This window comes from Pristiophorus japonicus, unplaced genomic scaffold (assembly GCF_044704955.1).
Source record: "Pristiophorus japonicus isolate sPriJap1 unplaced genomic scaffold, sPriJap1.hap1 HAP1_SCAFFOLD_380, whole genome shotgun sequence".
Taxonomy (NCBI): domain Eukaryota; kingdom Metazoa; phylum Chordata; class Chondrichthyes; family Pristiophoridae; genus Pristiophorus; species Pristiophorus japonicus.
The window spans coordinates 579,945-652,033 of record NW_027253653.1 but is presented as its reverse complement, the minus strand read 5'-3'; the positions used below and the strand labels follow the sequence as shown (position 1 = coordinate 652,033).

At 46.7% G+C, this 72,089-nt stretch overlaps 1 pseudogene; it reads left to right on the top strand.

Moving 5' to 3' along the window:
* The first annotated feature begins 49,114 nt into the window (after nucleotides 1-49,114).
* LOC139250470 (general transcription factor II-I repeat domain-containing protein 2B-like) lies at nucleotides 49,115-49,762 on the top strand (annotated as a pseudogene).
* Nucleotides 49,763-72,089: the final 22,327 nt, after the last annotated feature.

Genomic DNA, 72,089 nt, shown 5'->3' with positions numbered 1-72,089 from the left:
TCACATATTTATATAAGTGTTTGCAGTCAGTTTTTATGTTCCCTGCAAGCTTCCTCTCATACTCTATTTTACCCATTCTAATTATACCCTTGACCTCCTCTGCTGAATTGTAAATTTCTCCCAGTCCTCAGGTTTGTTGTTTTTTCTGGCCAATTTATATGCATCTTCCTTGGATTTAATACTATCCCTAACTTCCCCTGTTTGCCACGGTTGAGCCAAGTTACACGTTTTGTTTTTACGCCAGACAGGAATATACAATTGTTGAAGTTCATCCATGTGATATTTAAATGTCTATCCACCGTCAATTCTTTAAGTATCATTCGCCAGTCTATTCTAGCCAATTCACATCTCATACCATTGAAGTTACCTTTCCTTAAGTTCAGGCCCCTAGTCTCTGACTGTGTCACTCTCCATCTTAATAAAGAATATTATGGTCACTCTTTCCCAAGGGGCCTCGCACAACAAGATTACCAATTAATCCTCTCTCATTACACAAGACCAAGTCTAGGATGGCCAGCCCTCTAGTTGGTTCCTCGACATATTGGTCGTGAAAACCATCCCTTATACACTCCAGGAAATCCTCCTCCACCGTATTGTTATCAGTTTTGATTGGCCAATCGATATGTGGATTAAAGTCACCCATGATAACTACTGTACCTTTATTGCACACATCCCTAATTTCCTGTTTGATGCTGTCCCCAACTTTACTACTACTGTTTGGTGGTCTGTACACAACTCCCACTCGCGTTTTCTGCCCTTTGGTATTCCGCAACTCCACCCATACAAATTCTACATCATCCAAGTTAATGTCCTTCCTTACTATTGCGTTAATTTCCTCTTTAATAAGCAACGCCACCCCACCTTCTATTCCTTTCTGTCCATCCTTCCTAAATGTTGAATACCCCTGGATGTTGAGTTCCCAGCCTTGGTCACCCTGGAGCCATGTCTCCGTAATCCCAATCACATCATAGCCGTTAACTGCTCTCTGCACAGTTAATTCATTCACCTTATTACGAATACTCCTCGCATTGAGGCACAGAGCCTTCAGGCTTGTTTTTTTAACACTCTTTGTTTTTTAGAATTCTGTTGTTATGTGACCCTATTGATTTCTGCGCTTGGGTTTCTCTGCCCTCCACTTTTACTTTTCTCCTTCCTACCTTTGGCTTCTGCCCCCATTTTATTCCCCTCTGTCTCCCTGCATAGGTTCCCATCCCCCTGCCATATTAGTTTAACCCCTCCCCAACAGCACTAGCAAACACTCCCCCGAGGACATTGGTTCCGGTCCTGCCCAGGTGCAGACCGTCCGGTTTGTACTGGTCCCACCTCCCCCAGAACCGGTTCCAATGCCCCAGGAATTTGAATCCCTCCCTGCTGCACCACTGGTCAAGCCACGTATTCATCTGAGCTATCCTGCGATTCCTACTCTGACTAGCACGTGGCACTGGTAGCAATCCCGAGATTACTACTTTTGAGTTCTACTTTTTAATTTAACTCCTAGCTCCTTAAATTCATCTTGTAGGACCTCATCCCTTTTTTTACCTATATCGTTGGTACCTATATGCACCATGACATCTGGCTGTTTATCCTCCCCCTTCAAAATGCCCTGCACCCGCTCCGAGACATCCTTGACCCTTGCACCAGGGAGGCAACATACCATCCTGGAGTCTCGGTTGCGGCCGCAGAAACGTCTATCTATTCCCCTTACAATTGAATCCCCTATCACTATCGCTCTCCCACTCTTTTTCCTGCCCTCCTGTGCAGCAGAGCCACCCACGGTGCCATGAACTTGGCTGCTGCTGCCTTCCCCTGATGAGTCATCCCCCCCAACAGTACTTTTGGAGGGAGATACCCGCATGGGACCCCTGCACTTCCTTCCTTCCACTGTTCTTCCTGCTGGTCACCCATTCCCGATCTGCCTGAGTAACCTTTACCTGCGATCAGACCAACTCACTAAACGTGCTATTCATGACATCCTCAGCATCAAGATAGGCCTCATTCTGCACTACTTCACTTTATGTTACCAATATCACAGGGCATTCATACTCCACAGGCTCCGTGTTGTTATGGAACCACAAAGGCTTTGTGTTGTCACTGACTGTGGGCTGTGAATCGGATGGGATGCATCACAATGACTGAAGCAAAGCAGAGTGAGAGCCAATGCTCCAGGACACTGGGGAAAACTCCCCTGCTCTTCTTCTGAATCATGCCACGGGATCTTTTACTTCCTGAGAGAGCAGACGGGCCTCGGTTTAACGTCTCATCTGAAAGACGGCACCTCCGACAGTGCAGCGCTCCCTCAGCACTGCAGTGGCGTATCAGTCTGGATTTTGTGTTGAAGTCCCTGGAGTGGGACTTGAACCCACGATTGGGACCTCATTTGTGTGTCAGATCAGGCTCTGAATCCAGAGTCAAACTGCTTTGATGCTGTAACTGCAGCCTCAGTCACTCTATAGTTTGAAGGCCTCACTCCAAGAGGCCAGAACAAAAGATAGTGTGGAAATGGGAAATGTTACATTGGTGCTGAGGCCCCAAGCTGAGACCTTGGTCTCCGTCAGCCAAGAAAATCTCTTTTTCCGCTCTGCACACCTGTCGTATGTTATGTGTAACATACTGGAAGCTGGGTAAAGGAAATGTGGCCTTGAATTTCCACACCATTCTCGGTGTGATTTATAGAATCAGACAGCACTGAAGCAGGCCGTTCGGCCCATCGTTCCCGTCTCAGCTCTTTGAAAGGGCTTTCCAATTAGTCCCACTCCCCGCTCTTTCCCCACAGCCCGGCAAGTTTTCCTTTTCCAGTATTTCTCCAATTCCCGGTTTGAAAGTTATTGTTGAATCGTCTCCCACTGCCCTTTCAGGCAGCGCGTTCCCGATCACAACAACTCGCTGTGTAAAATAATTTCTCCTTCTCCTCCCTCTGGTTCTTCTGCCAATTTTCTTCAGTCAATGTCCTCTGGTTACTGACGATCCTGGCAGTGGAACCACTTTCTCCTTTTTGACACTATCATAGAATCAGAGAATCACAGAAATTTACAGCACGGAATGAGGCCATTCGGTCCATCGTGTCCACACCGGCCGACCAAGAGCTACCCAGCCTAATCCCACTTTCCAGCTATTGGTCCGTAGCCCTGTGGGTTACAACACTTCAGGTGCACATCGAAGTACTTTTAAAATGTGGTGAGGGTTTCTGCCTCTACCACCCTTTCAGGCCGTGAGTTCCAGACCCCCACCATCCTCTGGGTAAAGATATTTCCACTCATAGCTCCTCTAAACCTCCCCCAAATTACTTTCAATCTATGCCACCTGGCTGTTGACTGTTTGGGGAAAAGGAAGACTTCTCCCCCCCCGTATCCCCCTCGTATCCCTCCTGTATCCCCCCCCGTATCCCCCCCGTATCCCCCTCGTATCCCTCCTGTATTGCCCCGTATCCCTCCTGTATCCTCCCGTATCCCCCCCGTATCCCCCCCAACTACCCCGTATCCACACCTGTAGAGCGACCACAGAATCACTCAAACGAAACCTCGGTTAACAGGTTTTTATTCAAGCATGCGGGGTGTTGGAGGGTCTTTCAATTACAAGCATCAGACAGTACGGTGCAATAAAGCAAAGTTTTTCAAGCTTGTACCATATATGTGGGAGAGGTCACTGAGACAGTCCCAAGTGACTCTATGCCTTTACATACAATAGCCAGGTTTTTATATACTTTAAGTTTCACATTACCGAATACCCCCACCTACCTTCGAGAACATTCTAAATTATAGCATTCTCCTGGTGATCAGAAAAACACTTGACCATCTGTCCACTTTGTGTCTACTGTTAATTTTTAGTTCCCTTATCTGCTGAGTCGGGAGTCCATGAGTTCAGCGAGAGGCCTGTAAAGGCCGTGAGGTCGGGAGGTGTGCCACTGAGTCGGGAGTCCATGAGTTCAGCGAGAGGCCTGTAAAGGCCGTGAGGTCGGGAGGTGCGTCACTGAGTCGGGAGTCCATGAGTTCGGCGAGAGGCCTACAAAAGGCCGTGAGGTCAGGAGGTGCATCACTGAGTCGGGAGTCCATGAGTTCAGCGAGAGGCCTACAAAAGGCCGTGTGGTCGGGAGGTGCATCACTGAGTCGGGAGCAGCGTGAGTTCGGCGAGAGGCCTACAAAAGGCCGTGGCTTGTAGAGCTACAGGGAGAAGGCAAAGAAGTAGAAAGAAATTGAAAGGTGACATCACAGCTAAGGGGGTACGTGATTGGCTGGTGACTGGTAAGTAGTTTTTCTTTTTTATCTTCTTTATCAGTGAGTAACTTGTAGCACTGTTGTTGCCAATTTAAGTTAATCTAAGGGTTAAGTCATGGCAGGAGAGCTCGGACACGTGTTATGCTCCTCCTGTACCATGTGGGAACTCAGGGACACTTCCGGTGCTGAGAATGACGCGAGTAGCACGTGTAGCGAGTTGGTCTTACCGCAGGTGAAGGGTACACAGCCAGCGAGGGAATGGAAGACCAGCAGGAAGAGCAGTGCAAGGAAGGTAGTGCAGGGGTCCCCTGCAGTCATCCCCCTGCAAAACAGATACACCGCTTTGGGTACTGTTGAGGGGGATGACTCATCAGGGGAGGGCAGCAGCAGCCAAGTTCATGGCACCGTGGGTGGCTCTGCTGCACAGGAGGGCAGGAAAAAGAGTGGGAGAGCGATAGTGATAGGGGATTCAATTGTAAGGGGAATAGATAGGCGTTTCTGCGGCCGCAACCGAGACTCCAGGATGGTATGTTGCCTCCCTGGTGCAAGGGTCAAGGATGTCTCGGAGCGGGTGCAGGACATTCTGAAAAGGGAGGGAGAACAGCCAGTTGTCGTGGTCCACATTGGTACCAACGATATAGATAAAAAACGGGATGACGTCCTACGAGACGAATTTAAGGAGCTAGGAGCTAAATTTAAAAAGTAGGACCTCAAAAGTAGTTATCTCAGGATTGCTACCAGTGCCACGTGCTAGTCAGAGTAGAAATCGCAGGATAGCTCAGATGAATACGTGGCTTGAGGAGTGGTGCAGCAGGGAGGGATTCAAATTCCTGGGACATTGGAACCGGTTCTGGGGGAGGTGGGACCAGTACAAACCGGACGGTCTGCATCTGGGCAGGACCGAAACCAATGTCCTAGGGGAGTGATTGCTAGTGCTGTTGGGGAGGAGTTAAACTAATATGGCAGGGGGATGGGAACCAATGCAGGGAGACAGAGGGAAACAAAATGGAGACAGAAGCAAAAGACAAAAAGATGAGTAAAAGTGGAGGACAGAGAAACCCAAGGCAAAAAACAAAAAGGGCCACTGTACAGCAAAATTCTAAAGGATCTAAGTGCGTTAAAAATGCAAGCCTGCAGGCTCTGTGCCTTAATGCGAGGAGTATTCGGAATAAGGTGGATGAATTAACTGTGCAGATAGCAGTTAATGGATACGATGTAATTGGGATTACGGAGACGTGGCTCCAGGGTGACCAAGGCTGGGAACTCAACATCCAGGGGTATTCAACATATAGGACAGAAAGGAAAAGGAGGCGGGGTGGCGTTGCTGGTTAAAGAGGAAATTAACACAATAGTGAGGAAGGACATTAGCTTGGATGATGTGGAATCGGTATGGGTGGAGCTACGGAATACCAAAGGGCAGAAAACACTAGTGGGAGTTGTGTACAGACCACCAAACAGTAGTAGTGATGTTGGGGAGGACATCAAACAGGAAATTAGGGGTGCATGCAATAAAGGTGCAGCAGTTATCATGGGTGCCTTTAATATGCACATAGATTGGACTAACCAAACTGGAAGCAATACGGTGGAGGAGGATTTCCTGGAGCTTCCCACATTAGTATGTTGTGTACATTTCTCATTCTGGCAAGGTTTAATTGATATTACACACGTGTTATACACGTCTGGAATTCACATTCGCTCAGCAGTGTGCTGCCCACACTCTGGGCACATGCCCATTGATTATTCCCTTGTTTACACATACTTAAATCTATATCCTTAGTGCTCGCGTTTATCCTTATAGCATGTCTGGGCGGCTTGGCAAGTCATATCCATGTCCCTTGATGTACTTTTCCTGTGTGGTGCACCTTATACAGAGAATAGGATGCTGCTAGTTGCTTGGGAATGTGCATAAGTATTCCTAGCTAGTCGCCTCCACTTTTCCTGCATCTGTCACTAACCCCATTTACTATAGTGCAGCCTGCTTGTGGGACCAATCCTTTAACATCTCATCTGTTATCCAATCCAGTACTTGGTGCATCTGTATTTGTATGACATTTAGCTGTATGTTAGCCAGCAACCATGTGGTTAACGTAGCACAAGCAGTTCCCACAAGTTGGGCTTCTGATATATTTCCTACTCGAGCATTAATCTGATTTCTCATGTCCTGCACTGGCCCTATTAAGGTTGCTGCATCCACTATTATCTGTGAGCCTTCCTTTCCTGTCTAGCCTATTGCCTCACTGTCCTTATATCCCTGTGCTATTATCTTCCTCATTGACCTTTTTAACATTAGTAGCTGTTCCTCGATCTCGCTCATATCTATTGTATTAACTGTTGCTACTCCTGCCGCGTATCCCGCTCCTGCCATCTCTATCACCCCTCGCCTTCGTCGTCTCTCGTTTACCTCCTTAAACTGCATGCGATACCATTGTTGTTTTAGAAGGTGGCAGTATAATTCCTTACTTGCAGTATGACACCATTTAGGTCATTCTATCTGGCCAATATTCAAAATTACTCTAACCGCAATATATCCTGGTACCAGGATCACCTTCTCAGTGCTTCAAGTCTCAGCCCCTGACCATTCAGTTTGACCTGTGCATCGTTACAAGTGACTGGCTTCCCCGTGGTGGTGGGCATCATTGTGGGGGGCCCGAGGTGGGTTCCGCACATTTACTTTCATCGTCTTTACTGACGGGGCCACAACTTACAAACTCCCAAGGCCCAGCCCCTTTACATGTATTGTCATTGCTTCCAGACTCTGCTTCTCTCCTTGTTTTTCCGGGATGGCGCTTTCCTCCGTCGTGCAAGATATGGTAACCTTAGTATCATTATCAGTGTGAGCGATCTCCCACTCCCACTCACTCGGTGCTTTGACCCAGATCTTCAGTTCCTTTCCCGTCCATTCTATCTGTATCGAGCTACCTTCCCCCACACTTGTCCTGACGCGGTTCCGTTATATTCATCCTGCGCTGTCTCCCATTCTATGTTTGTTACATTTAAACACAGCAGTTACACTCCTGTTCCTGCTGGGACATATCCGGTATTACCCGTACAGTCAGTCTGGACTCCTGATACTGACAGTCCGTGGCTATTCCCTTTGACTCGGTTAACTATTATGGTCCCAGTGGTCAGGATTGTGTAAAATACAATGGTAACACAGGCGGCCCACGCAGTTAGTTGTACGCTTTTAGCTGGGACCAGTGTTTCCACTTTGTCATTCTTTTGTTTCGATCATGACACAGGTTTCTCGGGTTACAATCACTGGGTATGGTCCTATCCAGCGTGGCTTCAATCCGGCCTGTTTGGTGTAATTTTCATTATTACCCTATCTCCTACTTGTGGTATTTGTGCCTTTAACTCCTGATGCTCTACCTCCCAGTCTCTTATTTGTTGGCGATCCAACACTTCCCCCTTAAGCTCGTGCAACTGAGCTAAGTCCTGCACAAACCTCCTTAACCTGCACTTAGCCTCTACCTTGTCTGGGGTACTTAAGATAACATCCTCGGGTAATGTCATGGCTCTCCCGGTCATTAGCTCAACTGGCGTCAGTCCGCAAGTCCGAGCTGCAGTTGTTCGTATTCTCATCGGAATGGTGGGTAACACAACTGACCAATGTTTTCCTGTTTCTAAAATGGCCTTTGTCATGCTGTTCTTCAACGTCCTATTCATCCTTTCCACCATTCCTGAACTTTGAGGGTGGTAAGGGATGTGGTATTTTTGTTGAATTGCTAGTAGTGAGCCTGCCTGTTTTATTACCTTCCCGGTGAAGTGCGTGCCTTGGTCTGAGTCTATTTGTAAGGGCACTCCCCATCTTGGGATTACCTAGCCGCTAAGATCCTGGCTACGGTATCCGTGGTACAATTTCTGCATGGGTCTGCTGCTACCCATCGAGTAAACTGGTCTACTATTACTCAACAGTAGATGTTTCCTCGTGAACTGGGGAATGGTCCGGTGAAATCCATTTGTCGCTTCTCCCACAGACCCTTTGGTCCCGGTTGGTGTCTTACTCGGAGCTTGGGGGGATCGCCCTGATTCACACTGTGCACATATTACACACCTTTGGCAAAACACGGCTACTTCCCTTCCCATATTTGGCCCCCACCAACACCCACTGATCCTGTCTCTCCCGACATGAGCCCACCCGTGGTATTGTTCCATCAAGGTGAGACATATACTGTCAGGGGCGGCTGTTCTATCCTCGGACCTCCAGATCCCATCTTCCCCTTCTACTGCTCCAGACTTCTCCCAAACATCCTTCTCTTCCCTCACTACAGCTTGTTGTCCGGCTTTTATACTCGTGCTGCCTGTTTCTTCTCCCGTAGTTATTGCTCCTATCTCGGTTTCCACTAACTCTTCACAAATTATCTCCTTTACCATTGCATCGGTGTAGGCTGCCCTGCTGTACCTTGGTCTTAACTTTGATCACCGTGACTTCGTCTGGTTCACCCACTACTGATCAGATCCTCAATAAAGTCTCCATTGTGGATCGGTGTGCCTGCTGTGGATTTAAAGCTTCATATCGTCATGTACTACCCCAAAGACATATCACTATCGGTGTAGATATTCGCCCTCTGTCCTTTTGCTAATCTTAGGGTTCCTGTTAGTGCAGTTAATTCGACTACCTGAGCAGGGTATTCTCCTGAAATTCTTTCCCCTGCCAGTCACCTTCCTTCTCCATCTACTACCGTCCGAGGTTCACCGTCCACATATTTCCGAGAACCATCTACGTAGAGTTCCATTATATCCTTCCCAATTAATGGTTCCTCTGATATTCCATCCTTCTCATCTTCTTCCATTTCACTGACACTATCATGCTTGCTTCCTGCTTTAACCATAAACTCTGCCGGGTTCACTAAACTGTCCTTGCTGATGCTTATCCCCAGGTAGCAAAGCCGCCTCCCATTTCACCCGCCTGGCATTTGAGCTAGTTTTCATCCTAGCCGATTGTAGCAGCTGTACAATAGCGTGTGCACTGTGGAGAACTATCTGTCCCACCATAGTGATAGGTTCCGAAGCTTGGATAGCCCAAGCTGTACAATAGTGTGTGTACTGTGGAGGACTATCTGTCCCACCATAGTGATAGGTTCCGAAGCTTGGATAGCCCAAGCTGTACAATAGTGTGTGCACTGTGGAGAACTATCTGTCCCACCATAGTGATAGGTTCCGAAGCTTGGATAGCCCAAGCTGTACAATAGTGTGTGTACTGTGGAGGACTATCTGTCCCACCATAGTGATAGGTTCCGAAGCTTGGATAGCCCAAGCTGTACAATAGTGTGTGTACTGTGGAGAACTATCTGTCCCACCATAGTGATAGGTTCCGAAGCTTGGATAACCCATGCTGCACAATAGTGTGTGTACTGTGGAGGACTGTCTGTCCCACCATAGTGAAAGGTTCCGAAGCTTGGATAGCCCAAGCTGTACAATAGCGTGTGTACTGTGGAGAACTATCTGTCCCACCATATTGATAGGTTCCGAAGCTTGGATAGCCCAAGCTGTACAATAGCGTGTGTACTGTGGAGAACTATCTGCCCCACCATAGTGATAGGTTCCGAAGCTTGGATAGCCCAAGCTGTACAATAGCGTGTGTACTGTGGAGAACTATCTGTCCCACCATAGTGATAGGTTCCGAAGCTTGGATAGCCCAAGCTGTACAATAGCGTGTGTACTGTGGAGGACTATCTGTCCCACCATAGTGATAGGTTCCGAAGCTTGGATAGCCCAAGCTGCACATCCTACCGTCTGAACACAACCATGTGCCCCTGTCATCACCGAGTCTTGCCTGGTTGAATAGTACGCTACGGGTCACATACGGTCCCCATGTAGTTGACACACTACCGCAGTGTAATATCCATTTTCACTGCTGCAAAAGATATGGAACGGTGCTTGCTGTCTGGCAGTCCCAGTGCGGGGGCTGTGGTTAATGTTGGTTTTATTTTTACAAAGGCTTCCTTCTCTGCTTCTCCCCACTGTACCTTACCCCCTGACCTTACATCCCCCTTGGTAAGATTCTGGAACACTTCCACCCGTTTGGCATTGTCTTCCACTAAATTTCCACAATAATTAAACAGCCCTAATACCTTCCTCACTCCCTGAACCGTGAGTGGGTGTGACATCTGCAGAATGGCAGTCTTCTGCTCGGGCGGAAGCTGTTTCTGTCCCTTGTTTATCAATGTCCCAGGTAGGTGACTTGCGGCTGTCCCACCTGAGCCTTTTTCAGGTTTAATTTTAACCCTAAGTCTCTTATTACCTCCAGTGTCCGAGCTAACACTCGGAGGTGATCTCGCTCTCCGACTGGTGCTATCAACAGATCGCCTACATATTGTAATATTGTGCTCGGGTATCCACTCGGTCAATACCTTCCACTATCTCGGCCAAACATCGATGAAAGATAGTTGGGCTATTATGGAATCCCTGTGGCAACCGGGTCCATGTATACTGTTTCCCTTTTACCGTAAACACAAACTTATCCTGTGATTCCTCTGTCACCGGTATGGACCAGAACCCTTTCGCTATATCCAACACTGTAAATATGTCCTGATCCGGGCTAAGGTATTAAACATTGTATTGGGGTTTGACACTATTATATATTCACGAATAGCTACCTTATATAACTCAGTATAGTCTATGGTCAGCCTATAAGATCCGCCCGGTTTCTTCACGGGCCATGTGGGTGAGTTAGTATGGGATGTTGTGGGCCGTGTAATTCCATCCTGTTCTAGTTCCCCGACTATCTTCACATTCTCTGCTCAGCTTCCCGCCTCAGTGGGTACTGTCGGTGCGGTGCATGGGAGGGTCCTTCGACCACGACTGGCCCATACTGAACCATCCCGCATTCCTGCTTCTTAACTGTCCATGCGCTGGGGTCTAATTGTATCATTAGCTCCATAGCCCTTCGCTCATGGTTTCTATCCCGCAAATCACTCCCACCTGACTCCCTTTTGCCAAAATCCTTTCCTTGTAGTTCCTCCACCCGATCGTCCGGTCCATCAGCTGTTCCAATAGGTCTATTTCCAAAATACTCCCCTCCTCTCCCTCATACACCCAAATTTGGACTGGTAGTTCATAATCTGCATGTTCTAGCATCACGGTTTGACTCAACGCTGCCTCCATCTGTCCTCCTCTGACCCCTCTAATGCCTCTGGGTTAGGGGTAACGCATGGTCTGTTATTGAAATGGATGCCCTGGTGTCTGTTGGCCCCCTAACAGCACGTTCATATATATCCGGTTGTCCTCTCCCCCTCCCAGGCTGGCCAGGGCCGTTCCCCGTCACTTCATCATTTTCAGTAAGTCCGTCAATTCTTTGGCATTCACCTGCACAACCTGTCCCTGGCTGCCTGTCTGTTGGGAGGGTCTGGGGCACACCTAACTCTGTCCTCCTCTGCCCCGGGGGCCTTCCCCTTCTTTACCTCCTCCTCCAGCCCAACAATCCTCCCTTCAATGTCCTCTTTTCCCCCCTTTGAGTTACCTACTCCCCTCCCATTCGCACACTCTTTGACCATGTGTCCCATAACAAACTCCAGCGTCTCGGGTTGGGTTCTGTCCAACCACACTGGCCACTTCATCAAAGGCACAAACCTTTCCTTTGGGCTGGGACTCTCTGACTTCATGGCCCAGGTGATAATTGCCCTCTCGTTATTCCCCACAGGGAATCCCACATCTACGACCTTTGTAAGGTGGGAAGACATGCCATCCTTTATCATCTTCATAAAGCCTCCTATCAACCAGTGCAGGCATCAACGACGAGATCCAACACTGCCTCCAGTGCGCCAGTGCAGCCTTCGGCCTCCTGAGGAAAAGAGTGTTTGAAGATCAGTCCCTTAAACTGTCACCAAGCTCATGGTCTGCAGGGCTGCAGTGATACCCGCCCTCCTGTATGGCTCAGAGACATCGACCATGTACAGTAGACACCTCGAGTCGCTACAAGATCCTGCAAATCCCCTGGGAGGACAGACGTACCAACGTTAGCGTCCTCGACCAGGCCAACATCCCCAGCATTGAAGCACTGACCACACTTTATCAGCTCCGCTGGGCAGGCCACATCGTTCACTTGCCAGACGTGAGACCCCAAAGCAAGCGCTCTACTCAGAACTCGTCCACGGCAAACGAGCCAAAGGTGGGCAGAGGAAAGGTTACAAGGACACCCTCAAAGCCTCCCTGATAAAGTGCAACATCCCCACTGACATCTGGGAGTCCCTGGCCAAAGAAACATAGAAACATAGAAAATAGGTGCAGGAGTAGGCCATTCGGCCCTTCGAGCCTGCACCACCATTCAATAAGATCATGGCTGATCAATCCCTCAGTACCCCTTTCCTGCTTTCTCTCCATACCCCTCGATCCCTTGAGCCGTAATGGCCATATCTAACTCCCTCTTGAATATATCCAATGAACTGGCATCAACAACTCTCTGTGGTAGTCAATTCCACAGGTTAAAAACTCTCTGAGTGACGAAGTTTCTCCTCATCTCGGTCCTAAATGGCCTACCCCTTATCCAAGACTGTGACCCCTGGTTCTGGACTTCCCCAACATCAGGAACATTCTTCCTGCATCTAACCTGTCCAGTCCAGTCAGAACTTTACACGTTTCTATGCGATACCCTCTCATCCTTCTAAACTCCAATGAATAAAGGCCCAGTCAATCCAGTCTCTCCTCATATGTCAGTCTTGCCATCCCGGGAATCAGTCTGGTGAACCTTCAATGCACTCCCTCAATAGCAAGAACATCCTTCCTCCGATTAGGAGACCAAAACTGAACACAATATTCCAGGTGAGGCCTCACTAAGGCCCTGTACAACTGCAGTAAGACCTCCCTGCTCCTATACTCAAATCCCCTCGCTATGAAGGCCAACATGCCATTTGCCTTCTTCACCGCCTGCTGTACCTGCATGCCAACCTTCAATGATTGATGAACCATGACACCCAGGTCTCGTTGCACCTCCCCTTTTCAAATCTGCCGCCATTCAGATAATATTCTGCCTTCGTGTTTTTGCCGCCAAAGTGGATAACCTCACATTTATCCACATTATACTGCATCTGCCATGCATCTGCCCAGTCACCTAACCTGTCCAAATCATCCTGCAGCCTCTTCGTGTCCTCCTCACAACTCACACCGCCAGCCAGCTTAGTGTCATCTGCAAACTTGGAGATATTACATTCAATTCCTTCATCTAAATCATTAATGTATATGGTAAATAGCTGGGGTCCCAGCACTGAGCCCTGCGGCACTCCACTAGTCACTGCCTGCCATTCTGAAAAGGACCCGTTTATCCCGACTCTCTGCTTCCTGTCTGCCAGCCAGTTCTCTATCCACGTCAGTACACTGCCCCCAATACCATGTGCTTTAATTTTGCACACCAATCTCTTGTGTGGGACCTTGTCAAAAGCCTTTTGAAAGTCCAAATACACCACATCCACTGGTTCTCCCTTGTCCACGCTGCTAGTTACATCCTCAAAAAATTCCAAAGATTTGTCAAGCATGATTTCCCTTTCATAAATCCATGCTGACTTGGACCGATCCTGTCACTGCTTTCCAAATGTGCTGCTATTTCATCTTTACATAGAAACATAGAAACATAGAAAACAGGTGCAGGAGTAGGCCATTCGACCCTTCGAGCCTGCACCACCATTCAATGAGTTCATGGCTGAACATGCAAATTCAGTACCCCATTCCTGCTTTCTCGCCATACCCCTTGATTCCCCTAGTAGTAAGGACTACATCTAACTCCTTTTTGAATATATTTAGTGAATTGGCCTCAACAACTTTCTGTGGTAGAGAATTCCACAGGTTCACCACTCTCTGGGTGAAGAAGTTTCTCCTCATCTCGGTCCTAAATGGCTTACCCCTTATCCTTAGACTGTGACCCCTGGTTCTGGACTTCCCTAACATTGGGAACATTCTTCCTGCATCTAACCTGTCGAAACCCATCAGAATTTTAAACGTTTCTATGAGATCCCCTCTCATTCTTCTGAACTCCAGTGAATACAAGCCCAGTTGACCCAGTCTTTCTTGATAGGTCAGTCCCACCATCCCGGGAATCAGTCTGGTGCACTCCCTCAATAGCAAGAATGTCCTTCCTCAAGTTAGGAGACCAAAACTGTACACAATACTCCAGATGTGGCCTCACCAAGGCCCTGTACAACTGTAGTAACACCTCCCTGCCCCTGTACTCAAATCCCCTCGCTATGAAGGCCAACATGCCATTTGCTTTCTGACCCGCCTGCTGTACCTGCATGCCAACCTTCAATGACTGATGTACCATGACACCCAGGTCTCGTTGCACCTCCCCTTTTCCTAATCTGTCATCATTCAGATAATAGTCTGCCTCTCTGTTTTTACCACCAAAGTGTATAACCTCACATTTAAAAATTGATTCCAACATTTTCCCCACTACTGATGTCAGACTAACCGGTCTATAATTCCCTGTTTTCTCTCTCCTGCTTTTTAAAAAAGTGGTGTTACATTAGCTACTCTCCAGTCCATATGAACTGATCCAGAGTCGATAGACTGATGGAAAATGATTACTAATGCATCCACTATTTCTAGGGCCACTTCCTTAAGTACTCTGGGATGCAGACTATCAGGCCCCGGTGATTTATTGGCCTTCAATCCTATCAAATTCCCTAACACAATTTCACGCCTAATAAGGATTTTCTTCAGTTCCTCCTTCTCACTAGACCCTCGTTCGCCGAGTATTTCCGGAAGGTTATTTGTGTCTTCCTTCGTGAAGACAGGACCAAAGTATTTGTTCATCTGGTCTGCCATTTCTTTATTCCCCACAACAAGATTGCTAATTAGTCCCTTCTCATTACACATCACCCAGTCCCGGAAGGCCAGCCCTCTAGTTGGTTCCTCGACATATTGGTCAAGAAAACCATCCCGAATACGCTCCAGGAAATCCTCCTCCACTGCATTCCTACCAGTTTGGTTAGCCCAATCTATATGTAGATTAAAGTCGCCCATGATAACTGCTGTACCTTTATTGCACACATCCCTAATTTCTTGTTTGATGCTGTCCCCAACCTCACTACTACTGTTTGGTGGTCTGTACACAACTCCCACTCGCGTTTTCTGCCCTTTGGTATTCCGTAGCTCCACCCATACAGATTCCACATCGTCCAAGCTAATGTCCTTCCTTACTAATGCGTTAATTTGCTCTTTAACCAGCAACGCCACCCCACCTCCTTTTACTTTCTGTCGATCCTTCCTGAATGTTGAATAGCCCTGGATGTTGAGTTCCCAGCCTTGGTCACCCTGGAGCCATGTCTCCGTGATGCCAATTACATCATACCCGTTAACTGTTATCTGCGCAGTTAATTCATCCATCTTATTACGAATACTCCTCGCATTTAGGCACAGAGCCTTCAGGCTTGTCTTTTTAACACACTTTGCCCCTTTAGAACTTTGCTGTAATGTGGCCCTTTTTGATTTTTGCCTTGGGTTTCTCTGCCCTCCACTTTTACTTTTCTTCTCTCTATCTTTTACTTCTGCCCCCATTCTACTTCCCTCTGTCTCCTTGCATAGGTTCCCATCCCCCTGCCATATTAGTTTAACCCCTCCCCACACTGGCTGCATACTAGCTAAAAAATATTCTCTGGAATGCATTTTAGAAATTCTGCACCCTCATTATCTGGTCATTATCACATTGCTGTTTGTGGGAGCTTGCTGTGTGCAAATTGGCTGCCGTGTTTCCTACATTACAACAGTGACTGCTCTACAAAAGTACTTAATTGATCTCTAACCAGCTATTTAACCCCACAAATCAGGAAACACACAGTAAGTTAGCTAATTTCCATTGCACATTTATTTCCAGATGTTAAACTTCACATTTAAGTTGTTGAAATAACGTGACTTGAAACATAAATGAGGGACAGGAAAAGACCTGCTGCTCCATCCAGTGTGTCCTGCAGACAACATTCGGCAATGACTTGAAACCGCTCGGTGAGTTGTCCTGAGTTCCCCCTTCTGTGTCGTTCCGGCTCGCACGGAGACCGTCCTCAATCTTGTGTTAACTGTCACACCCTTTCATTTGCCTTTCCTTTAGGCCGAGCCATACTCAGTGGATGGGAATTGTATTACAGAGTCAGCAATGCTCGGCTGGAACATCAGCTCCTGAACATTAACAGGCTGAAGGGGGGAGGGTTGGGGGATGGGGTGGGGGGGTGATAGGGGATGTGGATTTAATTATCGGGATGTATCGGCACAATGTGTCTGGGAAAATGTTTTTCCCCTCCATCCCCGGCTCCCGTGCTGTGTGAACATTTAGCACACTCCAGAACTCAGCTTGTTGTAACCCAAAGACAACCCGGAACGAGGAGAATCTATTCATGTCCCTCCCCACAAGACACGAGAGAAACCAGGCGGCTTGAAAATGCCGTCACTTGAAGAATGAAGAGGGGCTTACGAGGGAACAGCTTCCAAGGGAGCTGATCTTCAGTCGGGCAGTCTCCACACACTGCTGGCAACTAACCAAGTAGCCGAGGAGGATGAGAACGGCAACTGAAGTGACCAGGACAGACATGATAAAGTGATCATAGAAACATAGAAACATAGAAAATAGGTGCAGGAGTAGGCCATTCGGCCCTTCTAGCCTGCACCACCATTCAATGAGTTCATGGCTGAACATGCAACTTCAGTACCCCATTCCTGCTTTCTCACCATACCCCTTGATCCCCCGAGTAGTAAGGACTACATCTAACTCCTTTTTGAATATATTTAGTGAATTGGCCTCAACAACTTTCTGTGGTAGAGAATTCCACAGGTTCACCACTCTCTGGGTGAAGAAGTTTCTCCTCATCTCGGTCCTAAATGGCTTACCCCTTATCCTTAGACTGTGACCGCTGGTTCTGGACTTCCCCAACATTGGGAACATTCTTCCTGCATCTAACCTGTCTAAACCCGTCAGAATTTTAAACGTTTCAATGAGATCCCCTCTCATTCTTCTGAACTCCAGTCAATACAAGCCCAGTTGATCCAGTCTTTCTTGATATGTCAGTCCCGCCATCCCGGGAATCAGTCTGATGAACCTTCGCTGCACTCCCTCAATAGCAAGAATGTCCTTCCTCAAGTTAGGAGACCAAAACTGTACACAATACTCCAGGTGTGGCCTCACCAAGGCCCTGTACAACTGTAGCAACACCTCCCTGCCCCTGTACTCAAATTCCCTCGCTATGAAGGCCAACATGCCATTTGCTTTCTTAACCACCTGCTGTACCTGCATGCCAACCTTCAATGATTGATGAACCATGACACCCAGGTCTCGTTGCACCTCCCCTTTTCCTAATCTGTCACCATTCAGATAATAGTCTGTCTCTCTGTTTTTACCACCAAAGTGGATAACCTCACATTTATCCACATTATACTTCATCTGCCATGCATTTGCCCACTCACCTAACCTATCCAAGTCGCTCTGCAGCATCATAGCATCCTCCTCGCAGCTCACACTGCCACCCAACTTAGTGTCATCGCATATTTGGAGATACTACATTTAATCCCCTTGTCTAACTCATTACCCATGAATGCCTCACTGCAGGGATACCCTAATCTGATGGGTATTGCATCTGAACAGCCAGCCCACCAATCAGAAGCTGGCAAGATCCAAATCCAGGTCCCGATGGTTCAGTTTACTGTTTGGATCTGGTGCTGGCACCCGTGAATAACACTCACTTTGATCAATTTGTCCTGGGAGCCGGAGAGTGTGTTCCCTCGCAGGGCCTCACCTTCTCACCCTGAGTACCAGTGGGTCAATGTACAACAGTGTGTGGAGTGTGTTGGAACGGAGAGTGTGTTCCCGTGCAGGGCCCATCCTTCTCACCCTGAGTACCAGTGGGTCAATGTCCAACAGTGTGTGGAGTGTGTTGGAACGGAGAGTGTGTTCCCGTGCAGGGCCCACCTTCTCACCCTGAGTACCGGTGGGTCAATGTCCAACAGTGTGTGGAGTGTGTTGGAACGGAGAGTGTGTTCCCGTGCAGGGCCCCACCTTCTCACCCTGAATACCGGTGGGTCAATGTCCAACAGTGTGTGGAGTGTGTTGGAACGGTGAGTGTGTTCCCGTGCAGGGCCCACCCTTCTCACCCTGAGTACCAGTGGGTCAGTGTACAACAGTGTGTGGAGTGTGTTGGAACGGAGAGTGTGTTCCCGTGCAGGGCCCACCTTCTCACCCTGAGTACCAGTGGGTCAATGTCCAACAGTGTGTGGAGTGTGTTGGAACGGAGAGTGTGTTCCCGTGCAGGGCCCACCTTCTCACCCTGAGTACCGGTGGGTCAATGTCCAACAGTGTGTGGAGTGTGTTGGAACGGAGAGTGTGTTCCCGTGCAGGGCCCACCCTTCTCACCCTGAGTACCAGTGGGTCAGTGTATAACAGTGTGTGGAGTGTGTTGGAATGAAAAATAAAGAAAGCCTAACTAAAAAGTTGGCTTGACTTTAATCTTCAAATGACTCCTCTGTGAAGTCAGACCGGCAATATTTAACACCAGGGTGTATGAGAAGCACGGTTTGTGAGCCAAGGAAAGGGTTAACCAGAACCACCTTCTGTTGCGATGTTCTGGAGCATCTTGGAGATCAGGCAACCCTGAGCAACACAATCTAGAAACTAAAGAACGAAAGTCTGCCCAGCCTCCGCCCTGACTGCCCGAGTTCCTCGAGCAGAGAGGTGATTGTCCGCTGATACGAGCAAGTGATCGATCTGGTAATCCCCAAAGTGCTGGAGATATTGTGGCCTACCTCAGTGTGGACCATCCACGGGTCAGGGTGAACCACAGAGCGGCTGAGTGTGCTGTCTGTATATTGTCCACCCCGATGTTGAAGCACCAATGGTAAACAACACGTCAACTTGACAGAGAGACCCAGGAGGGGGTCCCAGACTGAAGAAATACCGTACTACTGCCACACTGTCTGTCTGTAGATATAGAAACATAGAAACAGAGGAACAGAGAAATTTACAGCACAGAAGGAGGCCATTTCGTCCCATCGTGTCCTCACCGGCCGACAAAGAGCCGCACGGCCCTCAGTCAGCAGCCCTGAAGGTTACATATAAACCTATGAACAATGACGGAAAGGTAAAGAGCACCCAGCCCAACCAGTCCGCCTCACACAACTGTGACACCCCTGTAAGGGATAAATTGTAAAAGTGGCTAATGGATGGTCAGAATTATGCTGAAGGTAGTGAACTTGGAACATAAACATAAGAACATAAGAACTAGGAACAGGAGTAGGCCATCTAGCCTCTCGAGCCTGCTCCGCCATTCAACAAGATCATGGCTGATCTGGCCGTGGACTCAGCTCCACTGACCCGCCCGCTCCCCGTAACCCTTAATTCCCTTATTGGTTAAAAATCTATCTATCTGTGACTTGAATACATTCAATGAGCTAGCCTCAACTGCTTCCTTGGGCAGAGAATTCCATAGATTCACAACCCTCTGGGAGAAGAAATTCCTTCTCAACTCGGTTTTAAATTGGCTCCCCGGTATTTTGAGGCTGTGCCCCCTAGTTCTAGTCTCCCCGACCAGTGGAAACAACCTCTCTGCCTCTATCTTATCTATCCCTTTCATGATTTTAAATGTTTCTATAAGATCACCCCTCATCCTTCTGGACTCCAACGAGTAAAGACCCAGTCTACTCAATCTATCATCATAAGGTAACCCCCTCATTTCTGGAATCAGCCGAGTGAATCGTCTCTGTACCCCCTCCAAAGCCAGTATATCCTTCCTTAAGTAAGGTGAACAAAACTGCACACAGTACTCCAGGTGTGGCATCACCAATACCCTGTACAGTTGCAGCAGGACCTCCCTGCTTTTGTACTCCATCCCTCTCGCAATGAAGGCCAACATTCCATTCGCCTTCCTGATTACCTGCTGCACCTGCAAACTAACTTTTTGGGATTCCTGCACAAGGACCCCCAGGTCCCTCTGCACTGCAGCATGTTGTAATTTCTCCCCATTCAAATAATATTCCCTTTTACTGTTTTTTTTTCCAAGGTGGATGACCTCACACTTTCCGACATTGTATTCCATCTGCCAAACCTTAGCTCGTTCGCTTAACCTATCTAAATCTCTTTGCAGCCTCTCTGTGTCCTCTACACAACCCGCTTTCCCACTAATCTTAGTGTCATCTGCAAATTTTGTTACATTACACTCTGTCCCCTCTTCCAGGTCATCTATGTATATTGTAAACAGTTGTGGTCCCAGCACTGATCCCTGTGGCACACCACTAACCACCGATTTCCAACCCATTTATCCCGACTCTCTGCTTTCTGTTCGCCAGCCAATTCTCTATCCATGCTAATACATTTCCTCTGACTCCGCGTACCTCTATCATCTGCAGTAACCTTTTGTGTGGCACCTTATCGAATGCCTTTTGGAAATCTAAATACACCACATCCATCGGTACACCTCTATCCACCATGTTCGTTATATCCTCAAAGAATTCCAGTAAATTAGTTAAACATGATTTCCGCTTCATGAATCCATGTTGCGTCTGCTTGATTACACTATTCCTATCTAGATGTCCCGCTATTTCTTCCTTAATGATAGCTTCAAGCATTTTTCCCACTGCAGATGTTAAACTAACCGGCCTGTAGTTACCTGCCTTTTGTCTGCCCCCTTTTTAAACAGTATCAGTATCAGGAGGTCTGTATAATTGCCTATGTATGTAACATTAGCTTATGTAGGTATAGCACAAATGTATAACGCAATAAACTGAATCCGAAACCTCTGTAATACTGAAACAGCAAAATCAGCAGTTGTTGATCAGAAGTCCCTGAGGAAGAGATAAGGAAGCCAGTTTATGCCCCTATTATACTGCAGCAAAGGGCAAGTGATGGAACAACACCACAGAAGGTGGGCAATTGTATATACCACTCAGGGACAGTTTGATAAGAGTCGACACATCAATGTAACTTCACTGATAGAATTAGACCTAGCGAGGATTTTGTAGGAGGGTGGTCCTTTCCAAAACCTGTATAAATTGTACTTGAAACCTCTTGTACTTCCGAGGTTTTAGGCTGAACCTTCCCGTGTATTGCTGGTAATAAAACCGGTAAACCAGAGGTTTTGTTTGTTTACTTCCGTGGTGGTTATACAGTGGGAGCTGGACGAGGTGTGGATTAACTATATCAGTTAGTCCACCCCGAGGGAGAGAGGCCCCTTTTACCCCAACACCCCTAATACTGAAAATATCTAAACTTCACCGCAACCGGAGTCCTGGGAGAGGAAAAAACCAGATAAAAACCCAGGCCAATTTAGGGAGAGAAAATCTGGGAAAATTCCTCTCTGACCCATCAAGGCGATCGACACTAGTCCAGGAGATCACCCTGGCCGTATTCTATTCCCGGCAGTACTTACCATTATATCTGCTCCGTCCAACAAAAGGTCATCCAGTCTAATCCCAATTACCAGCTCTAGGTCTGTAACCCTGTAGGTTACTGCACTTTAAGTGACCATCCAACCATCTCTTAAAAGTGGTGAGGGTTTCTGCATCCACCACTCTTTCAGGCAGCGAGTTCCAGATCCCCACAACCCTCTGCGTAAAGAAGCCCCCCCTCAAATCCCCTCTAAACCTTCCACCAACCACCTTAAAACTATACCCCCTCGTAATAGACCCCTCCACCAATGGAAATAGACCCTTACTATCCACTATGTCCAGACCCCTCAATATTTTGTACACCTCGATGAGGTCTCCTCTCAACCTCCTCTGTTCCAATGAGAACAAACCCAGCCTATCCAATCTGTCCTCACAACTAAGATTCTCCATTCCAATCAGCATCCTAGTAAATCTCCTCTGCACCCTCTCTAGTGCAATCACGTCCTTCCTATAATACGGCGACCAGAACTGCACGCAGTATTCCAGCTGTGGTCTAACCAAAGTATTATACAATTTAAGCATAACCTCCCTGCTCTTATATTCTATGCCTCGGCCTATAAAGGCAAGCATTCCGTATGCCTTCTTAACCACCTTATCCACCTGGCCTGCTACTTTCAGGGATCTGTGGACAAGCACTCCAAGATCCCTTTGTTCATCTACACTATTAAGTGACCTACCGCTTAATGTGTTTACCCTTTCCTTATTAGCCCTCCCAAAGTGCATCACCTCACACTTCTCTGAAATAAATTCCATTTGCCACTGCTCTGCCCACCTGACCAGTAGATTGATATCCTCCTACAGCCCATGACTTTCCTCGTCATTATCACCCATAGACATGCTGACTTACCCACACCGGGTCTGAAAGTGTACAGTGTCCTATTATACCGTTCACACCCCGAGCCTGCTGAAATGACAAGTGAACACATCCATGACCACTGGCCTTGAAGCTCATTCCTCCTGAATGTCGCAGCATTACCTGAAGAGCCTGATGTCTGTGGCCCAAATGCCTGGAGGACACTGTGCCCCAAGACCACCATCTCTCGTTCAGATCCTGCGACAAAGGAGAACTGTGGCAACATTACTGGCCGAGTGATAGACATCAAGAATGTTCAACTGGAGACATATCTTCATCAGTTGAGACTTCTGGATGACTATCTCTCAGTCTCAGTGTGGATGGTGACCAGTATGCCCACTAGTAGATAGTTCCTCTGATGGTCAAACATAGAAACAGAGGAACAGAGAAATTTACAGCGCAGAAGGAGGCCATTTCGGCCCATCGTGTCCACGCCGGCCGACAAAGAGCCACACGGCCCCCGGTCAGCAGCCCTGAAGGTTACATATAAACCGATGAACAATGACAGAAAGGCAAAGAGCACCCAGCCCAACCAGTCCACCTCACACAACTGTGACACCCCTGAAAGGGATAAATTGTAAAAGTTGCTAAAAGGTGGTCAGAATTATGCTGAAGGTCGTGAACTTATCAGTATCAGGAGGGTCTGTCTAATTGCCTATGTATGTAACATTAGCTTATGTCGGGATAGCACAAATGTATAACACAATAAACTGAATCCGTAACCTCTGCAATACTTAAACAGCAAAATCAGCAGTTGTTGATCAGAAGTCCCTGAGGAAGAGATAAGGAAGCCAGTTTAGGCGCCTATTATACTGCGGCAAAGGGCAAGTGATGGACCAACACCACAGAAGGTGGGCAATTGTATATACCACTCAGGGACAGTTGATAAGAGTCAACACATCAATGTAACTTCACTGATAGAATTAGACCCAGCGAGGATTTTGTCGGAGGGTGATCCTCTCCAAAACCTGTATAAATTGTACTTGAAACCTCTTGTACTTCCGAGGTTTTCGGCTGAACCTTCCCGTGTATTGCTGGTAATAAAACCGGTAAACCAGAGGTTTTGTTTGTTTACTTCCGTGGTGGTTATACAGTGGGAGCTGGACGAGGTGTGGATTAACTATATCAGTTAGTCCACCCCGAGGGAGAGAGGCCCCTTTTACCCCAACACCCCTAATACTGAAAATATCTAAACTTCACCGCAACCGGAGTCATGTGTTCTCCTGGGAGAGGCAAAAACCAGATAAAAACCCAGGCCAATTTAGGGAGAGAAAATCTGGGAAAATTCCTCTCTGACCCATCAAGGCGATCGACACTAGTCCAGGAGATCACCCTGGCCGTATTCTATTCCCAGCAGTACTTACCATTATATCTGCTCCGTCCAACAAAAGGTCATCCAGTCTAATCCCAATTACCAGCTCTAGGTCTGTAACCCTGTAGGTTACTGCACTTTAAGTGACCATCCAACCATCTCTTAAAAGTGGTGAGGGTTTCTGCATCCACCACTCTTTCAGGCAGCGAGTTCGAGATCCCCACAACCCTCTGCATAAAGAATCCCCCCCTCAAATCCCCTCTAAACCTTCCACCAACCACCTTAAAACTATACCCCCTCGTAATAGACCCCTCCACCAATGGAAATAGACCCTTACTATCCACTATGTCCAGACCCCTCAATATTTTGTACACCTCGATGAGGTCTCCTCTCAACCTCCTCTGTTCCAATGAGAACAAACCCAGCCTATCCAATCTGTCCTCACAACTAAGATTCTCCATTCCAATCAGCATCCTAGTAAATCTCCTCTGCACCCTCTCTAGTGCAATCACGTCCTTCCTATAATACGGCGACCAGAACTGCACGCAGTATTCCAGCTGTGGTCTAACCAAAGTATTATACAATTTAAGCATAACCTCCCTGCTCTTATATTCTATGCCTCGGCCTATAAAGGCAAGCATTCCGTATGCCTTCTTAACCACCTTATCCACCTGGCCTGCTACTTTCAGGGATCTGTGGACAAGCACTCCAAGATCCCTTTGTTCATCTACACTATTAAGTGACCTACCGCTTAATGTGTTTACCCTTTCCTTATTAGCCCTCCCAAAGTGCATCACCTCACACTTCTCTGAAATAAATTCCATTTGCCACTGCTCTGCCCACCTGACCAGTAGATTGATATCCTCCTACAGCCCATGACTTTCCTCGTCATTATCACCCATAGACATGCTGACTTACCCCACACCGGGTCGGAAAGTGTACAGTGTCCTATTATATCTTTCACACCCCGAGCCTGCTGAAATGACAAGTGAACACATCCATGACCACTGGCCTTGAAGCCCATTCCTCCTGAATGTCACAGCATTACCTGAAGAGCCTGATGTCTGTGGCCCAAATGCCTGGAGGACACTGTGCCCCAAGACCACCATCTCTCGTTCAGATCCTGCGACAAAGGAGAACTGTGGCAACATTACTGGCCGAGTGATAGACATCAAGAATGTTCAACTGGAGACATATCTTCATCAGTTGAGACTTCTGGATGACTATCTCTCAGTCTCAGTGTGGATGGTGACCAGTATGCCCACTAGTAGATAGTTCATCTGATGGTCAAACATAGAAACAGAGGAACAGAGAAATTTACAGCGCAGAAGGAGGCCATTTCGGCCCATCGTGTCCACGCCGGCCGACAAAGAGCCACACGGCCCCCGGTCAGCAGCCCTGAAGGTTACATATAAACCGATGAACAATGACAGAAAGGCAAAGAGCACCCAGCCCAACCAGTCCACCTCACACAACTGTGACACCCCTGAAAGGGATAAATTGTAAAAGTTGCTAAAAGGTGGTCAGAATTATGCTGAAGGTCGTGAACTTATCAGTATCAGGAGGGTCTGTATAATTGCCTATGTATGTACCATTAGCTTATGTCGGGATAGCACAAATGTATAACACAATAAACTGAATCCGTAACCTCTGCAATACTTAAACAGCAAAATCAGCAGTTGTTGATCAGAAGTCCCTGAGGAAGAGATAAGGAAGCCAGTTTAGGCGCCTATTATACTGCGGCAAAGGGCAAGTGATGGACCAACACCACAGAAGGTGGGCAATTGTATATACCACTCAGAGACAGTTTGATAAGAGTCAACACATCAATGTAACTTCACTGATAGAATTAGACCCAGCGAGGATTTTGTCGGAGGGTGATCCTCTCCAAAACCTGTATAAATTGTACTTGAAACCTCTTGTACTTCCGAGGTTTTCGGCTGAACCTTCCCGTGTATTGCTGGTAATAAAACCGGTAAACCAGAGGTTTTGTTTGTTTACTTCCGTGGTGGTTATACAGTGGGAGCTGGACGAGGTGTGGATTAACTATATCAGTTAGTCCACCCCGAGGGAGAGAGGCCCCTTTTACCCCAACACCCCTTATACTGAAAATATCTAAACTCCACCCCAACCGGAGTCATGTGTTCTCCTGGGAGAGGCAAAAATCAGATAAAAACCCAGGCCACTTTAGGGAGACAAAATCTGGGAAAATTCCTCTCTGACCCATCCAGGCGATCGACACTAGTCCAGGAGATCACCCTGGCCGTATTCTATTCCCTGCAGTACTTACCATTATATCTGCTCTGTCCAACAAAAGGTCATCCAGTCTAATCCCAATTACCAGCTCTAGGTCTGTAACCCTGCAGGTTACTGCACTTTAAGTGCCCATCCAACCTTCTCTTAAAAGTGGTGAGGGTTTCTGCATCCACCACTCTTCCAGGCAGCGAGTTCCAGATCCTCACAACCCTCTGTTTAAAGAAGCACCCCTCAAATCCCCTCTAAACCTTCCACCTACCATCTTAAAACTATACCCCCTCGTAATAGGCCCCTCCACCAATGGAAATAGACCCTTACTATCCACTATGTCCAGGCCCCTCAATATATTGTACACCTCGATGATGTCTCCTCTCAATCTCCTCTGTTCCAATGAGAACAAACCCAGCCTATCCAATCTGTCCTCATAACTAAGATTCTCCATTCCAGGCAGCATCCTCGTAAATCTCCTCTGCACCCTCTCTAGTGCAATCACATCCTTCCTATAATACGGCGACCAGAACTGCACGCAGTACTCCAGCTGTGGCCTAACCAGAGTCTTATACAATTTAAACATAACCTCCCTGCTTTTATATTCTATACCTCGGCCAATAAAGGCAAGCATTCCGTATGCCTTCTTAACCACCTTATCCACCTGGCCTGCTACTTTCAGGGATCTGTGGACAAGCACTCCAAGGTCCCCTTGTTCATCTACACTATTAAGTGACCTACCGCTTAATGTGTATACCCTTTCCTTATTAGCCCTCCCAAAGTGCATCACCTCACACTTCTCTGAATTAAGTTCCATTTGCCACTGCTCTGCCCACCTGACCAGTAGATTGATATCCTCCTGCAGCCCATGACTTTCCTCGTCATTATCACCCATAGACATGCTGACGTACCCCACACCGGGTCTGAAAGTGTACAATGTCCTATTATACCGTTCACACCCCGAGCCTGCTGAAATGACAAGTGAACACATCCATGACCACTGGCCTTGAAGCCCATTCCTCCTGAATGTCACAGCATTACCTGAAGAGCCTGATGGCTGTGGCCCAAATGCCTGGAGGACACTGTGCCCCAAGACCACCATCTCTTGTTCAGATCCTGCGAAAAAGGAGAACTGTGGCAACATTACTGGCCGAGTGATAGACATCAAGAATGTTCAACTGGAGACATATCTTCATCAGTTGAGACTTCTGGATGACTATCTCTCAGTCTCAGTGTGGATGGTGACCGGTATGTCCACTAGTAGATAGTTCCTCTGATGGTCAAACATAGAAACATAGAAACATAGAAATTTACAGCACAGAAGGAGGCCATTTCGGCCCATCGTGTCCACGCCGGCCGACAAAGAGCCACACGGCCCCCGGTCAGCAGCCCTGAAGGTTACATATAAACCTATGAACAATGGCGGAAAGGCAAAGAGCACCCGGCCCAACCAGTCAGCCTCACACAACTGTGACACCCCTGTAAGGGATAAATTGTAAAAGTTGCAAATAGATGGTCAGAATTATGCTGAAGGTAGTGAACTTATCAGTATCAGGAGGGTCTGTATAATTGCCTATGTATGTAACACTAGCTTATGTCGGTATAACACAAATGTATAATGCAATAAACTGAATCCGTAACCTCTGTAATACTTAAACAGTAAAATCAGCAGTTGTTGATCAGAAGTCCCTGAGGAAGAGATAAGGAAGCCAGTTTAGGGGCCTATTATACTGCAGCAAAGGGCAAGTGATGGACCAACACCACAGAAGGTGGTGCAGAATTTACCAATATCTCGCAAAGATTCCAGGTACCTTTCCCCTGCAGAGGAGAAGAATCCCTTTCTGGACTTTTAAAATGAGTTTAAAGGGGCAGACGCAGCCTGCGGGGGATAAAAGGGGACGCATTCATGGAGACCCCCCCCCAGTGTTTGGACTCATAGGAAAGGGAATTCAAAATGGACCTAAATTACAGAAGCTTGAGATCCCCATAACATCTATGGGAAGGAGCATATCAATTTTAAGATTCTACAACATTTTGGCTGTGAAAAAGAGTTACCGAATACAGGAGGTGGGGCCAACCTCTGAAGCAAATTTGTGTATTAAGGACCCCAGGCTATTTCCCCTCTCAGAGATAACCGAATTACCCAATCAAGCATAATGGAAATCATGGTCAGAAACTGGACAATCCTAAAACAATGCAAACCCAGTGATAGCACATTCTCACACACTAATCGAGTTACTGCAGACAAAGGAGACATTGGAAAATCAATGGTCAGAACAGTTTAAACAGAGCCCAAGAGATTTGATGGGGGATAACTGAGCCTTTTATTGGGGGATATATCTATCCCCAGTTTTACAAGGAAAGACTCGAACAGAACACAGATGCGAACAGAACACAGACAGACACAAGCAGTCGGAGTGAAGAAATGAAGTCGTGAAGGAACCTACAAGAAATTGTCAAGGACCGACTGAGCACGAGGCCCACGAAATGGAAGGTTGTTAGCAACCAAATTGACAAACCCAGGCCACCACAACCAGCGAAACGACCAACCAAAACCAACTCAGCAAAAACCGAAGAATCGACATTTATTTCCACTCTACAATCTGAACGGCCAACGGGTGAGAAATTACCAAACGGGACTAACTAAAACTATTCCTAACCAAAGAAAGTGGGTACTTACCTCATACATCCAAAACGCAACTTAGCGCATCAACGGACACACCCCAACCGAAGACTACGCAGTCCGAAGTCCTGTCCTCCGACCGGGGTACGGCTCGCCTAGAAGGCCAAGTGCAGTGTACCCCGAAACCGTGATTCACCGGCAACTGTCTAAAGGGATTGGTGAGCATGGCCCCTGAACCCACAGAGCTATAACTTAGTTAGTTAGGGGAATTGGGAGGAGGGAGGCTGGGATAACTTGTGTAAATGTATCTGCATTCTCCTCTTTACCCCATTTAGAGTTTAAGCTGTATTCTTTTCCCCACAGGCTATAATTTGACATTTTATTCAATGTGTTGTACCCCTCAGTGTGTATTGGTCTGTGTGTGTTGTTAAAGGTGTGCCTTTAACTTCTTTTTAAACACAATAAAACCATACCTGCTTCCGACCTTGAAACCGATTGTCTGTCCAAGTCTGTCACAATCGCTTCATAATTCCAGTGTCTAGAACCAAGGGTGTGGGAGCGATTCGGAACCGCTCATATAAGGTCAGAAGGGAAAGCTGATCCCCTAAAAACCACCCCTTACAGTGGGCACTTATATATACCACTCAGGGACAGTTTGATAAGAGTCGACACATCAATGTAACTTCGCTGATAGAATTAGACCCAGCGAGGATTTTGTAGGAGGGTGCTCCTCTCCAAAACCTGTATAAATTGTACTTGAAACCTCTTGTACGTCCGAGGTTTTAGGCTAAACCTTCCCGTGCATTGCTCGTAATAAAACCGGTAAACCTGAGGATTTGTTCGTTAACTTCCGTGGTGGTTATACAGTGGGAGCTGGGCGAGGTGTCGATTAACTATATCAGTTCGTCCACCCCGAGGGAGAGAGGCCCCTTTTACCCCAACACTCCTAATACTGAAAATATCTAAACTCCACCGCAACCGGAGCCATGTGATCTCCTGGGAGAGGCAAAAACCAGATAAAAACCCAGCCAATTTAGGGAGAAAAAATCTGGGAAAATTCCTCTCCGACCCATCCAGGCGATCGACACAAGTCCAGGAGATCACCCTGGCCGTATTCTATTCCCTGCAGTACTTACCATTATATCTGCACCGTCCAACAAAAGGTCATCCAGTCTAATCCCAATTACCAGCTCGAGGTCCGTAACCCTGCAGGTTACTACACTTTAAGTGCCCATCCAACCATCTCTTAAAAGTGGTGAGGGTTTCTGCATCCACCACTCTTCCAGGCAGCGAGTTCCAGATCCCCGCAACCCTCTGTGTAAAGAAGCCCCACTCAAATCCCCTCTAAACCTTCCATCAACCATCTTAAAACTATACCCCCTCGTAATAGACCCCTCCACCAATGGAAATAGACCCTTACTATCCACTATGTCCAGGCCCCTCAATATTTTGTACACCTCGATGAGGTCTCCTCTCAATCTCCTCTGTTCCAATGAGGACAAACCCAGCCTATCCAATTTGTCAATCAAGTCCTTCCTATAACACACTGACCAGAAGAGCACGCAGTACTCCAGCTGTGAACGAACCAAAGTATTATACAATTTAGGCATAACCTCCCTGCTCTTATATTCTATGCCTCAGCCAATAAAGGCAAGCATTCCGTCGGCCTTCTTAACCACCTTCTCCACCTGGCCTGCTACTTTCAGGGATCTGTGGACAAGCATTCCAAGGTTCCGTTGTTCATCTACACTATTAAGTGACCTACCGCTTAATGTGTATATCCTTTCCTTATTATCCCTCCCAAAGTGCATCACCTCACACTTCTCTGAATTAAATTCCATTTGCCACTGCTCTGCCCACCTGACCTGTAGATTGCTATCCTCCTGCAGGCCATGACTTTCCTCATCATTATCACCCATAGACATGCTGACTTACCCCACACCGGGTCTGAAAGTGTACAATGTCCTATTATACCGTTCACATCCCGAGCCTGCTGAAATGACAAGTGAACACATCCATGACCACTGGCCTTGTAGCCCATTCCTCCTGAATGTCACAGCATTACCTGAAGAGCCTGATGTCTGTGGCCCAAATGCCTGGAGAACACTGTGCCCCAAGACCACCATCTCTCATTCAGATCCTGCGACAAAGGAGAACTGTGGCAACATTACTGGCCGAGTGATAGACATCAAGAATGTTCAACTGGAGACATATCTTCATCAGTTGAGCCTTCTGGATGACTATCTCTCAGTCTCAGTGTGGATGGTGACCAGTATGCCCACGAGTAGATAGTTCCTCTGATGGTCAAACATAGAAACATAGAAACATAGAAACATAGAAATTTACAGCACAGATGTAGGCCATTTCGGCCCATCGTGTCCACGCCGGCCGACAAAGAGCCACACGGCTCTCGGTCAGCAGCTCTGAAGGTTATATATAAACCTATATATAATGTCAGAAAGGCAAAGAGCACCCAGCCCAACCAGTCCGCCTCACACAACTGTGACACCCCTGAAAGGGATAAATTGTAAAAGTTGCTAAAAGGTGGTCAGAATTATGATGAAGGTCGTGAACTTATCAGTATCAGGAGGGTCTGTATAATTGCCTATGTGTGTAACACTAGCTTATGTCGGGATAGCACAAAAGTATAATGCAATCAACTGAATCCGTAACCTCTGCAATACTTAAACAGTAAAATCAGCAGTTGTTGATCAGAGTCCCTGAGGAAGAGATAAGGAAGCCAGTTTAGGCGCCTATTATACTGCGGCAAAGGGCAAGTGATGGACCAACACCACAGAAGGTGGGCAATTGTATATACCACTCAGGGACAGTTTGATAAGAGTCGACACATCAATGTAACTTCGCTGATAGAATTAGACCCAGCGAGGATTTTGTTGGAGGGTGCTCCTCTCCAAAACCTGTATAAATTGTACTTGAAACCTCTTGTACTTCCGAGGTTTTAGGCTGAACCTTCCCGTGCATTGCTGGTAATAAAACTGGTAAACCTGAGGTTTTGTTTGTTTACTTCCGTGGTGGTTATACAGTGGGAGCTGGGCGAGGTGTGGATTAACTATATCAGTTAGTCCACCCCGAGGGAGAGAGGCCCCTTTTACCCCAACACCCCTCATACTGAAAATATCTAAACTCCACCCCAACCGGAGTCATGTGATCTCCTGGGAGAGGCAAAAACCACATAAAAACCCAGGCCAATTTCGGGAGAGAAAATCTGGGAAAATTCGTCTCCGGCCCATCCAGGCGATCGACACTAGTCCAGGAGATCACCCTGGCCGTATTCTATTGCCTGCAGTGCTTACCATTATATCTGCACCGTCCAACAAAAGGTCATCCAGTCTAATCCCAATTACCAGCTCTCGGTCTGTAACCCTGCAGGTTACTGCACTTTAAGTGCCCATCCAACCATCTCTTAAAAGTGGTGAGGGTTTCTGCATCCACCACTCTTCCAGGCAGCGAGTTCCTCTGTGTAAAGAAGCCCCCCCTCAAATCCCCTCTAAACCTTCCACCAGCCACCTTAAAGCTATACCCCATCGAAATAGACCCCTTCACCAATGGAAATATACCTTTACTATCCACTATGTCCATGCACCTCAATATTTTGTACACCTCGATGAGGTCTCCTCTCAATCTCCTCTGTTCAAATGAGAACAAACCCAGCCTATCCAATCTGTCCTCATAACTAATATTCTACATTCCAGGCAACATTCTAGTAAATCTCCTCTGCACCCTCTCTTGTGCAATCACGTCCTTCCTATAATACGGCGACCAGAACTGCACGCAGTACTCCAGCTGTGGCCGAACCAAAGTATTATACAATTTAAGCATAACCTCCTTGCTCTTATATTCTATACCTCGGCCAATAAAGGCAAGCATTCCGTATGCCTTCTTAACCACCTTATCCACCTGGCCTGCTACTTTCAGGGATCTGTGGACAAGCATTCCAAGATCCCTTTGTTCATCTACACTATTAAGTGGCCGACCGCTTAATGTGTATACACTTTCCTTATTATCCCTCCCAAAGTGCATCACCTCACACTTCTCTGAAATAAATTCCATTTGCCACTGCTCTGCCCACCTGACCAGTAGATTGATATCCTCCTACAGCCCATGACTTTCCTCGTCATTATCACCCATAGACATGCTGACTTACCCCACACCGGGTCTGAAAGTGTACAGTGTCCTATTATACCGTTCACACCCCGAGCCTGCTGAAATGACAAGTGAACACATCCATGACCACTGGCCTTGTAGAACATTCCTCCTGAATGTCACAGCATTACCTGAAGAGCCTGATGGCTGTGGCCCAAATGCCTGGAGGACATTGTGCCCCAAGACCACCATCTCTCGTTCAGATCCTGCGACAAAGGAGAACTGTGGCAACATTACTGGCCGAGTGATAGACATCAAGAATGTTCAACTGGAGACATATCTTCATCAGTTGAGCCTTCTGGATGACTATCTCTCAGTCTCAGTGTGGATGGTGACCAGTATGTCCACTAGGAGATAGTTCCTCTGATGGACAAACATGGAAACATAGAAACAGAGAAATTTACAGCGCAGAGGGAGGCCATTTCGTGTCCACGCCGGCCGACAAAGAGCCACACGGCCCTCGGTCAGCAGCCCTGAAGGTTACATATAAACCTATGAACAATGACGGAAAGGCAAAGAGCACACAGCCCAACCAGTCCACCCCACACAACTGTGACACCCCTGTAAGGGATAAATTGTAAAAGTTGCTAATAGGTGGTCAGAATTATGCTATAGGGAGTGAACTTGGAACATAAACATAAGAACATAAGAATGAGGAACAGGAGTAGGCCATCTAGCCCCTCGAGCCTGCTCCGTCATTCAACAAGATCATGGCTGATCTGGCCGTGGACTCAGCTCCACTTACCCGCCCGCTCCCCATAACCCTTAATTCCCTTATTGGTTAAAAATCTATCTATCTGTGACTTGAATGCATTCAATGAGCTAGCCTCAACTGCTTCCTTGGGCAGAGAATTCCACAGATTCACAACCCTCTGGGAGAAGAAATTCCTTCTCAACTCAGCTTTAAATTGGCTCCCCCGTATTTTGAGGCTGTGCCCCCTAGTTCTATTCTCCCCGACCAGTGGAAACAACCTCTCTGCCTCTATCTTGTCGATCCCTTTCATGATTTTAAATGTTTCTATAAGATCACCCCTCATCCTTTTGAACTCCAACGAGTAAAGACCCAGTCCACTCAATCTATCATCATAAGGTAACCCCCTCATCTCCGGAATCAGCCGAGTGAATCGTCTCTGTACCCCCTCCAAAGCTAGTATATTCTTCCTTAAGAAAGGTGAACATAACTGCGCGCAGTACTCCAGGTGCGGCCTCACCAATACCCTGTACAGTTTCAGCAGGATCTCCCTGCTTTTGTACTCCATCCCTCTCGCAATGAAGGCCAACATTCCATTCACCTTCCTGATTACCTGCTGCACCGGCAAACTAACTTTTTGGGATTCATGCACAATGATCCCCAGGTCCCTCTGTACTGCAGCATGTTGTAATTTCTCCCCATTCAAATAATATTCCCTTTTGCTGTTTTTTTTTCCAAGGTATATGACCTCACATTTTCCAACATTGTATTCCATCTGCCAAACCTTAGCCCATTCGCTTAACCTATCCAAATCACTTTGCAGCCTCTCTGTGTCCTCTACACAAACCGCTTTCCCACTAATCTTTGTGTCATCTGCAAATTTTGTGACACGACACTCTGTCCCCTCTTCCAGGTCCTCTGTGTATATTGTAAACAGTTGTGGTCCCAGCACCAATCCCTGTGGCACACCACTAACCACCAATTTCCAACCCGAAAAGGACACATTTATCCAGACTCTCTGCTTTCTGTAAGCCAGCCAATTCTCTATCCATGCTAATACATTTCCTCTGACTCCGTGTACCTTTATCTTCTGCAGTAACCTTTTGTGTGGCACCTTATCGAATGCCTTTTGGAAATCTAAATACACCACATCCATCGGTACACCTCTATCCACCATGCTCGTTATATCCTCAAAGAATTCCAGTAAATTAGTTGAACATGATTTCCCCTTCATGAATCCATGTTGCGTCTGCTTGATTGCACTATTCCTATCTAGATGTCCAGCTATTTCTTCCTTAATGATAGCTTCAAGCATTTTCCCCACTGCAGATGTTAAACTGACCGGCCTGTAGTTACCTGCCTTTTGTCTGCCCCCTTTTTTAAACAGTATCAGTATCAGGAGGGTCTGTATAATTGCCTATGTATGTAACACCAGCTTATGTCGGGATAGCACAAATGTATAACACAATAAACTGAATCCGTAACCTCTGTCATATCTAAACAGTAAAATCAGCAGTTGTTGATCAGAAGTCCCTGAGGAAGAGATAAGGAAGCCAGTTTAGGGGCCTATTATACTGCGGCAAAGGGCAAGTGATGGACCAACACCACAGAAGGTGGGTAATTGTATATACCACTCAGGGACAGTTTGATAAGTGTCGACACATCAATGTAACTTCGCTGATAGAATTAGACCCAGCGAGGATTTTGTCGGAGGGTGATCCTCTCCAAAACCTGTAAAATTGTACTTGAAACTTCTTGTACTTCCGAGGTTTTAGGCTGAACCTTCCCATGCATTGCTGGCAATAAAACTGGTAAACCTGAGGTTTTGTTTGTTTACTTCTGTGGTGGTTATACAGTGGGAGCTGGGCGAGGTGTCTATTAACTATATCAGTTAGTCCACCCCGAGGGAGAGAGGCCCATTTTACCCCAACACCCCTAATACTGAAAATATCTAAACTCCACCCCAACCGGAGCCATGTGATCTCCTGGGAGAGGCAAAAACCAGATAAAAACCCAGGCCAATTTAGGGAGAAAAATTCTGGGAAAATTCCTCTCCGACCCTTCCAGGCAATTGACACGAGTCAAGGAGATCACCCTGGCCGTATTCTATTCCCTGCAGTACTTACCATTATATCTGCTCCGTCCAACAAAAGGTCATCCAGTCTAATCCCAATGACCAGCTCTGGGTCTGTAACCCTGCAGGGTACTGCACTTTAAGTGCCCATCCAACCTTCTCTTAAAAGTGGTGAGGGTTTCTGCATCCACCACTCTTCCAGGCAGCGAGTTCCAGATCCCCACAACACTCTGTGTAAAGAAGCCCCCCTCAAATCCCCTCTAAACCTTCCACCAACCACCTTAAAACTATGCCCCCTCATAATAGACCCCTCCACCAATGGAAATAGACCCTTACTATCCACTATGTCCAGGTCCTGCAATATATTGTACAGCTCGATGAGGTCTCCTCTCAACCTCCTCTGTTCCAATGAGAACAAACCCAGCCTATCCAATCAGTCCTCATAACTAAGATTCTCCATTCCAGGCAGCATCCCAGTAAATCTCCTCTGCACCCTCTCGAGTGCAATCACATCCTTCCTATAATACGGCAACCAGAACTGCAAGCAGTACTCCAGCTGTGGCCTAACCAAAGTATTATACAATTTAAGCATAACCTCCCTGCTCTTATATTCTATGCCTCAGCCAATAAAGGCAAGCATTCCGTATGCCTTCTGAACCACCTTATCCACCTGGCCTGCTACTTTCAGGGATTTGTGGACAAGCACTCCAAGGTCCCATTGTTCATCTGCACGATTAAGTGGCCCACCGCTTAATGTGTATACCCTTTCCTTATTAGCCCTCCCAAAGTGCATCACCTCACACTGAACATAGAAACATAGAAACATAGAAACATAGAAAACAGGTGCAGGAGCAGGCCATTCAGCCCTTCTAGCCTGCACCGCCATTCAATGAGTTCATGGCTGAACATGCAACTTCAGTACCCATTCCTGCTTTCTCGCCATACCCCTTGATCCCCCGAGTAGTAAGGACTTCATCTAACTCCCTTTTGAATATATTTAGTGAATTGGCCTCAACTACTTTCTGTGGTAGAGAATTCTACAGGTTCACCACTCTCTGGGTGAAGAAGTTTCTTCTCATCTCGGTCCTAAATGACTTACCCCTTATCCTCAGACTGTGACCCCTGGTTCTGGACTTCCCCAACATTGGGAACATTCTTCCTGCATCTAACCTGTATAAACCCGTCAGAATTTTAAACGTTTCTATGAGGTCCCCTCTCATTCTTCTTAACTCCAGTGAATACAAGCCCAGTTGATCCAGTCTTTCTTGATAGGTCAGTCCCGCCATCCCGGGAATCAGTCTGGTGAATCTTCGCTGCACTCCCTCAATGTCCTTCCTCAAGTTAGGAGACCAAAACTGTACACAATACTCCAGGTGTGGCCTCACCAAGGCCCTGTACAACTGTAGCAACACCTCCCTGCCCCTGTATTCAAATCCCCTCGCTATGAAGGCCAACATGCCATTTGCTTTCTTAACCGCCTGCTGTACCTGCATGCTAACCTTCAATGACTGATGTACCATGACACCCAGTTCTTGTTGCACCTTCCCTTTTCCTAATCTGTCACCATTCAGATAATAGTCTGTCTCTCTGTTTTTACCACCAAAGTGGATAACCTCACATTTATCCACATTATACTTCATCTGCCATGCATTTGCCCACTCACCTTAGCTATCCAAGTCACTCTGCAGCCTCATAGCATCCTCCTCGCAGCTCACACTGCCACCCAACTTAGTGTCATCCGCAAATTTGGAGATTCTGCATTTGATCCCCTCGTCTAAATCATTAATGTACAATGTAAACAGCTGGGGCCCCAGCACAGAACCTTGCGGCACCCCACTAGTCACTGCCTGCCATTCTGAAAAGTCCTCGTTTACTCCTACCCTTTGCTTCCTGTCTGACAACCAGTTCTCAATCCACGTCAGCACACTACCCCCAATCCCATGTGCTTTAACTTTGCACATTAATCTCTTGTGTGGGACCTTGTCGAAAGCCTTCTGAAAGTCCAAATATACCACATTAACTGGTTCTCCCTTGTCCACTCTACTGGAAACATCCTCAAAAAATTCCAGAAGATTTGTCAAGCATGATTTCCCTTGCACAAATCCATGCTGACTTGGACCTATCATGTCACCATTTTCCACATGCACTGCTGTGACATCCTTAATAATTGATTCCATCATTTTACCCACTACTGAGGTCAGGCTGACCGATCTATAATTCCCTGTTTTCTCTCTCCCTCCTTTTTTAAAAAATGGGGTTACATTGGCTACCCTCCACTCCATAGGAACTGATCCAGAGTCAATGGAATGTTGGAAAATGACTGTCAATGCATCCGCTATTTCCAAGGCCACCTCCTTAAGTACTCTGGGATGCAGTCCATCAGGCCCTGGGGATTTATCAGCCTTCAATCCCATCAATTTCCCCAAACACAATTTCCCGACTAATAAAGATTTCCCTCAGTTCCTCCTCCTTACTAGACCCTCTGACCCCTTTTATATCCGGAAGGTTGTTTGTATCCTCCTTAGTGAATACCGAACCAAAGTACTTGTTCAATTGGTCTGCCATTTCTTTGTTCCCCGTTATGACTTCCCCTGATTCTGACTGCAGGGGACGTACGTTTGTCTTTACGAACCTTTTTCTCTTTACATACCTATAGAAACTTTTGCAATCCGCCTTAATGTTCCCTGCAAGCTTCTTCTCATACTCCATTTTCCCTGCCCTAATCAAACCCTTTGTCCTCCTCTGCTGAGTTCTAAATTTCTCCCAGTCACCAGGTTCGCTGCTATTTCTGGCCAATTTGTATGCCACTTCCTTGGCTTTAATACTATCCCTGATTTCCCTAGATAGCCACGGTTGATCCACCTTCCCATTTTTATTTTTACGCCAGACAGGAATGTACAATTGTTGTAATTCATCCATGCGGTCTCTAAATGTCTGCCATTGCCCATCCAAAGTCAACCCCTTCAGTATCATTCGCCAATCTATCCTAGCCAATTCACGCCTCATACCTTCAAAGTTACCCTTCTTTAAGTTCTGGACCATGGTCTCTGAATTTACTGTTTCATTCTCCATCCTCATGCAGAATTCCACCATATTATGGTCACTCTTCCCCAAGGGGCCTCGCACAATCAGATTGCTAATTAATCCTCTCTCATTACACAACACCCAGTCTAAGATGGCCTCCCCCCTAGTTGGTTCCTCAACATATTGGTCTAGAAAACCATCCCTTATGCACTCCAGGAAATCCTCCTCCATCGTATTGCTTCCAGTTTGGCTAGCCCAATCTATGTGCATATTAAAGTCACCCATTATAACTGCTACCCCTTTATTGCCACTGCTCTGCCCACCTGACCAGTAGATTGAGATCCTCCTACAGCCCATGACTTTCCTCGTCATTATCACCCATAGACATACTGACTTACCCCACACCGGGTCTGAAAGTGTACAATGTCCTATTATACCGTTCACACCCCGAGCCTGCTGAAATGACAAGTGAACACATCCATGACCACTGGCCTTGAAACCCATTCCTCCTGAATGTCACAGCATTACCTGAAGAGCCTGATGGCTGTGGCCCAAATGCCTGGAGGACACTGTGCCCCAAGACCACCATCTCTCGTTCAGATCCTGCGACAAAGGAGAACTATGGTAACATTACTGGCCGAGTGATAGACATCAAGAATGTTCAACTGGAGACATATCTTCATCAGTTGACCTTCTGGATGACTATCTCTCAGTCTCAGTGTGGATGGTGACCAGTATGCCCACTAGTAGATAGTTCCTCTGATGGTCAAACATAGAAACATAGAAACAGAGAAATTTACAGCGCAGAAGGAGGCCATTTCGGCCCATCGTTTCCGCGCCGGCCAACAAAGAGCCACACGGCCCTCGGTCAGCAGCCCTGAAGGTTACATATAAACCTATGAACAATGTCAGAAAGGCAAAGAGCACCCAGCCCAACCAGTCCACCCCACACAACTGTGACACCCCTGTAAGAGATAAATTGTAAAAGTTGCAAATAGATGGTCAGAATTATGCTGAAGGTAGTGAACTTATCAGTATCAGGAGGGTCTGTATAATTGCCTATGTGTGTAACACTAGCTTATGTCGGTATAACACAAATGTATAATGCAATAAACTGAATCTGTAACCTCTGTAATACTTAAACAGTAAAATCAGCAGTTGTTGATCAGAAGTCCCTGAGGAAGAGATAAGGAAGCCAGTTTAGGGGCCTATTATACTGCAGCAAAGGGCAAGTGATGGACCAACACCACAGAAGGTGGTGCAGAATTTACCAATATCTGGCAAAGATTCCAGGTACCTTTCCCCTACAGAGGAGAAGAATCCCTTTCTGGACTTTTAAAATGAGTTTAAAGGGGCAGACGCAGCCTGCGGGGGATAAAAGGGGACGCATTCATGGAGACCCCCCCCAGTGTTTGGACTCATAGGAAAGGGAATTCAAAATGGACCTAAATTACAGAAGCTTGAGATCCCCATAACATCTATGGGAAGGAGCATATCAATTTTAAGATTCTACAACATTTTGGCTGTGAAAAAGAGTTACCGAATACAGGAGGTGGGGCCAACCTCTGAACAAATTTGTGTATTAAGGACCCCAGGCTATTCACCCTCTCAGAGATAATCGAATTACCCAATCAAGCACAATGGAAATCATGGTCAGAAACTGGACAATCCTAAAACAATGCAAACCCAGTGATAGCACATTCTCACACCCTAATCGAGTTACTGCAGACAAAGGAGACATTGGAAAATCAATGGACAGAACAGTTCAAACAGAGCCCAAGAGATTTGATGGGAAATAATTGAGCCTTTTTTGGGGGGGATATATCTATCCCCAGTTTTACAAGGAAAGACTCGAACAGAACACAGACGCGAACAGAACATAGACAGACACAAGCAGTCGGAGTGAAGAAATGAAGTCGTGAAGGAACCTACAAGAAATGGTCAAGTACCGACTGAGCACAAGGCCCACGAAATGGAAGATTGTCAGCAACCAAATTGACAAACCCGGGCCACCACAACCAGCGAAACGACCAACCGAAACCAACTCAGCAAAAACCGAAGAATCGACATTTATTTCCACTCTACAATCTGAACGGCCAACGGGTGAGAAATTACCAAAAGGGACTAACTAAAACTATTCCTAACCAAAGAAAGTGGGTACTTACCCCATACATCCAAAACGCAACTTAGCGCATCAACGGACGCACCCCAACCGAAGACTACGCAGTCCGAAGTCCTCTCCTCCGACCGGGGTACGGCTCGCCTAGAAGGCCAAGTGCAGTGAACCCCGAAACCGTGATTCACCGGCAACTGTCGAAAGGGATTGGTGAGCATGGCCCCTGAACCCTCAGAGCTATAACTTAGTTAGTTAGGGGAATTGGGAGGAGGGAGGCTGGGATAACTTGTGTAAATGTATCTGCATTCTCCTCTTTACCCCATTTAGAGTTTAAGCTGTATTCTTTTCCCCACAGGCTGTAATTTGACATTTTATTCAATGTGTTGTACCCCTCAGTGTGTATTGGTCTGTGTGTGTGTTATTAAAGGTCTACCTTTTACTTCTTTTTAAACACAATAATGCCATACCTGCTTCCGACCTTGAAACCGATTGTCTGTCCAAGTCTGTCACAATCGCTTCATAATTGCAGTGTCTAGAACCAAGGGTGTGGGAGCGATTCGGAACCGCTCATATAAGGTCATAAGGGAAAGCTGACCCCCTGAAAACCACCCAATACAGTGGGCACTTGTATATACCACTCAGGGACAGTTTGATAAGAGTCGACACATCAATGTAACTTCACTGATAGAATTAGACCCAGCGAGGATTTTGTAGGAGTGTGCTCCTCTCCAAAACCTGTATAAATTGTCCTTGAAACCTCTTGTACTTCCGAGGTTTTAGGCTGAACCTTCCCATGCATTGCTCGTAATAAAACCGGTAAACCAGAGGTTTTGTTTGTTAACTTCCGTGGTGGTTATACAGTGGGAGCTGGGCGAGGTGTGGATTAACTATATCAGTTAGTCCACCCCGAGGGAGAGAGGCCCCTTTTACCCCAACACCCCTCATACTGAAAATATCTAAACTCCACCCCAACCGGAGTCATGTGATCTCCTGGGAGAGGCAAAACCAGATAAAAACCCAGGCCAATTTAGGGAGAAAAAATCTGGGAAAATTCCTCTCCGACCCATCCGGGCGATCGACACTAGTCCAGGAGATCACCCTGGCCGTATTCTATTCCCTGCAGTACTTACCATTATATCTGCTCCGTCCAACAAAAGGTCATCCAGTCTAATCCCAATTACCAGCTCTCGGTCCGTAACCCTGCAGGTTACTGCACTTTAAGTGCCCATCCAACCATCTCTTAAAAGTGGTGAGGGTTTCTGCATCCACCACTCTTCCAGGCAGCGAATTCCAGATCCCCACAACCCTCTGTGTAAAGAAGCCCCCCTCAAATCCCCTCTAAACCTTCCACCAACCACGTTAAAACTATGCCCCCTCGTAATAGGCCCCTTCACCAATGGAAATAGACCCTTACGATCCACTATGTCCAGGCCCCGCAATATATTGTACACCTCGATGAGGTCTCCTCTCAATCTCCTCTGTTCCAATGAGAACAATCTGTCCTCATTACTAAGATTCTCCATTCAATTTAAGCATAACCTCCCTGCTCTTCTATTCTATGCCTCGGCCAATAAAGGCAAGCAGTCCGCATGCCTTCTTAACCACCTTATCCACCTGGCCTGCCACTTTCAGGGATCTGTGGACAAGCACTCCAAGGTCCCTTTGTTCATCTACACTATTAAGTGACCTACCGCTTAATGTGTTTACCCTTTCCTTATTAGCCCTCCCAAAGTGCATCACCTCACACTTCTCTGAATTAAATTCCATTTGCCACTGTTCTGCCCACCTGACCAGTAGATTGAGATCCTCCTGCAGCCCATGACTTTCCTCGTCATTATCACCCATAGACATGCTGACTTACCCCACACCGGGTCTGAAAGTGTACAATGTCCTATTATACCATTCACACCCCGAGCCTGCTGAAATGACAAGTGAACACATCCATGACCACTGGCCTTGAAGCCCATTCCTCCTGAATGTCACAGCATTACCTGAAGAGCCTGATGGCTGTGGCCCAAATGCCTGGAGGACACTGTGCCCCAAGACCACCATCTCTCGTTCAGATCCTGCGACAAAGGAGAACTGTGGCAACATTACTGGCCGAGTGATAGACATCAAGAATGTTCAACTGGAGACATATCTTCATCAGTTGAGCCTTCTGGATGACTATCTCTCAGTCTCAGTGTGGATGGTGACCAGTATGTCCACCAGTAGATAGTTCCTCTGATGGTCAAACAGTGAAACATAGAAATTTACAGCGCAGAAGGAGGCCATTTCGGCCCATCGTGTCCGCGCCGGCCGACAAAGAGCCGCACGGCCCTCGGTCAGCAGACCTGAAGGTTACATATAAACCCATGGACTAAGGCGGAAAGGCAAAGAGCACCCAGCCCAACCAGTCCGCCTCACACAACTGTGACACCCCTGTAAGGGATAAACTGTAAAAGTTGCAAATAGATGGTCAGAATTATGCTGAAGGTAGTGAACTTATCAGTATCAGGAGGGTCTGTATAATTGCCTATGTGTGTAACACTAGCTTATGTAGGTATAGCACAAATGTATAATGCAATAAACTGAATCCGTATCCTCTGCAATACTTAAACAGTAAAATCAGCAGTTGTTGATCAGAGTCCCTGAGGAAGAGATAAGGAAGCCAGTTTAGGGGCCTATTATACTGCAGCAAAGGGCAAGTGATGGACCAACACCACAGAAGGTGATGTAGAATTTACCAATATCTGGCAAAGATTCCAGGTACCTTTCCCCTGCAGAGGAGAAGAATCCCTTTATGGGCTTTTAAAATGAGTTTAAAGGGGCAGATGAAGCCTGAGGGGGATAAAAGGGGACGCATTCATGGAGACCCCCCCCAGTGTTTGGACTCATAGGAAAGGGAATTCAAAATGGACCTAAATTACAGAAGCTTGAGATCCCCATAACATCTATGGGAAGGAGCATATCAATTTTAAGATTCTACAACATTTTGGCTGCGAAAAAGAGTGACCAAATACAGGAGGTGGGGCCAACCACTGAAGCAAATTCGTGTATTAAGGACCCCAGGCTATTCACCCTCTCAGAGATAATCGAATTACCCAATCAAGCACAATGGAAATCATGGTCAGAATCTGGACAATCCTAAAACAATGCAAACCCAGTGAGAGCACATTCTCACACCCTATTCGAGTTACTGCTGACAAAGGAGACATTGGAAAATCAATGGTCAGAACAGTTTAAACAGAGCCCAAGAGATTTGATGGGGGATAACTAAGCCTTTTATTGGGGGATATAACTATCCCCCAGTTTTACAAGGAAAGACTCGAACAGAACACAGACGCGAACAGAACACAGACAGACACAAGCAGTCGGAGTGAAGAAATGAAGTCGTGAAGGAACCTACAAGAAATCGTCAAGGACCGACTGAGCACGAGGCCCACGAAATGGAAGGTTGTTAGCAACCAAATTGACAAACCCAGGCCACCACAACCAGCGAAACGACCAACCAAAACCAACTCAGCAAAAACCGAAGAATCGACATTTATTTCCACTCTACAATCTGAACGGCCAACGGGTGAGAAATTACCAAACGGGACTAACTAAAACTAATCCTAACCAAAGAAAGTGGGTACTTACCTCATACATTCAAAACGCAACTTAGCGCATCAACGGACACACCCCAACCGAAGACTACGCAGTCCGAAGTCCTCTCCTCCGACCGGGGTACGGCTCGCCTAGAAGGCCAAGTGCAGTGAACCCCGAAACCGTGATTCACCGGCAACTGTCTAAAGGGATTGGTGAGCATGGCCCCTGAACCCACAGAGCTACAACTTAGTTAGTTAGGGGAATTGGGAGGAGGGAGGCTGGGATAACTTGTGTAAATGTATCTGCATTCTCCTCTTTACCCCATTTAGAGTTTAAGCTGTATTCTTTTCCCCACAGGCTATAATTTGACATTTTATTCAATGTGTTGTACCCCTCAGTGTGTATTGGTCTGTGTGTGTTGTTAAAGGTGTGCCTTTAACTTATTTTTAAACACAATAAAACCATACCTGCTTCCGACCTTGAAACCGATTGTCTGTCCAAGTCTGTCACAATCGCTTCATAATTCCAGTGTCTAGAACCAAGGGTGTGGGAGCGATTCGGAACCGCTCATATAAGGTCAGAAGGGAAAGCTGATCACCTAAAAACCACCCCTTACAGTGGGCACTTATATATACCACTCAGGGACAGTTTAATAAGAGTCGACACATCAATGTAACTTCACTGATAGAATTAGACCCAGCGAGGATTTTGTAGGAGGGTGCTCCTCTCCAAAACCTGTATAAATTGTACTTGAAACCTCTTGTACGTCCGAGGTTTTAGGCTAAACCTTCCCGTGCATTGCTCGTAATAAAACCGGTAAACCTGAGGTTTTGTTTGTTTACTTCCGTGGTGGTTATACAGTGGGAGCTGGGCGAGGTGTGGATTAACTATATCAGTTAGTCCACCCCGAGGGAGAGAGGCCCATTTTACCCCAACACCCGTCATACTGAAAATATCTAAACTCCACCCCAACCGGAGTCATGTGATCTCCTGGGAGAGGCAAAAACCAGATAAAAACAACCCAGGCAATTTCGGGAGAAAAAATCTGGGAAAATTCCTCTCCGACCCATCCAGGCGATCGACACTAGTCCAGGAGATCTCCCTGGCCGTATTCTATTCCCTGCAGTACTTACCATTATATCTGCTCCGTCCAACAAAAGGTCAGCCAATCTAATCCCAATTACCAGCTCGAGGTCCGTAACCCTGCAGGTTACTACACTTTAAGTGCCCATCCAACCATCTCTTAAAAGTGGTGAGGGTTTCTGCATCCACCACTCTTCCAGGCAGCGAGTTCCAGATCCCCGCAACCCTCTGTGTAAAGAAGCCCCACTCAAATCCCCTCTAAACCTTCCACCAACCATCTTAAAACTATACCCCCTCGTAATAGACCCCTCCACCAATGGAAATAGACCCTTACTATCCACTATGTCCAGGCCCCTCAATATTTTGTACACCTCGATGAGGTCTCCTCTCAATCTCCTCTGTTCCAATGAGGACAAACCCAGCCTATCCAATTTGTCAATCAAGTCCTTCCTATAACACACTGACCAGAAGAGCACGCAGTACTCCAGCTGTGAACGAACCAAAGTATTATACAATTTAAGCATAACCTCCCTGCTCTTATATTCTATGCCTCAGCCAATAAAGGCAAGCATTCCGTCGGCCTTCTTAACCACCTTCTCCACCTGGCCTGCTACTTTCAGGGGTCTGTGGACAAGCATTCCAAGGTTCCGTTGTTCATCTACACTATTAAGTGACCTACCGCTTAATGTGTATATCCTTTCCTTATTATCCCTCCCAAAGTGCATCACCTCACACTTCTCTGAATTAAATTCAATTTGCCACTGCTCTGCCCACCTGACCTGTAGATTGCTATCCTCCTGCAGGCCATGACTTTCCTCGTCATTATCACCCATAGACATGCTGACTTACCCCACACCGGGTCTGAAAGTGTACAATGTCCTATTATACCGTTCACATCCCGAGCCTGCTGAAATGACAAGTGAACACATCCATGACCACTGGCCTTGTAGCCCATTCCTCCTGAATGTCACAGCATTACCTGAAGAGCCTGATGTCTGTGGCCCAAATGCCTGGAGGACACTGTGCCCCAAGACCACCATCTCTCATTCAGATCCTGCGACAAAGGAGAACTGTGGCAACATTACTGGCCGAGTGATAGACATCAAGAATGTTCAACTGGAGACACATCTTCATCAGTTGAGCCTTCTGGATGACTATCTCTCAGTCTCAGTGTGGATGGTGACCGGTATGTCCACTAGTAGATAGTTCCTCTGATGGTCAAACAGAGAAACAGAGAAACATAGAAATTTACAGCACAGAAGGAGGCCATTTCGGCCCATTGTGTCCTCACCGGCCGACAAAGAGCCACACGGCCCTCGGTCAGCAGCCCTGAAGGTTACATATAAACCTATGAACAATGATGGAAAGGCAAAGAGCACCCAGCCCAACCAGTCCGCCTCACACAACTGTGACACCCCTGTAAGGGATAAATTGTAAAAGTTGCAAATAGATGGTCAGAATTATGCTGAAGGTAGTGAACTTATCAGTATCAGGAGGGTCTGTATAATTGCCTATGTGTGTAACAGTAGCTTATGTAGATATAGCACAAATGTATAATGCAATAAACTGAATCCGTAACCTCTGCAATATTTAAACAGTAAAATCAGCAGTTGTTGATCAGAGTCCCTGAGGAAGAGATTAGGAAGCCAGTTTAGGGGCCTATTATACTGCGGCAAAGGGCAAGTGATAGAACAACACCACAGAAGGTGGTGCAGAATTTACCAATATCTCGCAAAGATTCCAGGTACCTTTCCCCTGCAGAGGAGAAGAATCCCTTTCTGGGCTTTTAAAATGAGTTTAAAGGGGCAGATGAAGCCTGCGGGGGATAAAAGGGGACGCATTCATGGAGACCCCCCCCAGTGTTTGGACTCATAGGAAAGGGAATTCAAAATGGACCTAAATTACAGAAACTTGAGATCCCCATAACATCTATGGGAAGGAGCATATCAATTTTAAGATTCTACAACATTTTGGCTGCGAAAAAGAGTTACCGAATACAGGAGGCGGGGCCAACCTCTGAACAAATTTGTGTATTAAGGACCCCAGGCTATTCACCCTCTCAGAGATAATCGAATTACCCAATCAAGCACAATGGAAATCATGGTCAGAAACTGGACAATCCTAAAACAATGCAAACCCAGTGATAGCACATTCTCACACCCTAATCGAGTTACTGCTGACAAAGGAGACATTGGAAAATCAATGGACAGAACAGTTTAAACAGAGCCCAAGAGATTTGATGGGAGATAACAGAGCCTTTTTTGGGGGGGATATATCTATCCCCAGTTTTACAAGGAAAGACTCGAACAGAACACAGACTCGAACAGAACATAGACAGACACAAGCAGTCAGAGTGAAGAAATGAAGTCGTGAAGGAACCTACAAGAAATTGTCAAGTACCGACTGAGCACGAGGCCCACGAAATGGAAGGTTGTCAGCAAACAAATTGACAAACCCGGGCCACCACAACCAGTGAAACGACCAACCAAAACCAACTCAGCAAAAACCGAAGAATCAACATTTATTTCCACTCTACAATCTGAACGGCCAACGGGTGAGAAATTACCAAAAGGGACTAACTAAAACTATTCCTAACCAAAGAAAGTGGGTACTTACCCCATACATCCAAAACACAACTTAGCGCATCAACGGACGCACCCCAACCGAAGACTACGCAGTCCGAAGTCCTCTCCTCCGACCGGGGTACGGCTCGCCGAGAAGGCCAAGTGCAGTGAACCCCGAAACCGTGATTTACCGGCAACTGTCTAAAGGGATTGGTGAGCATGGCCCCTGAACCCACAGAGCTATAACTTAGTTAGTTAGGGGAATTGGGAGGAGGGAGGCTGGGATAACTTGTGTAAATGTATCTGCATTCTCCTCTTTACCCCATTTAGAGTTTAAGCTGTATTCCTTTCCTCACAGGCTGTAATTTGACATTTTATTCAATGTGTTGTACCCCTCAGTGTGTATTGGTCTGTGTGTGTGTTATTAAAGGTCTGCCTTTTACTTCTTTTTAAACACAATAAAGCCATACCTGCTTCCGACCTTGAAACCGATTGTCTGTCCAAGTCTGTCACAGTCGCTTCATAATTGCAGTGTCTAGAACTAAGGGTGTGGGAGCGATTCGGAACCGCTCATATAAGGTCAGAAGGGAAAGCTGACCCCCTGAAAACCAGCCCTTACAGTGGGCACTTGTATATACCACTCAGGGACAGTTTGATAAGAGTCGACACATCAATGTAACTTCACTGATAGAATTAGACCCAGCGAGGATTTTGTAGGAGGTTCACTGCACTTGGCCTTCTCGGCGAGCCGTACCCCGGTCGGAGGAGAGGACTTCGGACTTCGGACTTCAAAACCTGTATAAATTGTCCTTGAAACCTCTTGTACTTCCGAGGTTTTAGGGTGAACCTTTCCATGCATTGCTCGTAATAAAACTGGTAAACCTGAGGATTTGTTTGTTTACTTCCGTGGTGGTTATACAGTGGGAGCTGGGCGAGGTGTGGATTAACTATATCAGTTAGTCCACCCCGAGGGAGAGAGGCCCCTTTTACCCCAACACCCCTTATACTGAAACATTCTACACTCCACCCCAACCGGAGTCATGTGATCTCCTGGGAGAGGCAAAAACCAGATAAAAACCCAGGCCAATTTTGGGAGAAAAAATTTGGGAAAATTCCTCTCCGACCCATCCAGGCGATCGACACTAGTCCAGGAGATCACCCTGGCCGTATTCTATTCCCTGCAGTACTTACCATTATATGTCAAAATTAGGAGTGGAGTGGAAAAAAATGGCAAGTATGGCCACTGATAGAAGGCCAAATCTGACAGATAAACATGTTGCGTTACTGACAAGAATTGAAGACCAAGTCATAGAAACGAATCCAGAACAGAAAATTATTTTTCTACTTTGCATTATTCATCAAGCGGTCCTCTATAAAGGAGTTTTAAAACTAAGCAATATCGTAGACACAGTTATGAAAGTGGTCAACTACATTTGAGCATGAGGATTAAGCCACAGGCAATTTGTAATTCTGCTTGAGAAACCTGAATCCGAGCTCAATGATGTTCTGTATCAAACCAACGTAAGCTGGCTTCGTTTGGGTAAAACTTTGAAAAGAGTGTGGTAAGTTAGAACCGGGATTGGTTTGTTTTTGAAAATGAAAAAACAAGATTTGCATTTTCCACAGTTGAACGAAGCAGATTGTCTCTCTAGTTTTGCATTCGCTGTTGATATCATGGGCCACATAAATGAACTGAATTTAAGACTGCAAGGGAAGGAGCTTTTTGCTCATGATTTGCATTGCAGTGTCAAGTCCTTTTGCCCCGTCAGATAGAAAGCAAACAGATCAGCTTTTCCAACTTTGCAACAGATTACTGTTTGGGATGAAAAGCTGAAAAAGTACACGTCGTCACTGCTCTACTTGCATGCTGAATTTTCCAGCTGATTCCAGGATTTTAGAATGGTAGAAAATGACCTGTATTGCCGCCATTCACATTTGATGTTGACAACATTTCATACGGCTTCCAACTCGAGCTTATCGACCTGCAATGTGATGCATAGTCTTAGGATAAGGGGTAGGCCATTTAGGAGTGAGATGAGGAGAAACTTCTTCACTCAGAGAGTTGTGAACCTGTGGAATTCCCTGCTGCATAGAGTTGTTGATGCCAGTTCATTGGATATATTCAAGAGGGAGTTAGATGTGGCCCTTACGGCTAAAGAGATCAAGGGGTATGGAGAGAAAGCAGGACAGGGGTACTGAGGGAATGATCAGCCATGATCTTATTGAATGGCGGTGCAGGCTCGAAGGGCCGAATGGCCTACTCCCGCACCTATTTTCTATGTTTCTATGTTTCTATCTGCTCCGTCCAACAAAAGGTCATCCAGTCTAATCCCAATTACCAGCTCTCGGTCTGTAATCCTGCAGGTTACTGCACTTTAAGTGCCCATCCAACCATCTCTTAAATGTGGTGAGGCTTTCTGCATCCACCACTCTTCCAGGCAGCGAGTTCCAGATCCCCACAACCCTCTGCGTAAAGAAGCCCCCCTCAAATCCCCTCTAAACCTTCCACCAACCACCGTAAAACTATGCCCCCTTGTAATAGACCCCTCCACTAATGGAAATAGACTCTTACTATCCACTGTGTCAGGCCATCAATATTTTGTACACCTCGATGAGGTCCCCTCTCAACCTCCTCTGTTCCAATGAGAACAAACATAGAAACATAGAAAATAGGTGCAGGAGTAGTCCATTCGGCCCTTCGAGCATGCACCACCATTCAATAAGATCATGGCTGATCATGCAACTTCAGTACCCCATTCCAGCTGACTCTAAATACCCCTTGATCCCTTCAGCCGTAAGGGCCACATCTAACTCCCTCTTGAATAGATCCAATGACCTGGCATCAAAGCTCTCTGCGGCAGGGAATTCCACAGGTTAACAACTCTCTGAGTGAAGAAGTTTCTCCCCATCTCAGTCCTAAATGGCTTACCCCTTATCCTTAGACGATGTCCCCTGGTTCTGGACTTCCCCAACATCGGGAACATTCTTCCTGCATCTAACGTGTCCAATCCCGTCAGAACTTTACATGTTTCTATGAGATCCCATAGAAATATAGTAACATAGAAAATAGGTGCAGGAGTAGGCCATTCGGTCCTTCATAGAAACATAGAAAATAGGTGCAGGAGCAGTCCATTCAGCCCTTCTAGCCTGCACCGCCATTCAACGAGTTCATGGCTGAACATGAAACTTCAGTACCCCCCTCCTGCTTTCTCGCCATACCTCTTGATCCCCCGAGTAGTAAGGACTTCATCTAACTCCCTTTTGAATATATTTAGTGAATTGGCCTCAACTACTTTCTGTGGCAGAGAATTCCACAGGTTAATTGGAGATAGTCAAGAGGGAGTTAGATTCAATAAGATCATGGCTGATGATTCTTCTAAATTCTAGTGAATATAAGCCTAGTTGATCCAGTCTTTCTTCATATGACAGTCCTGCCATCCTAGAATCAGTCTGGTGAACCTTCGCTGCACTCCCTCAATAGCAAGAATGTCCTTCCTCAGATTAGGAGACCAAAACTGAACACAATATTCCAGGTGAGGCCTCACCAAGGCATTGTACAACTGTAGTAAGACCTCCCTGCTCCTATACTCAAATCCGCTCGCGATTAAGGCCAACATACCATTTGCCTTCTTCACCGCCTGCTGTACCTGCATGCCAACTTTCAATGACTGATGTACCATGACACCCAGGTCTCGTTGCACCTCCCCTTTTCCTAATCTGCTGCCATTCAGATAATATTCTGCCTTCATGTTTTCGCCACCAAAGTGGATAACCTCACATTTATCCACATTATACTGCATTTGCCATGTATTTGCCCACTCACCTAACCTGTCCAAGTCACCCTGCAGCCTCTTAGCATCCTCCTCACAGCTCACACTGCCACCCAACTTAGTGTCATCTGCAAACTTGGAGATATTACACTCAATTCCTTCATCTAAATCATTAATGTATATTGTAAATAGCTGGGGTCCCAGCACTGAGCCCTGCGGCACTCCACTAGTCACTGCCTGCCATTCTGAAAAGGACCAATTTATTCCTACTCTTTGCATCATGTCTGCCAAACAGTTCTCTATCCATGACAATACATTACCTCCAACACCATGTGCCTTAATTTTGCACACCAATCTCTTGTGTGGGACCTTGTCAAAAGCCTTTTGAAAGTCCAAATACACCACATCCACTGGTCTCCCTTGTACATACCAACAGTTACATCATCAAAAAATTTGAGAAGATTTGTCAAGCAAGTTTTCCCTTTCATAATTACATGCTGACTTGGACCGATCCTGCCACTGCTTTCCAAATGCGTTGCTATTACATCTTTAATAATTGATTCCAACATTTTCCCCACTACTGATGTCAGGCTAACCGGTCTATAATTCCCTGTTTTCTCGCTCCCTCTTTTTTTAAAAAGCAGGGATACATTAGCTACCCTCCAGTCCATGGGAACTGATTCAGAGTCTATAGAATGTTGGAAAATGACCACCAATGCATCCACTATTTCTAAGGCTATTTCCTTAAGTACGCAGCCTATCCAATCTGTCCTCATAACTAAGATTCTCCATTCCAGGCAGCATCCTAGTAAATTCCCTTTGCAACCTCTCTAGTGCAATCACATCCTTCCTATAATAGGCGACCAGGACTGGACGCAGTACTCCAGCTGTGACTGAACCAAAGTATTATACAATTTAAGCATAACCTGCCTGCTCTTATATTCTATGCCTCGCCCAATAAAGGCAAGCATTCCGTATGCCTTCTTAACCACCTTATCCACCTGGCCTGCTACTTTCAGGGATCTGTGGACAAACACTCCAAAGTCCCTTTGTTCATCTACACTATTAAGTGGCCTACCGCTTAATGTGTATATCCTTTCCTTATTAGCCCTCCCAAAGTGCATCACCTCACACTTCTCTGAATTAAATTCCATTTGCCACTGCTCTGCCCACCTGACCCGTAGATTGATATCCTCCTGCAGGCCATGACTTTCCTCGTCATTATCACCCATAAACATGCTGACTTACCCCACACCGGGTCTGAAAGTGTACAATGTCCTATTATACCGTTCACACCCCGAGCCTGCTGAAATGACAAGTGAACACATCCATGACCATTGGCCTTGAAGCCCATTCCTCCTGAATGTCACAGCATTACCTGAAGAGCCTGATGGCTGTGGCCCAAATGCCTGGAGGACACTGTGCCCCAAGACCACCATCTCTCATTCAGATACTGCGACAAAGGAGAACTGTGGTAACATTACTGGCCGAGTGATAGACATCAAGAATGTTCAACTGGAGACATATCTTCATCAGTTGAGCCTTCTGGATGACTATCTCTCAGTCTCAGTGTGGATGGTGACCAGTATGCCCACTAGTAGATAGTTCCTCTGATGGTCAAACATAGAAACATAGAAACATAGAAATTTACAGCACAGATGTAGGCCATTTCGGCCCATCGTGTCCACGCCGGCCGACAAAGAGCCACACGGCTCTCGGTCAGCAGCTCTGAAGGTTATATATAAACCTATGAATAATGTCAGAAAGGCAAAGAGCACCCAGCCCAACCAGTCCGCCTCACACAACTGTGACACCCCTGAAAGGGATAAATTGTAAAAGTTGCTAAAAGGTGGTCAGAATTATGATGAAGGTCGTGAACTTATCAGTATCAGGAGGGTCTGTATAATTGCCTATGTGTGTAACACTCGCTTATGTCGGGATAGCACAAATGTACAATGCAATAAACTGAATCCGTAACCTCTGCAATACTTAAACAGTAAAATCAGCAGTTGTTGATCAGAGTCCCTGAGGAAGAGATAAGGAAGCCAGTTTAGGCGCCTATTATACTGCGGCAAAGGGCAAGTGATGGACCAACACCACAGAAGGTGGGCAATTGTATATGCCACTCAGGGACAGTTTGATAAGAGTCGACACATCAATGTAACTTCGCTGATAGAATTAGACCCAGCGAGGATTTTGTTGGAGGGTGCTCCTCTCCAAAAGCTGTATAAATTGTACTTGAAACCTCTTGTACTTCCGAGGTTTTAGGGTGAACCTTCCCGTGCATTGCTGGTAATAAAACTGGTAAACCTGAGGTTTTGTTTGTTAACTTCCGTGGTGGTTATACAGTGGGAGCTGGGCGAGGTGTGGATTAACTATATCAGTTAGTCCACCCCGAGGGAGAGAGGCCCCTTTTACCCCAACACCCCTTATACTGAAACATTCTACACTCCACCCCAACCGGAGCCATGTGATCTCCTGGGAGAGGCAAAAAAGCAGCTAAAAAACAGGCCAATTTCGGGAGAGAAAATCTGGTAAAATTCGTCTCCGGCCCATCCAGGCGATCGACACTAGTCCAGGAGATCACCCTGGCCGTATTCTATTGCCTGCAGTACTTACCATTATATCTGCACCGTCCAACAAAAGGTCATCCAGTCTAATCCCAATGACCAGTTCTAGGTCTGTAACCCTGCAGGTTACTACACTTTAAGTGCCCATCCAACCATCTCTTAAAAGTGGTGAGGGTTTCTGCATCCACCACTCTTCCAGGCAGCGAGTTCCTCTGTGTAAAGAAGCCCCCCCCTCAAATCCCCTCTAAACCTTCCACCAGCCACCTTAAAGCTATACCCCATCGAAATAGACCCCTTCACCAATGGAAATATACCCTTACTATCCACTATGTCCAGGCACCTCAATATTTTGTACACCTCGATGAGGTCTCCTCTCAATCTCCTCTGTTCAAATGAGAACAAACCCAGCCTATCCAATCTGTCCTCATAACTAATATTCTACATTCCAGGCAACATCCCAGTAAATCTCCTCTGCACCCTCTCTTGTGCAATCACGTCCTTCCTATAATACGGCGACCAGAACTGCACGCAGTACTCCAGCTGTGGCCGAACCAAAGTATTATACAATTTAAGCATAACCTGCCTGCTCTTATATTCTATACCTCGGCCAATAAAGGCAAGCATTCCGTATGCCTTCTTAACCACCTTATCCACCTGGCCTGCTACTTTCAGGGATCTGTGGACAAGCACTCCAAGATTCCTTTGTTCATCTACACTATTAAGTGGCCGACCGCTTAATGTGTATACACTTTCCTTATTATCCCTCCCAAAGTGCATCACCTCACACTTCTCTGAAATAAATTCCATTTGCCACTGCTCTGCCCACCTGACCAGTAGATTGATATCCTCCTGCAGCCCAAGACTTTCCTCGTCATTATCACCCATAGACATGCTGACTTACCCCACACCGGGTCTGAAAGTGTACAGTGTCCTATTATACCGTTCACACCCCGAGCCTGCTGAAATGACAAGTGAACACATCCATGACCACTGGCCTTGTAGACCATTCCTCCTGAATGTCACAGCATTACCTGAAGAGCCTGATGGCTGTGGCCCAAATGCCTGGAGGACACTGTGCCCCAAGACCACCATCTCTCGTTCAGATCCTGCGACAAAGGAGAACTGTGGCAACATTACTGGCCGAGTGATAGACATCAAGAATGTTCAACTGGAGACATATCTTCATCAGTTGAGCCTTCTGGATGACTATCTCTCAGTCTCAGTGTGGATGGTGACCAGTATGTCCACTAGTAGATAGTTCCTCTGATGGACAAACATGGAAACATAGAAACAGAGAAATTTACAGTGCAGAGGGAGGCCATTTCGTGTCTGCCCCGGCCGACAAAGAGCCACACGGCCCTCGGTCAGCAGCCCTGAAGGTTACATATAAACCTATGAACAATGACGGAAAGGCAAAGAGCACCCAGCCCAACCAGTCCGCCTCACACAACTGTGACACCCCTGTAAGGGATAAATTGTAAAAGTTGCTAATAGGTGGTCAGAATTATGCTATAGGTAGTGAACTTGGAACATAAACATAAGAACATAAGAATTAGGAACAGGAGTAGGCCATCTAGCCCCTCGAGCCTGCTCCGTCATTCAACAAGATCATGGCTGATCTGGCCGTGGACTCAGCTCCACTTACCCGCCCGCTCCCCATAACCCTTAATTCCCTTATTGGTTAAAAATCTATCTATCTGTGACTTGAATACATTCAATGAGCTAGCCTCAACTGCTTCCTTGGGCAGAGAATTCCACAGATTCACAACCCTCTGGGAGAAGAAATTCCTTCTCAACTCAGCTTTAAATTGGCTCCCCCGTATTTTGAGGCTGTGCCCCCTAGTTCTATTCTCCCCGACCAGTAGAAACAACCTCTCTGCCTCTATCTTGTCGATCCCTTTCATGATTTTAAATGTTTCAATAAGATCACCCCTCATCCTTTTGAACTCCAACGAGTAAAACCCAGTCCACTCAATCTATCATCATAAGGTAACCCCCTCATCTCCGGAATCAGCCGAGTGAATCGTCTCTGTACCCCCTCCAAAGCTAGTATATTCTTCCTTAAGAAAGGTGAACATAACTGCACGCAGTACTCCAGGTGCAGCCTCACCAATACCCTGTACAGTTTCAGCAGGATCTCCCTGCTTTTTTACTCCATCCCTCTCGCAATGAAGGCCAACATTCCATTCACCTTCCTGATCACCTGCTGCACCTGCAAACTAACTTTTTGGGATTCATGCACAATGATCCCCAGGTCCCTCTGTACCGCAGCATGTTGTAATTTCTCCCCATTCAAATAATATTCCCTTTTACTGTTTTTTTTTCCAAGGTGGATGACCTCACACTTTCCGACATTGTATTCCATCTGCCAAACCTTAGCCCATTCGCTTAACCTATCCAAATCACTTTGCAGCCTCTCTGTGTCCTCTACACAAACCGCTTTCCCACTAATCTTTGTGTCATCTGCAAATTTTGTGACACGACACTCTGTCCCCTCTTCCAGGTCATCTGTGTATATTGTAAACAGTTGTGGTCCCAGCACCAATCCCTGTGGCACACCACTAACCACCAATTTCCAACCCGAAAAGGACACATTTATCCAGACTCTCTGCTTTCTGTAAGCCAGCCAATTCTCTATCCATGCTACCTTTATCTTCTGCAGTAACCTTCTGTGTGGCACCTTATCGAATGCCTTTTGGAAATCTAAATACACCACATCCATCGGTACACCTCTATCCACCATGCTCGTTATATCCTCAAAGAATTCCAGTAAATTAGTTGAACATGATTTCCCCTTCATGAATCCATGTTGCGTCTGCTTGATTGCACTATTCCTATCTAGATGTCCCGCTATTTATTCCTTAATGATAGCTTCAAGCATTTTCCCCACTGCAGATGTTAAACTGACCGGCCTGTAGTTACCTGCCTTTTGTCTGCCCCCTTTTTTAAACAGTATCAGTATCAGGAGGGTCTGTATAATTGCCTATGTATGTAACACCAGCTTATATCGGGATAGCACAAATGTATAATGCAATAAACTGAATCCGTAACCTCTGTCATACCTAAACAGTAAAATCAGCAGTTGTTGATCAGAAGTCCCTGAGGAAGAGATAAGGAAGCCAGTTTAGGGGCCTATTATACTGCGGCAAAGGGCAAGTGATGGACCAACACCACAGAAGGTGGGTAATTGTATATACCACTCAGAGACAGTTTGATAAGAGTCGACACATCAATGTAACTTCGCTGATAGAATTAGACCCAGCGAGGATTTTGTCGGAGGGTGATCCTCTCCAAAACCTGTATAAATTGTACTTGAAACCTCTTGTACTTCCGAGGTTTTAGGCTGAACCTTCCCGTGCATTGCTGGTAATAAAACCGGTAAACCTGAGGTTTTGTTTGTTTACTTCCGTGGTGGTTATACAGTGGGAGCTGGACGAGGTGTGGATTAACTATATCAGTTAGTCCACCCCGAGGGAGAGAGGCCCCTTTTACCCCAACACCCCTAATACTGAAACATTCTAAACTCCACCCCAACCGGAGTCATGTGATCTCCTGGGAGAGGCAAAAATCAGATAAAAACCCAGGCCAATTTAGGGAGAAAAATTCTGGGAAAATTCCTCTCCGACCCTTCCAGGCAATTGACACGAGTCAAGGAGATCACCCTGGCCGTATTCTATTCCCTGCAGTACTTACCATTATATCTGCTCCGTCCAACAAAAGGTCATCCAGTCTAATCCCAATGACCAGCTCTGGATCTGTAACCCTGCAGGTTACTGCACTTTAAGTGCCCATCCAACCTTCTCTTAAAAGTGGTGAGGGTTTCTGCATCCACCACTCTTCCAGGCAGCGAGTTCCAGATCCCCACAACCCTCTGCGTAAAGAAGCCCCCCTTAAATCCCCTCTAAACCTTCCACCAACCACCTTAAAACTATGCCCCCTCATAATAGACCCCTCCACCAATGGAAATAGACCCTTACTATCCACTATGTCCAGGTCCTGCAATATATTGTACACCTCGATGAGGTCTCCTCTCAACCTCCTCTGTTCCAATGAGAACAAACCCAGCCTATCCAATCAGTCCTCATAACTAAGATTCTCTATTCCAGGCAGCATCCCAGTAAATCTCCTCTGCACCCTCTCGAGTGCAATCACATCCTTCCTATAATACGGCAACCAGAACTGCAAGCAGTACTCCAGCTGTGGCCTAACCAAAGTATTATACAATTTAAGCATAACCTCCCTGCTCTTATATTCTATGCCTCAGCCAATAAAGGCAAGCATTCCGTATGCCTTCTGAACCACCTTATCCACCTGGCCTGCTACTTTCAGGGATTTGTGGACAAGCACTCCAAGGTCCCATTGTTCATCTGCACGATTAATTGGCCCACCGCTTAATGTGTATACCCTTTCCTTATTAGCCCTCCCAAAGTGCATCACCTCACACTTAACATAGAAACATAGAAACATAGAAAACAGGTGCAGGAGCAGGCCATTCAGCCCTTCTAGCCTGCACCGCCATTCAATGAGTTCATGGCTGAACATGCAACTTCAGTACCCATTCCTGCTTTCTCGCCATACCCCTTGATCCCCCGAGTAGTAAGGACTTCATCTAACTCCCTTTTGAATATATTTAGTGAATTGGCCTCAACTACTTTCTGTGGTAGAGAATTCCACAAGTTCACCACTCTCTGGGTGAAGAAGTTTCTTCTCATCTCGGTCCTAAATGACTTACCCCTTATCCTCAGACTGTGACCCCTGGTTCTGTACTTCCCCAACATTGGGAACATTCTTCCTGCATCTAACCTGTCTAAACCCGTCAGAATTTTAAACGTTTCTATGAGGTCCCCTCTCATTCTTCTTAACTCCAGTGAATACAAGCCCAGTTGATCCAGTCTTTCTTGATAGGTCAGTCCCGCCATCCCGGGAATCAGTCTGGTGAATCTTCGCTGCACTCCCTCAATAGCAAGAATGTCCTTCCTCAAGTTAGGAGACCAAAACTGTACACAATACTCCAGGTGTGGCCTCACCAAGGCCCTGTCCAACTGCAGCAACACCTCCCAGCCCCTGTATTCAAATCCGCTCGCTATGAAGGCCAACATGCCATTTGCTTTCTTAACCGCCTGCTGTACCTGCATGCTAACCTTCAATGACTGATGTACCATGACACCCAGTTCTTGTTGCACCTTCCCTTTTCCTAATCTGTCACCATTCAGATAATAATCTGTCTCTCTGTTTTTACCACCAAAGTGGATAACCTCACATTTATCCACATTATACTTCATCTGCCATGCATTTGCCCACTCACCTTACCTATCCAAGTCACTCTGCAGCCTCATAGCATCCTCCTCGCAGCTCACACTGCCACCCAACTTAGTGTCATCCGCAAATTTGGAGATACTGCATTTGATCCCCTCGTCTAAATCATTAATGTACAATGTAAACAGCTGGGGCCCCAGCACAGAACCTTGCGGCACCCCACTAGTCACTGCCTGCCATTCTGAAAAGTCCCCGTTTACTCCTACTCTTTGCTTCCTGTTTGACAACCAGTTCTCAATCCACGTCAGCACACTACCCCCAATCCCATGTGCTTTAACTTTGCACATTAATCTCTTGTGTGGGACCTTGTCGAAAGCCTTCTGAAAGTCCAAATATACCACATTAACTGGTTCTCCCTTGTCCACTCTACTTGAAACATCCTCAAAAAATTCCAGAATTTTTGTCAAGCATGATTTCCCTTGCACAAATCCATGCGGACTTGGACCTATCATGTCACCATTTTCCAGATGCACTGCTGTGACATCCTCAATAATTGATTCCATCATTTTACTCACTACTGAGGTCAGGCTGACCTTTCTATAATTCCCTGTTTTCTCTCTCCCTCCTTTTTTCAAAAGTGGGGTTACATTGGCTACCCTCCACTCCATAGGAACTGATCCAGAGTCAATGGAATGTTGGAAAATGACTGTCAATGCAGCCGCTATTTCCAAGGCCACCTCCTTAAGTACTCTGGGATGCAGTCCATCAGGCCCTGGGGATTTATCGGCCTTCAATCCCATCAATTTCCCCAAACACAATTTCCCGACTAATAAAGATTTCCCTCAGTTCCTCCTCCTTACTAGACCCTCTGACCCCTTTTATATCCGGAAGGTTGTTTGTATCCTCCTTAGTGAATACCGAACCAAAGTACTTGTTCAATTGGTCTGCCATTTCTTTGTTCCCCGTTATGACTTCCCCTGATTCTGACTGCAGGGGACGTACGTTTGTCTTTACGAACCTTTTTCTCTTTACATACCTATAGAAACTTTTGCAATCCGCCTTAATGTTCCCTGCAAGCTTCTTCTCATACTCCATTTTCCCTGCCCTAATCAAACCCTTTGTCCTCCTCTGCTGAGTTCTAAATTTCTCCCAGTCACCAGGTTCGCTGCTATTTCTGGCCAATTTGTATGCCACTTCCTTGGCTTTAATACTATCCCTGATTTCCCTAGATAGCCACGGTTGAGCCACCTTCCCTTTTTTATTTTTACGCCAGACAGGAATGTACAATTGTTGTAATTCATCCATGCGGTCTCTAAATGTCTGCCATTGCCCATCCGCAGTCAACCCCTTCAGCATCATTCGCCAATCTATCCTAGCCAATTCACGCCTCATACCTTCAAAGTTACCCTTCTTTAAGTTCTGGACCATGGTCTCTGAATTTACTGTTTCATTCTCCATCCTCATGCAGAATTCCACCATATTATGGTCACTCTTCCCCAAGGGGCCTCGCACAATGAGATTGCTAACTAATCCTCTCTCATTACACAACACCCAGTCTAAGATGGCCTCCCCCCTAGTTGGTTCCTCAACATATTGTTCTAGAAAACCATCCCTTATGCACTCCAGGAAATCCTCCTCCACCGTATTGCTTCCAGTTTGGCTAGCCCAATCTATGTGCATATTAAAGTCACCCATTATAACTGCTACACCTTTATTGCCACTGCTCTCCCCACCTGACCAGTAGATTGAGATCCTCCTACAGCCCATGACTTTCCTCGTCATTATCACCCATAGACATACTGACTTACCCCACACCGGGTCTGAAAGTGTACAATATCCTATTATACCGTTCACACCCCGAGCCTGCTGAAATGACAAGTGAACACATCCATGACCACTGGCCTTGAAACCCATTCCTCCTGAATGTCACAGCATTATCTGAAGAGCCTAATGGCTGTGGCCCAAATGCTTGGAGGACACTGTGCCCCAAGACCACCATCTCTCGTTCAGATCCTGCGACAAAGGAGAACTGTGGTAACATTACTGGCCGAGTGATAGACATCAAGAATGTTCAACTGGAGACATATCTTCATCAGTTGACCTTCTGGATGACTATCTCTCAGTCTCAGTGTGGATGGTGACCAGTATGCCCACTAGTAGATAGTTCCTCTGATGGTCAAACATAGAAACATAGAAACAGAGAAATTTACAGCGCAGAAGGAGGCCATTTCGGCCCATCGTGTCTGCGCCGGCCAACAAAGAGCCACACGGCCCTCGGTCAGCAGCCCTGAAGGTTACATATAAACCTATGAACAATGTCAGAAAGGCAAAGAGCACCCAGCCCAACCAGTCCGCCTCACACAACTGTGACACCCCTGTAAGAGATAAATTGTAAAAGTTGCAAATAGATGGTCAGAATTATGCTGAAGGTAGTGAACTTATCAGTATCAGGAGGGTCTGTATAATTGCCTATGTATGTAACACTAGCTTATGTCGGTATAGCACAAATGTATAACGCAATAAACTGAATCCGTAACCTCTGCAATACTTAAACAGTAAAATCAGCAGTTGTTGATCAGAGTCCCTGAGGAAGAGATTAGGAAGCCAGTTTAGGGGCCTATTATACTGCAGCAAAGGGCAAGTGATGGACCAACACCACAGAAGGTGGTGCAGAATTTACCAATATCTTGCAAAGATTCCAGGTACCTTTCCCCTACAGAGGAGAAGAATCCCTTTCTGGGCTTTTAAAATGAGTTTAAAGGGGCAGACGAAGCCTGCGGGGGATAAAAGGGGACGCATTCATGGAGACCCCCCCAGTGTTTGGACTCAGAGGAAAGGGAATTCAAAATGGACCGAAATTACAGAAGCTTGAGATCCCCATAACATCTATGGGAAGGAGCAGATCAATTTTAAGATTCTACAACATTTTGGCTGTGAAAAAGAGTTACCGAATACAGGAGGTGGGGCCAACCTCTGAAGCAAATTTGTGTATTAAGGACCCCAGGCTATTCACCCTCTCAGAGATAATCGAATTACCCAATCAAGCACAATGGAAATCATGGTCAGAAACTGGACAATCCTAAAACAATGCAAACCCAGTGATAGCACATTCTCACACCCTAATCGAGTTACTGCTGACAAAGGAGACATTGGAAAATCAATGGACAGAACAGTTTAAACAGAGCCCAAGAGATTTGATGGGAGATAACGGAGCCTTTTTTGGGGGGATATATCTATCCCCAGCTTTACAAGGAAAGACTCGAACAGAACACAGATGCGAACAGAACACAGACAGCCACAAGCAGTCGGAGTGAAGAACTGAAGTCGTGAAGGAACCTACAAGAAATCGTCAAGGACCGACTGAGCACGAGGCCCACGAAATGGAAGGTTGTTAGCAACCAAATTGACAAACCCGGGCCACCACAACCAGCGAAACGACCAACCAAAACCAACTTAGCAAAAACCGAAGAATCGACATTTATTTCCACTCTACAATCTGAACGGCCAACGGGTGAGAAATTACCAAAAGGGACTAACTAAAACTATTCCTAACCAAAGAAAGTGGGTACTTACCTCATACATCCAAAACGCAACTTAGCGCATCAACGGACACACCCCAACCGAAGACTACGCAGTCCGAAGTCCTCTCCTCCGACCGGGGAACGGCTCGCCTAGAAGGCCAAGTGCAGTGAACCCCGAAACCGTGAGTCACCGGCAACTGTCTAAAGGGATTGGTGAGCATAGCCCCTGAACCCCCAGAGCTATAACTTAGTTAGTTAGGGGAATTGGGAGGAGGGAGGCTGGGATAACTTGTGTAAATGTATCTGCATTCTCCTTTTTACCCCATTTAGAGTTTAAGCTGTATTCTTTTCCCCACAGGCTATAATTTGACATTTTATTCAATGTGTTGTACCCCTCAGTGTGTATTGGTCTGTGTGTGTTGGTAAAGGTGTGCCTTTAACTTCTTTTTAAACACAATAAAACCATACCTGCTTCCGACCTTGAAACCGATTGTCTGTCCAAGTCTGTCACAGTCGCTTCATAATTCCAGTGTCTAGAACCAAGGGTGTGGGAGCGATTCAGAACCGCTCAAATAAAGTCAGAAGGGAAAGCTGATCCCCTAAAAACCACCCCTTACAGTGGGCACTTGTATATACCACTCAGAGACAGTTTGATAAGAGTCGACACATCAATGTAACTTCGCTGATAGAATTAGACCCAGCGAGGATTTTGTAGGAGGGTGCTCCTCTCCAAAACCTGTATAAATTGTACTTGAAACCTCTTGTACGTCCGAGGTTTTAGGCTAAACCTTCCCGTGCATTGCTGGTAATAAAACCGGTAATCCTGAGGATTTGTTCGTTAACTTCCGTGGTGGTTATACAGTGGGAGCTGGGCGAGGTGTGGATTAACTATATCAGTTAGTCCACCCCGAGGGAGAGAGGCCCCTTTTACCCCAACACCCCTAATACTGAAAATATCTAAACTCCACCCCAACCGGAGTCATGTGATCTCCTGGGAGAGGCAAAAACCAGATAAAAACCCAGGCAATTTCGTGAGAAAAAATCTGGGAAAATTCCTCTCCGACCCATCCAGGCGATCGACACAAGTCCAGGAGATCTCCCTGGCCGTATTCTATTCCCTGCAGTACTTACCATTATATCTGCTCCGTCCAACAAAAGGTCATCCAGTCTAATCCCAATTACCAGCACTAGGTCCGTAACCCTGCAGGTTACTGCACTTTAAGTGACCATCCAACCATCTCTTAAAAGTGGTGAGGGTTTCTGCATCCACCACTCTTCCAGGCAGCGAGTTCCAGATCCCCGCAACCCTCTGTGTAAAGAAGCCCCACTCAAATCCCCTCTAAACCTTCCACCAACCATCTTAAAACTATACCCCCTCGTAATAGACCCATCTACCAATGGAAATAGACCCTTACTATCCACTATGTCCAGGCCCCTCAATATTTTGTACACCTCGATGAGGTCTCCTCTCAATCTCCTCTGTTCCAATGAGGACAAACCCAGCCTATCCAATCTGTCCTCATTGCTAAGATTCTCCATTCCAGGCAACATCCCAGTAAATCTCCTCTGCACCCTCTCTAGTGCAATCACATCCTTCCTATAATACAGCGACCAGAACTGCACGCAGTACTCCAGCTGTGAACGAACCAAAGTATTATACAATTTAAGCATAACCTCCCTGCTCTTATATTCTATGCCTCAGCCAATAAAGGCAAGCATTCCGTAGGCCTTCTTAACCACCTTATCCCCTGCCTGCTACTTTCAGGGATCTGTGGACAAGCACTCAAAGATCCCTTCATTCATCTACACTATTAAGTGACCTACCGCTTAATGTGTATACCCTTTCCTTATTATCCCTCCCAAAGTGCATCACCTCATACTTCTCTGAATTAAATTCCATTTGCCACTGCTCTGCCAACCAGACCAGTAGATTGCTATCCTCCTGCAGGCCATGACTTTCCTCGTCATTATCACCCATAGACATGCTGACTTACCCCACACCGGGTCTGAAAGTGTACAATGTCCTATTATACCGTTCACACCCCGAGCCTGCTGAAATGCCAAGTGAACACATCCATGACCACTGGCCTTGTAGCCCATTCCTCCTGAATGTCACAGCATTACCTGAAGAGCCTGATGTCTGTGGCCCAAATGCCTGGAGGACACTGTGCCCCAAGACCACCATCTCTCATTCAGATACTGCGACAAAGGAGAACTGTGGTAACATTACTGGCCGAGTGATAGACATCAAGAATGCTCAACTGGAGACATATCTTCATCAGTTGAGACTTCTGGATGACTATCTCGCAGTCTCAGTGTGGATGGTGACCGGTATGTCCACTAGTAGATAGTTCCTCTGATGGTCAAACAGAGAAACAGAGAAACATAGAAATTTACAGCACAGAAGGAGGCCATTTCGGCCCATCGTGTCCACGCCGGCCGACAAAGAGCCACGCGGCCCTCGGTCAGCAGCCCTGAAGGTTACATATAAACCTATGAACAATGACAGAAAGGCAAAGAGCACCCAGCCCAACCAGTCCGCCTCACACAACTGTGACACCCCTGTAAGGGATAAATTGTAAAAGTTGCAAATAGATGGTCAGAATTATGCTGAAGGTAGTGAACTTATCAGTATCAGGAGGGTCTGTATAATTGCCTATGTGTGTAACACTAGCTTATGTAGGTATAGCACAAATGTACAATGCAATAAACTGAATCCGTAATCTCTGCAATACTTAAACAGTAAAATCAGCAGTTGTTGATCAGAGTCCCTGAGGAAGAGATAAGGAAGCCAGTTTAGGGGCCTATTATACTGCGGCAAAGGGCAAGTGATGGACCAACACCACAGAAGGTGGTGCAGAATTTACCAATATCTGGCAAAGATTCCAGGTACCTTTCCCCTACAGAGGAGAAGAATCCCTTTCTGGGCTTTTAAAATGAGTTTAAAGGGACAGACGAAGCCTGAGGGGGATAAAAGGGGACGCATTCATGGAGACCCCCCCCCAGTGTTTGGACTCATAGGAAAGGGAATTCAAAATGGACCGAAATTACAGAAGCTTGAGATCCCCATAACATCTATGGGAAGGAGCATATCAATTTTAAGATTCTACAACATTTTGGCTGCGAAAAAGAGTTACCGAATACAGGAGGTGGGGCCAACCTCTGAACAAATTTGTGTATTAAGGACCCCAGGCTATTATCCCTCTCAGAGATAATCGAATTACCCAATCAAGCACAATGGAAATCATGGTCAGAAACTGGACAATCCTAAAACAATGCAAACCCAGTGAGAGCACATTCTCACACCCTAATCGAGTTACTGCAGACAAAGGAGACATTGGAAAATCAATGGACAGAACAGTTCAAACAGAGCCCAAGAGATTTTATGGGGGATAACGGAGCCTTTTATTGGGGGATATATCTATCCCCCAGTTTTACAAGGAAAGACTCGAACAGAACACAGACGCGAACAGAACATAGACAGACACAAGCAGTCGGAGTGAAGAACTGAAGTCGTGAAGGAACCTACAAGAAATCGTCAAGGACCGACTGAGCACGAGGCCCACGAAATGGAAGGTTGTTAGCAACCAAATTGACAAACCCGGGCCACCACAACCAGCGAAACGACCAACCAAAACCAACTTAGCAAAAACCGAAGAATCGACATTTATTTCCACTCTACAATCTGAACGGCCAACGGGTGAGAAATTACCAAAAGGGACTAACTAAAACTATTCCTAACCAAAGAAAGTGGGTACTTACCCCATACATCCAAAACGCAACTTCGCGCATCAACGGACACACCCCAACCGAAGAATACGCAGTCCGAAGTCCTCTCCTCCGACCGGGGTACGGCTCGCCTAGAAGGCCAAGTGCAGTGAACCCCGAAACCGTGATTCACCGGCAACTGTCTAAAGGGATTGGTGAGCATGGCCCCTGAACCCACAGAGCTATAACTTCGTTAGTTAGGGGAATTGGGAGGGGGGAGGCTGGGATAACTTGTGTAAATGTATCTGCATTCTCCTCTTTACGCCATTTAGAGTTTAAGCTGTATTCTTTTCCCCACAGGCTGTAATTTGACAATTTATTCAATGTGTTGTACCCCTCAGTGTGTATTGGTCTGTGTGTGTTATTAAAGGTGTGCCTTTTACTTCTTTTTAAACACAATAAAGCCATACCTGCTTCCTACCTTGAAAGCGATTGTCTGTCCAAGTCTGTCACAGTCCCTTCATAATTCCAGTGTCTAGAAACAAGGGTGTGGGAGCGATTAGGAACCGCTCATATAAGGTCAGAAGGGAAAGCTGACCCCCTGAAAACCACCCCTTACAGTGGGCACTTGTATATACCACTCAGAGACAGTTTGATAAGAGTCGACACATCAATGTAAAATCACTGATAGAATTAGACCCAGCGAGGATTTTGTAGGAGGGTGCTCCTCTCCAAAACCTGTATAAATTGTACTTGAAACCTCTTCCGAGGTTTTAGGATGAACCTTCCCGTGCATTGCTGGTAATAAAACCGGTAAACCTGAGGATTTGTTTGTTTACTTCCGTGGTGGTTATACAGTGGGAGCTGGACGAGGTGTGGATTAACTATATCAGTTAGTCCACCCCGAGGGAGAGAGGCCCCTTTTACCCCAACACCCCTCATACTGAAAATATCTAAACTCCACCCCAACCGGAGCCATGTGATCTCCTGGGAGAGGCAAAAACCAGATAAAAACCCAGGCCAATTTCGGGAGAGAAAATCTGGGAAAATTCCTCTCCAACACATCCAGGCGATCGACACTAGTCCAGGAGATCTCCCTGGCCGTATTCTATTCCCTGCAGTACTTACCATTATAGCTGCGCTGTCCAACAAAAGATCATTAAGTCTAATCCCAATTACCAGCACTTTAAGTGCCCATCCAACCATCTCTTAAAAGTGGTGAGGGTTTCTGTAAAGTGTACAATGTCCTATTATACCGTTCACACCCTGAGCCTGCTGAAATGACAAGTGAACACATCCATGACCACTGGCCTTGTAGCCCATTCCTCCTGAATGTCACAGCATTACCTGAAGAGCCTGATGGCTGTGGCCCAAATGCCTGGAGGACACTGTGCCCCAAGACCACCATCTCTCGTTCAGATCCTTGACAAAGGAGAACTGTGGCAACATTACTGGCCAAGTGATAGACATCAAGAATGTTCAACTGGAGACATATCTTCATCAGTTGAGCCTTCTGGGTGACTATCTCTCAGTCTCAGTGTGGATGGTGACCAGTATGTCCACTAGTAGATAGTTCCTCTGATGGTCAAACATAGAAACATAGAAACATAGAAATTTACAGCACAGAAGGAGGCCATTCCGGCCCATCGTGTCCTCACCGGCCGACAAAGAGCCACACGGCTCTCGGTCAGCAGCCATGAAGGTTACATATAAACCTATGAACAATGACGGAAAGGCAAAGAGCACCCAGCCCAACCAGTCCGCCTCACACAACTGTGACACCCCTTATACTGAAACATTCTACACTCCACCCCAACCGGAATCATGTGATCTCCTGGGAGAGGCAAAACCAAGATAAAAACCCAGGCCAATTTAGGGAGAAAAAATCTGGGAAAATTCCTCTCCAACCCATCCAGGCGATCGACACTAGTCCAGGAGATCACACCCTGGCCGTATTCTATTCCCTGCAGTACTTACCATTATATCTGCACCGTCCAACAAAAGGTCATCCAGTCTAATCCCAATTACCAGCTCTGGGTCCGTAACCCTGCAGCTTACTGCACTTTATGTGCTCATCCAACCATCTCTTAAAAGTGGTGAGGGTTTCTTCATCCACCACTCTTCCAGGCAGCGAGTTCCAGATCTCCACAACCCTCTGCGTAAAGAACCCCCCCTCAAATCCCCTCTAAACCTTCCACCAACCACCTTAAAACTATGCTCCCTCATAATAGATCTCTGCACCAATGGAAATAGACCCTTACTATCCACTATGTCCAGGCCCCTCAATATATTGTACAGCTCGATGAGGTCTCCTCTCAATCTCCTCTGTTCCAATGAGAACAAACCCAGCCTATCCAATCTGTCCTCATAACTAAGATTCTCCATTCCAGGCAACATCCAAGTAAATCTCCTCTGCACCCTCTCTAGTGCAATCACATCCTTCCTATAATACGGCGACCAGAACTGCATGCAAGTACTCCAGCTGTGGCCTAACCAGAGTATTATACAATTTAAGCATAACCTCCCTGCTCTTATATTCTATGCCTCGGCCAATAAAGGCAAGCATTCCGTATGCCTTCTTAACCACCTTATCCACCTGGCCTGATACTTTCAGGGATCTGTGGACAAGCACTCCAAGGTCCCTTTGTTCAGCTACACTATTAAGTGGCCTACTGCTTAATGTGTATACATACCCTTTCCTTATTAGCATTCACAAAATGCATCACCTCACACTTCTCTGACTTAAATTCCATTTGCCACTGCTCTGCCCACCTGACCAGTAGATTGATATCCTCCTGCAGCCCATGACTTTCCTCTTCATTATCAACCACACGGCCAATTTTAGTTTTGTCTCCCGATATTCAAATCTAAATTGTTGATATATACCACAAAAAGCAAGGGCCCCAGTACTGGGCCCTGTGGAACCCCACTGGAAACATCCTTCCAGTCACATTGTAAACCAAGCCACATTGTGAAAAACAAGCTGTTAATGCAGAGGATACTCACCATTTCTGGTCTGAACCCAAGTGCCCTGAGTAATTCACTTCCACAGGGAAGTACTGGAAGTGACCCACCCACCCAGCCCTGTGGTGGGCTATCAGTGGTCACTTGGGGAGGTGGAGCTGGACAGGGTATCGAAGGTCACTTGTTGCAAGCTCTCTGTATTCCAGGTCCTATCCTGGAATGATGGGCTAGCATGGTACAAAGGACATTGCGGTCCGGATAGAGCCTTGTAAAGGCTTATGGAGGTAAATGATTACATAGGATTACATGGGACACACGGCCCAGAAACAGGCCGTTCGGCCCAGCCAGCCAATGCCGGTGCTGCTCCAGCCACTCATCTAACTATCAGCAGAACCCTCTATTCCCTTCTCCCCCATAGGCTTGTCTAGCCTCCCCTTATATACATCGATACTATTCACTTCAACCACTCCCTGGGGTAGTGAGCTCCACATTCTCACCACGCTCTGGGTAAAGATGTTCAGGTACTGCAGGTACCCGTTGGTCTGAGGGCTTCTTTGGTGAGCAAGTGGAGGAGCTGCTGTATAACGTCTCTACCTTTCAATTCTACCCCTCTAGAAATAAACCCGAGTGTTTGGTCTGTATTGTGGTACCTTATCGACTGGTCGCTAGTTCCCTGGACATGTTCGATCTCCCTTAAACACAGGAATGGATTGCTGGTGGTGCTACATTATCTGGAGGAGGAAGGTCCAGAAACAATCACCTTTACATTTCCCGGGCGTACGTCTCCCACATTCTGGTGGTTTCCATACGGCCGGTGGGGTGCTGGAGGATGAGCGGCTCTGGGATTGGTTCCATCAATTCTGAACATTCTGTGACAGCAGCTCCTCCACTTGCTCACCAAAGAAGCACCAAATACTAAAGGTCACCTGCAGAACCTGAAAGTGCCCCACGTTGTATGGCCAAGCTCATTGGCAAGGCAAGAGCCACTGGATGCTGGGCCCTGCTCCGATATTGAGGGCCCCCACACAGCTTGTTGCTGCAGTAGATGCTCTCTGAAGGTGGTCCTCACTCTGTGACAGGCAGTGCTCCCTCACTCACCTGCGGGGCATTAGGCCGCTGGTCAGTAAAGCCAGTCCCAATGTATCTGGTGGCAGGGAGTTCGGGACAAGCGCTAAACCCTGCAGGAAGGGCCGCCAGACCCCGAATGTGGGTAGACCAGGACTAGTTTCACTGGGCAGTAACCTTCCTTCTGAAGCCTTCACCACTGAAGTTCACCAGATGCCAATAACCTGCAAGGTGAGAAAGCAGGCTGGCGGGGGGGCACTGTGGATACTGTCTACCTTGGCCTTAACTGGAGTGCACCAAACTGTCCAGGAAATTGGTAGGATGAATACAGCTATAGCCTGAGGCCTTTGCAAGAGCCCAAGTAAAAACTAAAGCCCCCGCGCTCCCGCCCTCCCCCAAGTGAAGGGACCTCCAGATCCCACAGTTTCAGACTCACTCACCCTCGTGTTAAATACAAGAAAAAGCCTAAATACCTGGAGATTGTGGTCCGACTCAGGCTCCCAGCTTGGCTTCCGAAGGTGGGATGGCTCTGGGAAGCTGCCTCTGGCTGAAGAGACAGGGAAGGTTGATAGTGAGGGTCTGGGGACCAGAGATGAGGGCCTCACGATCAGCCTTCCTGCCAGTTCAGCCCGAGGAAGCTACCTGGAGGCTTCCTGTCTTCGGAAGCGATTAGTTACAGGCTCATGAATACAAAGGCCGATTGAGTTCGACCCTCCAGACATGAGCCCCCGCCTCGTGGGGGAGGTGACACTGAGGGACACATATCCTCCCTTGGAGTGAGAGCCCTTGGAACCTCGATGCTCCACAGGAATTGGGAGAGATCCTGGCACCAGCAGTCACGGACTCCTCCGAGCCAGCTGGTGCCAGGGGAGGGCTCCCTCTGAATTCTGGGCAGTCTCGGGGCAACAACCGGAACGTCCATGCTTGAGACTTTCCTGTTAAGTCCCGAGGTGGACCCCTGGCCGGCACTGGTTGGAGATGATGGCACAGACTGGGCTTTACCCAGTGCCAGTGCAGGTCACCCCAAGCAGTGCCGAACTGAGCCTGGAGTTGGAGCAGGGTTGGTGCTTGATGCCGATGCAGGGACATGAGGGCTCGATGGGTCTCTGGGGGAGGGGGGTTACTGGCCGGCAAATGAAACACAAATTGAAAGGTGTGGAATTGGGACTGAGAAATAGATGGGACACAGAGCGAGAACATCGGGAGAATTTCAGTTACACCGCCCCGCTCCTTCTGTGGTTCTCTGCTGGCATGGATCTGATTTCTGTCACGATGTGCTCTCTCTTGTGTGTCTGATCCACTTGTCTTTGTGGTTTTGTTACTCACAACTTTAGTCTGGAGGTACTTTGATGAAACC